Source organism: Zalophus californianus, chromosome 17, assembly GCF_009762305.2.
Source record: "Zalophus californianus isolate mZalCal1 chromosome 17, mZalCal1.pri.v2, whole genome shotgun sequence".
In the NCBI taxonomy this organism is placed as follows: domain Eukaryota; kingdom Metazoa; phylum Chordata; class Mammalia; order Carnivora; family Otariidae; genus Zalophus; species Zalophus californianus.
Window position 1 is genome coordinate 36,799,114 of NC_045611.1, and position 72,089 is coordinate 36,871,202.

General features: G+C 39.9%; 1 protein-coding gene across 1 annotated transcript; it reads left to right on the top strand.

The window, feature by feature from the left end:
* Positions 1-13,874: 13,874 nt before the first annotated feature.
* SHCBP1 (SHC binding and spindle associated 1) lies at positions 13,875-43,600 on the top strand. The gene is made up of 13 exons (XM_027618961.1): positions 13,875-13,990; positions 16,939-17,106; positions 17,284-17,399; positions 18,838-19,046; positions 24,241-24,333; positions 27,893-28,126; positions 28,217-28,385; positions 28,681-28,801; positions 32,601-32,732; positions 33,373-33,491; positions 40,040-40,126; positions 40,504-40,645; positions 42,416-43,600. Exons 1-13 carry the CDS (start codon positions 13,882-13,884, stop codon positions 42,739-42,741), a joined length of 2,025 nt encoding a protein of 674 aa, XP_027474762.1. The 5' UTR covers positions 13,875-13,881; the 3' UTR covers positions 42,742-43,600.
* The last annotated feature ends 28,489 nt before the right edge of the window (positions 43,601-72,089 follow it).

The window sequence follows — 72,089 nt, forward strand, 5'->3', positions numbered from 1 at the left end:
TGTGTGTGTGTGTGTGTGTGTGTGTGTGTGTTTTACTTTAAATTTTTTATTGTTATGTTAATCACCATACATTACATCATTAGTTTTTTTAAATTTTTTCTTGTTATGTTAATCGCCATACATTACATCATTAGTTTTTGATGTAGTGTTCCATGATTCATTGTTTGTGCATAACACCCAGTGCTTCACGCAGAATGTGTCCTCTTTATTACCCACCACCAGGCCAACCCATCCCCCCAACCCCTCCCCTCTAGAACCCTCAGTTTGTTTTTCAGAGTCCATCATCTCTCATGCTTGTCTCCCCCTCTGATTTACTGCCCTTCATTCTTCCCCTCCTGCTATCTTCTTCTTCTTTTTTTTATTTTCTTAACATATATTGCATTATTTGTTTCAGAGGTACAGACCTGTGATTCAACAGTCTTGCACAATTCACAGCGCTCACCATAGCACATACCCTCCCCAATGTCTATCACCCAGCCACCCCATCCCTCCCCACCCCCCCACCACTCCAGCAACCCTCAGTTTGTTTCCTGAGAATAAGAATTCCTCATATCAGTGAGGTCATATGATACATGTCTTTCTTCTGATTGACTTATTCCACTCAGCATAACACCCTCCAGTTCCATCCACATCACTGCAAATGGCAAGATCTCATTTCTTTTGATGGCTGCATAATATTCCGTTGTGTATATATACCACCTCTTCTTTATCCATTCATCTGTCGATGGACATCTTGGCTCTTTCCACAGTTTGGCTATTGTGGACATTGCTGCTATAAACATTGGGGTGCACGTACCCCTTCGGATCCCTACATTTGTATCTTTGTGGTAAATACCCAGTAGTGCAATTGCTGGATCGTATGGTAGCTCTATTTTCAACTGTTTAAGGAACCTCCATACTGTTTTCCAGAGGGGTTGCACCAGCTTGCATTCCCACCAACAGTGTAGGAGGGTTCCCCCTTCTACACATCCCCGCCAACATCTGTTGTTTCCTGACTTGTTAATTTTAGCCATTCTGACGGGTGTGAGGTAGTATCTCATGGTTTTGATTTGGATTTCCCTGATGCTGAGTGATGTTGAGCACTTTTTCATGTGCCTGTTGGCCATTTGGATGTCTTCTTTGGAAAAATGTCTGTTCATGTCTTCTGCCCATTTCTTGATTGGATTATTTGTTCTTTGGGTGTTGAGTTTGATAAGTTCTTTATAGATTTTGGATACTAGCCCTTTATCTGATATGTCATTTGCAAATATTTTCTCCCATTCTGTCGGTTGTCTTTAGGTTTTGTGGACTGTTTCTTTTGCTGTGCAAAAGCTTTTTATCTTGATAAAATCCCAATAGTTCATTTTTGCCCTTGCTTCCCTTGCCTTTGGTGATGTTTCTAGGAAGAAGTTGCTGCGGCTGAGGTCGAAGAGGTTGCTGCCTGTGTTCTCCTTTAGGATTTGGATGGACTTCTGTCTCACGTTTAGGTCTTTCAACCATTTGGAGTCTATTTTTGTGTGTGGTGTAAGGAAATGGTCCAGTTTCATTCTTCTGCATGTGGCTGTCCAATATTCCCAACACCATTTGTTGAACAGACATTTTTCCATTGGACATTCTTTCTTGCTTTGTCAAAGATTAGTTGACCATAGAGTTGAGGGTCCATTTCTGGGCTCTCTATTCTGTTCTATTGATCTGTGTGTCTGTTTTTGTGCTAGTACCATACTGTCTTGATGATGACAGCTTTGGAATAGAGCTGGAAGTCCGGAATTGTGATGCCGCCAGCTTTGCTCTTCTTTTTCAAGATTCCTCTGGCTATTCGGGGTCTCTTCTGGTTCCATACAAATTTTAGGATTATTTGTTCCATTTCTTTGAAAAAAGTGGATGGCATTTTGATGGGGATTTCATTGAATGTGTAGATTGCTCTAGGTAGCCTTGACATTTCACAATGTTTGTTCTTCCAATCCATGAGCATGGAACGTTTTTCCATTTCTTTGTGTCTTCCTCAATTTCTTTCATGAGTATTTTATAGTTTTCTGAGTTCAGATCCTTTGCCTCTTTGGTTAGATTTATTCCTAGGTATCTTATGGTTTTGGGTGCAATTGTAAATGCGATCGACTCCTTAATTTGTCTCTGTTCTGCCTTGTTGTTGGTGTATAGGAATGCCACTGATTTCTGTGCATTGATTTTATATCCTGCCACTTGACTGAATTCCTGTATGAGTTCTAGCAGTTTTGGGGTGGACTCTTTGGGTTTTCCACATACAGTATCATATCATCTGCAAGAGTGAGAGTTTGACTTCCTCTTTGCCGATTTGGATGCCTTTGATTTCTTTTTGTTGTCTGATTGCTGTGGCTAGAACTTCTAATACTATGTTGAATAGCAGTGGTGATAGTGGACATCCCTGCCGCAGTCCTGACCTTAGGGGGAAAGCTCTCAGCTTTTCCCCATTGAGAATGATATTTTCTGTAGGTTTTTCATAGATGGCTTTTAGGATATTGAGGTATGTACCCTCTATCCCTATACTCTGAAGAGTTTTGATCAAGAAAGGATGCTGTATTTGTCAAATGCTTTTTCTGCATCTATTGAGAGGATCATATGATTCTTGTTCTTTCTTTCGTTAATGTATTGTATCACGTTGATTGACTTGCGGTTGTTGAACCAGCCTTGCAGCCCAGGGATAAATCCCACTTGGTCGTGGTGAATAATCCTTTTAATGTACTGTTGGATCCTATTGGCTAGTATTTTGGTGAGAATTTTTGCATCCATGTTCATCAAGGATATTGGTCTGTAATTCTCCTTTTTGATGGGGTCTTTGGTTTTGGGATCAAGGGAATGGTGGCCTCATAAAACGAGTTTGGAAGTTTTCCTTCCATTTCTATTTTTTGGAACAGTTTCAGGAGAATAGGTATTCATTCTTCTTTAAATGTTTGGTAGAATTCCCCTGCGCAGCCATCTGGCCCTGGGCTTTTGTTTGTTGGGAGATTTTTGATGACTGTTTCAATTTCCTTAGTGATGAGGTTTGTTCAGGTTTTCTATTTCTTCCTGGTTCAGTTTTGGTAGTTGATCCATCTCTAGGAATGCACCCATTTCTTCCAGGTTATCTAATTTGCTGGCATAGAGTTGCTCATAATATGTTCTTATAATTGTTTGTATTTCTTTGGTGTTGGTTGTGATCTCTCCTCTTTCATTCATGATTTTGTGGATTTGGGTCATTTCTTTTTTCTTTTGATAAGTCTCGCCAGGGGTTTATCAATCTTGTTAATTCTTTCAAAGAACCAGCTCCTAGTTTCGTTGATCTGTTCTACTGTTCTTTTGGTTTCTAGTTCATTGATTTCTGCTGTGATCTTTATGATTTCTCTTCTCCTGCTGGGTTTAGGCTTTATTTGCTGTTCTTTCTCCAGCTCCTTTAGGTGTAGGGTTAGGTTGTGTATTTGAGACCTTTCTTGTTTCTTGAGAAAGGCTTGTATTGCTATATACTTTCCTCTCAGGACTGCCTTTGCTGTATCCCGAAGATTTTGGACAGTTGTGTTTTCATTTTCATTGGTTTCCATGAATTTTTTTAATTCTTCTTTAATTTCCTGGTTGACCCATTCATTCTTTAGTAGGATGCTCTTTAGCCTCCATGTATTTGAGTTCTTTCCGACTTTCCTCTTGTGATTGAGTTCTAGTTTCAAAGCATTGTGGTCTGAAAATATGCAGGGAATGATCCCAATCTTTTGGTACCGGTTGAGACCTGATTTGTGACCTAGGATGTGATCAATTCTGGAGAATGTTCCATGGGCACTAGAGAAGAATGTGTATTCTGTTGCTTTGGGATGGAATGTTCTGAATATGTCTGTGAAGTCCATTTGGTCCAGTGTGTCATTTAAAGTCTTTATTTCCTTGTTGATCTTTTGCTTAGATGATCTGTCCATTTCAGTGAGGGGGGTGTTAAAGTCCCCCACTATTATTGTATTGTTGTCAATGTGTTTCTTTGCTTTTGTTATTAATTGCCTTATATAATTGGCTGCTCCCATGTTCGGGGCATAGATATTTACAATTGTTAGATCTTCTTGTTGGATAGACCCTTTAAGTAGGATATAGTGTCCTTCCTCATCTCTTATTACAGTCTTTGTTTTAAAATCTAGTTTGTCTGATATAAGGATTGCCATCCCAGCTTTCTTTTGGTGTCCATTAGCATGGTAAATGGTTTTCCACCCCCTCACTTTCAATCTGGGGGTGTCTTTGGGTCTAAAATGAGTCTCTTGCAGACAGCATATTGATGGGTCTTGTTTTTTAATCCAATCTGATATCCTGTGTCTTTTGATTGGGGCATTGAGCCCATTTATATTCAGGGTAACTATTGAAAGGTATGAATTTATTGCCATTGTATTGCCTGTAAGGTGACTGTTACTGTATGTTGTCTGTGTTCCTTTCTGATCTGTGCTGCTTTTAGGCTCTCTCTTTGCTTAGAGGACCCCTTTCAATATTTCTTGGAGGGCTGGTTTCATGTTTGCAAATTCCTTTAGTTTTTGTTCGTTCTGGAAGCTTTTGATCTCTCCTTCTATTTTCAATGACAGCCTAGTTGGATATAGTATTCTTGGCTGCATATTTTTCTCGTTTAGTGCTCTGAAGATATCTTGCCAGTCCTTTCTGGCCTACCAGGTGTCTGTGGATAGGTCTGTTGCCAATCTAATATTTTTACCCTTGTAGCTTACATATCACTTCTCCCGAGCTGCTTTCAGGATTTTCTCTTTGTCTGTGAGACTCGTAAGTTTTACTATTAGGTGTCGGGGTGTTGACCTATTTTTATTGATTTTGAGAGGGGTTCTCTGTGCCTCCTGGATTTGGATGCCTGTTTCCTTCCTCACATTAGGGAAGTTCTCTGCTATTATTTGCTCCAATATACCTTCTGCCCCTCTCTCTCTTTCTTCTTCTTCTGGGATCCCAATTATTCTAATGTTGTTTTGTCTTATCGAATCACTTATCTCTCGAATTCTGCCCTCGTGATCCTGTAGTTGTTTCTCCCCCTTTTTCTCAGCCTCTTTACTTTCCATCATTTGGTCTTCTATATCACTGATTCTCTCTTCTGCCTCATTTATCCTAGCAGTTAGTGCCCCCATTTTTGATTGCACCTCATCCATAGCCTTTTTGATTTCTACTTGGTTAGATTTTAGTTCTTTTATTTCTCCAGAAAGGGTTTCTCTAATAACTTCCACGCTTTTTTCAAGCCCAGCTAGTATCTTTAAAGTCATGATTCTGAACTCTAGGTCCGACATCGTACTAATGTCCGTATTGAGTAGGTCCCTGGCTGACGGTACTACCTCTTGTTCTTTTTGCTGAGGTGATTTTTTTCGTCTTGTCATTTTGTCCAGAGGAGAATAGATGAATGAGAGAACAAAATGCTAACAGGTTTACAACGTCCCCAGCAAATATACTGTATACAAATCAGAAAAGACCTGAAACCAGGGGAAAAGAAAGGGAAAGAAAGAAAAAAGAAAGAGAGAAAAAAAAAGATAAAAACAAAAACAGAACAATACAAAAAAAGCAGAATGTGATCAAATATGATCAGGCTAGTGCATAGATCAGTGCCACACACTAGATTTTGGGCGTATTTTGATCTGTTAGAAAAAAGTGCCTCCTAAAATTTTAAAGGAAGAAAGACATATATGTACAAAATAAGGGTTGATACAATGAAGGGATAGAAGATGACTGTAAAGATAAAAATTATAAAAGATTTTATAAAAGGACTTGATAAGATAAGAAGTTGTTTGAAAAAAGAAAGAAGATTAAAAAAAAAAGAAAAAAGGGAGAGAATGTGATCAGGCAGGAGACTAGAACAGAACCATACACTAGTGATTTAGGGTATATTTTGATCTGTTAGAAGAAACTGTATCTCAAAAATTTAAAGAGAGAACAACTTATATATATTTGCAAAACCAGTAAGTTGTCGCTTCTCTGTTCAGAGAGTTGTTGCTACTCTCCTCTTCGATCTCCTGTTGAGTTCGTAGGTGTTCAGAATGGTTTGATCCCTATTCAGCTGAATTTCTGAGACCAGACGAAATCTAGGTCTCCTACTCCTCCGCCATCTTGCTCCACCCCCTCTGGGTCTTGTTTTTTAATCCAATCTGATAGCCTGTGTCTTTTGATTGGGGCATTTAGCCTATTTACATTCAGGGTAACTATTGAAAGGTATGAATTTAGTGCCATTGTATTGCCTGTAAGGTGACTGTTACTGTATATTGTCTGTGTTCCTTTCTGGTCTATGCTGCTTTTAGGCTCTGTCTTTGCTTATAGGACCCCTTTCAATATTTCTTGGAGGGCTGGTTTCGTGTTTGCAAATTCCTTTAGTTTTTGTTTGTCCTGGAAGCTTTTTATCTCTCCTTCTATTTTCAATGACAGCTTAGCTGGATATAGAATTCTTGGCTGCAGATTTTTCTCGTTTAGTGCTCTGAGTATATCATGCTAGTCCTTTCTGGCCTGCCAGGTGTCTGTGGATAGGTGTGTTGCCAATCTAATATTTCTGCCATTATAGGTTACATATCTCTTCTCCCGAGCTGCTTTCAGGATTTTCTCTTTGTCTCTGAGACTCGTAAGTTTTACTATTAGATGTCGGGGTGTTGACCTATTTTTATTGATTTTGAGAGGGGTTCTCTGTGCCTCCTGGATTTTGATGCCTGTTTCCTTCCCCACATAAGGGAAGTTCTCTGCTATAATTTGCTCCAATATACCTTCTGCCCCTCTCTCTCTCTTTCTTCTTCTTCTGGGATCCCAATTATTCAAATGTTGTTTCGTCTTATCGTATCGCTTGTCTTTTGAATTCTGCCCTCGTGATCCAGTAGTTGTTTCTCTCTCTTTTTCTTGACCTCTTTATTTTCCATCATTTGGTCTTCTATATCGCTAATTCTCTCTTCTGCCTCTTTTATGCTAGCAGTTAGTGCCCCCATTTTTGATTGCTCCTCATTAATAGCCTTTTTGTTTTCGACTTGGTTATATTTGAGTTCTTTTATTTCTCTAGGAAGGGTTTCTCTAATAACCTCCATGCCTTTTTCAAGCCCAGCTAGTATCTTTAAAATCATGATCCTGAACTCTAGGTCTGACATCGTACTAATGTCTGTATTGAGTAGGTCCCTGGCAGACGGGACTACCTCTCGTTCTTTTTGTTAGGGTGATTTTTTTCGTCTTGTCATTTTGTCCAGAGGAGAACAGATGAATGAGAGAACAAAATGCTAACAGGTTAACAATGTCCTCAGAAAATATACTCTAAACAAATAAGAAAAGACCTGAAACCAGGGTAGAAGAAAGGGAAAGAAAGAAAAAAGAAAGAGAAAAAAAAAAGAAAAAGAAAAAGGTAAAAACAAACAAAAACAGAACAAACAAAAAAAAACAGAATATGGTCAAATATGATCAGGCTAGTGCATAGATCAGTGCCACACAGTAGATTTTGGGTGTATTTTGGTCTGTCAGAAGAAAGTGCCTCCTAAAATTTTAAAGAAAGAAAGACTTATATATGTACAAAATATGGGTTGATACAATGAAGGGATGGAAGATGACTGTAAAGGTGAGAATTATAAAAGATTTTATAAAAGGAATTGATAAGAAGTTTTTTGAAAAAAGAAAGAAGAAGATTTAAAAAAAAGGAAAAAAAGGGTGAGAATGTGATTAGGCAGGAGACTAGAACAAAGCCATATACTAGTGATTTAGGGTATATTTTTATCTGTTAGAAGAAACTGTATCTCAAAATTTTAAGGAGAGAACAACTTATATATATATGCCAAAAATAAGGGTAACTACTATGAAGGGATAAAATATGACTCTAAAAATGAAAAATAAAAATGTTTTTTTTAAAAAAGGGATTGATAAGATGTTGGTTGAAAAAGGGAAAAAGAGAAATTAAAAAAAAGAAACAGTTAAAGAAAATTTAACTTTGAAAGACTAATGAATCATGGTAAAAAGCCATGAATTCTATGTGCAGTATTCCCCTAGCGCTGGAATTCTCCCATTCTCATTGATCGGTAAAGTTGGTCTTGGTTGGCTGGCTGTTCTTGGTGATCCCCTGGGGGAGGGGCCTGTTGCTGTGGTTCCCAAATGTCTTTGCCGGAGGCGGAATTGCCCCGCCCTTGCTGGTCCGGGCTAAGTAATATGCTCGGGTTTGCTCTCGGGAGCTTTTGTTCCCTGCAAGCTTTCCGTACAGCTTTGGAGGAGAAGAGTGAAAATGGCAGCCTCCAATCTCCATCTGGAGGAGCTGAGAACTCGCGCCCCCACTCCTCAGTGCGTCCCCAGAGAATAGCAGTTAGTCACTCCCGTCTCCCCCGTCTCTAGCCACACTCCGTTCTCACCCGGCCTGTGACGAAGCATTTCTATCTCTGGCTCCCGACCCGGTTTGGAGTCTCCAAACCCAGCAGATCCCTGCAGTGTGCTTTCCTGCCACTCCTCCTGGTGGGGGAAGGGGAGTCTCCCTGGATCTGCCACTTGTTGGGTCCCTGCTGGAGGAGCAGTGGCCCGACTGTGCTGCGGATCACGGTTTATGGCAACCCAGAGCTGAGAGCCCATGCCTCTGCTCCATCTCTGCAGCCGGCTTCCCTGCTCCAGTACCTGGGAGCTCTGCCGCACTCAGGCACCCCCGGTCTTTCTGTGACCCTGAGGGTCCTGAGTCCACACTGTGCCATGAGGGTTCCATCCCCCGCTTAGCCACTGGAGCGACGTCCCTCAGAGGAGCTGACTTCTAAAATTTCCGATTTTGTGCTCCACGGCTCTATCACTTGCCAGAAGCGGCCGATGGGCCCCCTCCCCTGCCGTCTATCCTCCCGAATATCACCTCGGATTCACTTCTCCGCACGTCCTACCTTCCAGTATGTGGTCGCTTTTCTGTTCAGAGAGTTGTTGCTATTCTTTCCTTCAATCTCCTGTTGAGTTCGTAGGTGTTCAGAATGGTTTGATCCCTATTCAGCTGAATTCCTGAGACCAGATGAAATCCAGGTCTCCTACTCTTCCACCATCTTGCTCCGCCCCCTTGCTTGCTTTGTTTTTGTTCTTGTGAATGGTGTCCCCAGACTTTCAAATCAGAGTAGCAGAGACCTAGCATCTTGTCTCTCCCTGTCCCAGAGTGGACATCGTGGAATACCTGCCCACCCTGGGCCCACATGGAGCTCCCTACAACAGCAGGTGGAGGGACAAGCCTCTCCCAGTGGAACCCCTCCCAGGCTCTAGGACCTCTCCGTACCCATCTGTGATGGTCAGAATTTGTACTGTCTATCCTGATTTATGTCTGCTCCCAATAACTCATTCATGTGGATGGGCAGTTACCTTCCATAGTGGTGTAGTGGGACTACAGTGCACCCCTGTCTCCCAGAGGGTCATAGCCTTCAGCTATACAAAGAATCACCCACCAGCTTAGAGGGGTTTCTGTCCATGGGGAAGCTAGTGGGCTGGTTTGGGGGCCGAGGGCCCTCAATCCAGGTAGCCTTCAGTGACTCTGACTTAGGAAACAGGCTAATGATTAGTCTGTGATTCCAGGAGGTCTTTGGGCAGCAGCTGCAGGAGTGGTCCAGGCCCCCGGCCACTTGATTCTAAACCTGAGCCTTTGGTTTAATGGCGTTGTAATATTACATTTGTTAAAGAACAAAATTCAACTGAATAAACCTTAAAGATCTTATGGGCACTATTCAGTGATTCATGAATAGGTCAGCAACTTGTCTAGAAGATAGAAAGGAGCTCCAAAAAGCTGAACAAAATGGGAGATTTTATAAGCAGAAGGGGACAGGGGCAAGGAAGAAGTGTGACCTTATCCTACTTTGGGGCAGAAGGGGTCTATCAAGTGGATTACCTCACTAGTGCTAACCAGGAAGTTCCAGATTTAATGATTTAAGATTACAGTCCTGGGAGAGTTTGAAACTGCAGTTAGATTAGGTATTAAATCTAGGTTTGGTGATGTGGATTTAGCCCAAGTGACTCCATTTTGGGCCTGTTGTCTGTCTATCTGTCTCTCTTCACACATTTTATATAAGAAGAGCAGTATTAATCTAGTTTGTACGGTTACTAAGTGAAATTTAGTCATCAGTGCCAGCAATACAAAAATGAATGGGACAAGGTACTTGTCTTCAAAGAACCTATAGCAATGTCTCTGATCATGTCACAAGTAGATTAAATCTCTGAAGTTGCAAACTGATGTTCTACAGATATGTTTATTTGGCTGGCACAGTGTTTAAGTTTCTAAAATTAGTTGCCAACTTTTTAATATGGGAGATTTCTTATAAAAATCAGATTTCTGGCTTCTCTTGGAAAGCCAACATGGCAACACGGGGTCCACTGTGTTGGACCTACCTATAGGACTTACACAGGGGTCCACTTCTTTTCTTATGTCAGTTGTCTGGCCATTCTGGGCATTTATGCTTGAGACCCCTGTAGTAGGAGCAGTGAAAGGGGAGCAATTGATTCTGGAAGCAAGTGAGAGGGTGTGGGAAGTCTTCTCAGACAGGGTGACTTCCCAGATGTCATCTTGACAGCCTGAATGGGAGATGGTGGTGGCTCTACGGGGCTGTGGCCGGGAAGGTGGAGTGAGATGAGTGTCATGTATGCTGGAAGGTAAACTGCACTTGGGCTTGGCTTTACAGCACAGTGAATGTGAATCAGGGGCAAGAATTCCAGGTCAAGTGTTCCAGCAGAAAGATGAAAACTGAACTGGTGGCAGGGGAGAAGTCAGGTGTGAAGGGCTTTGTGTCAAATATGAATGATGTCGTCGGGGACTAGGGATCTTGTTGAAATCCAGAATCCCATCCAGCAGATCTGGGGGTGGGGGAGAGACTCTGCATTTCTAACACACTCCTGGTCCCTGGGCTATACTTTGAGTTGTTGGGGCTTAGAACACAGGCTGCAATCTAGTGGCCCATGGGTCAGAGCTGGCCTAGGAAATAAGTTTTTCTGGGTTGCATAGCATTTAAGTTTTTTTAAAAAAGTAGTTGTTACTTGAAAATCAGGCATTTTCACATAAAAATCTGAATTTTTCCTCTTCACTCATCATTCTCTATCATATCACTAAATTTTATTTTATTTTTAGTATTTTTTCATAATAGACTCTTGTTAATTGCTTTTTTTTTTATTTGTTCATTGTGTATCCTCATTAGGCTGTGAATTCCATGCAGACAGGGGCCTTACCTGTCTTGTTTGCCCATTTCCCTTGAATCTAGAATGGTGTCTGGCACTTAGTCTACACTCTATATGTTTATTATTTGTCAAGTGAATCAGCAAATCCACTTTCCTATGTGCTTACAGTGACTGCCACAGTCCTTGGCCCTCTTCACTCACTTATGTTTCCTCCTGAGAAAGGTGGAGTCAGGACATGCCTTTGGGAAACCCCTAGGTTTAGGGAACCTGAGGGGAAGGAAGAGGAACAAGGGCAGGAAGGAAGACCAGGAGAGTGAACAACCAGAGGCCAAGGGAGGAAAGACAGAGGAGGGGTGCTGGGCAATCAGTGCTCCTGTGAAGTGGAGGGTGATGGAGGGAGCTACTGGCCCTCAGGAAGGCAGGAGAGGAATGCACTATAGAGAAAGAAAGCACATAGGCTGTATCTTAGGATTGCAACCGGGCTTTGGGGAGATTTTTGGGAAGGGCAGTTAGTTTTGAGTACTTGTGTAGACATAATTATAAGGATCTAGTGGTGGGAAAGAGAGCAAAGATATAAAAAAGAGGGGTGCCTGGGTGGCTCACTCAGTTGAGCGTCTGCCTTCAGCTTGGGTCATGATCTCAGGGTCCTGGGATCAAGCCCCGCATTGGGCTCCCTGCTCAGCGGTGGGTTTGCTTCTCCCTCTCCCTCTGTGATCTCTCTCACTCTCACTCTCTCATATATATAAATAAAATAAAATAAATGAAAAAAGAAAAGATATAGAAAAGAGTGGGAAAAACGGGTGCAATCCTAACTTAGGGTAGGTGGAAGGTTGAGATAGGCCACAAGGGGAAAGGAAGAAGGAAAAAAAATCCTTTCCTTAGGATAACAGGGAGGGGGCAGGGAAGGCAAACTCCCAAGAAATGTGTGTACCTTACAGGTCTCCACTTAGGGGAAAACTGTAAAAACTTTTGATATGACTGAGCAAGTAATGAATAAACTTTGATGAAGGTTTGGAAATGCATCCGGTTTAATAAATAATTTGTCCTTAATGGAGTTTGCAGCAGCATAGGTATTTTGTCTCTGACTCTGTGGTCTCCTGTTCCTTTCCAAGACTTTTCCAGAAGCACTGGTTTCGGTAATATCTTGACAGCCGATGAAATATTTGGTAATTGAACAAGAAGAGAGCTATGTTATCTCCAGGGCTGAGGGAAAAAGGTGGGGAGAAATCCTGCTACCTGTGGTGTTTGTGGGCAAGAGGGCTAAAAGGACAATAATGAGAAAGCTAGCTTCATCTTCAAGGCCTGATGCTTGTCTTGATTTTTCTTGTTTTGTGTGTTTTCACCTTGTGGAACTCAGTAAATATTTGCTCAGTGAATGAATAAGTGTAAGGTCAGATGCTGTACAAGAGTCAAAGGAATCGTATTTCCTGGAAAAGCTAGTGGAATTAAGTGCAGGTTTCCACAGTTGCCTCCCCTGGCTTCATTTTGTTTCGGTCATAAGGGATCTGAGGGACTTTAGCCCAAGGTATTCCTTCAAGTCAGTAAGTGGATACATTTTCCCTATGAAAGACTGCACAGCCTAACTGTCACAACCAGGCTCTTGGCCTTCTGTGGAACTCAGCCCACTTGGTGTTCTGGTAACCTCTGCCATCACCCGCCCACCTTGGTTCTGACAGGTCATGGCCCTGCTGAAGCATAAAGGGGTGGCTTCCGGAGTTTGGCTGGTTTATAATCTTGACTGTGCTGGGTTAAATTGGGCAAGTTAGTTTACTTCTTGGTGACTCTGTTTCCTCAAATGTGAAATGAGAATAATAATATTTCCTGTCTCATAGGATTTTTTTGAAGATTGAATAAAATAATGTGGGTATGTAATATACAACAGGATGACTATAGCTAACAGTGCTGTTTGATCTATAGAAAAATTAAGAGACTAAATCCTCTCATCACAAGGAGAAAAAAATTTTTTTCTTCTTTTCTTCTTTCTTTTATTTTTATTGTAGCTACCTTTGAAGATGGATGTTAGCTGGACCTACTGTGGTAATCATTTCACAATATATGTAAATCAAATTGTTACACTGGATGCCTTAAACTTATAGGGTGATGTAGGTCAATTATTTCTCAATAAAACTGGAAAAAAAGATAGTATAGGTAATGTCTTGCACACAATACTCAATACATGTTAGCTCTTATTGGAGATTAGTTACCTTTGATTAATAATTATGGGTAAATCACACTTTTACTTACTAAATTTGATTTGACATTCTTTGAAAATATTGTGTGTGTGCATACACAGCAAATGAGAGAGAGGTGGGGGGGATGTTGAGAGAGACTGAGGCTGATTTTTAGTGATGAAAAGTTCACAGCCACCTAGGCCAATGCACTATTACAACTGAAGATGATCTTCTGACAGGTCAAGTGACCTGCTTAAGGTAATACCACTAGTAATGGCAGAAACAAGTCTAAATACTATGTTTTTTGATCCCCAATTCAGTGCTTCTTATGCTAATACCCCTTTCCAGGCATGGTTTGGTAATGTTTCAGAAATCATCCCAAATTATGTTCCAGTTCAATTTTGTCCACATTAGTCACAGTAAACAAAAGACCAAGAGCTTGGACGGGAAGAGCGGTCCGCCCGCCCAGCAGGTGGCGCAAAGGCGCGGTTATGGGGGTTAGAGGAGGCTGGAAGAGGGCGGAGCTCGTTCGGAAACGGGGCAACGTACGCTTTCCTTTAATTGGCCCGAGGGCCTCGGCCCACCATCCAATCAGAAACGCCTGCGTCACTTTGTTCCAGGGCTAGACGGCTGCCCGCGGAAATTTGAAATGGCTGACGGACTGCTGGCGGGTGTCGGGCTGGGGTCGCAGGCTATGACTCCGCAGCCGGAGCGCACGGGCTGGGCGGTCGAGGAGGAGCCAGCGCCTCTGGAGAAAGGTGAGTACCCGTCTTGTCGGGTCCGAGGAGCCGCCTCCTAGCAGCCGACCGTGTCCCCCGCGGTGGCTTGGGGCGTCGGGACCCTCCGAGGGCCCCTGGGTCTTATCGGCCTTCCGGACCCGGCTGGCTAGGGTGGCGGCGGTGACTGTGAGAGGCTCCGACCCGTTCTCAGAACGTCAAAGTCGGGAGGTACCCTGGGCATCTCCCCTTCCCCTCTCCCCATCTGGCTTCAGCTTCCTTGACACGGAAGGGGGTTGGGCCCGCTCAGGAATTTCCAACCTGGAGGTCTGGGTGGGCTTCCGGGTTTTTTGTTTTTTGTTTTTTTTGCGCGTTCATCTGTGGAGAGACATCTCCTCTTTTTCATCTCATTCTCAGAGGAGATCACGAACCCTTTCCCAAAAGAGAAGAAACGTGAACCCTTGGCCTCAGTAGCTGCCCCGAGCACTGAGAGTAGCTGACACGCCCAAAGTTAGGGGAGCCAGGATGGGGCAGAGTCTATAAATAGAGCCCAAGTATAATTTACAGTCCTGTCTACCTCTTTATGGAGATTCCGTTATGTTTTTTTTTCCTAATATTTTAAGCTGTTCAGACTTTTCCTTTAACATTTTCAGTGGGATTATGTAGTGGAAAGGGTCCTGGCAAAGGGAGAAAACATACATGTGACTTAATTCCACTACTAATCCCTCTTGTTAACTGGCAAAAATAACTTGGCCTTAGTTTTCCTATCTGGAAAACAGAGCCATGGTCCTACAGAATGTTGAAGGTGAATTGAAATAATGTGTGAAAATTAGTACTTTCAAAGTGGCTGTAAAGAATTGTGCGGAAGTAAGGTAGTCTTTGTTTTATATTGTGTTAAAATACACATAAAGTTTACCATCTTAACCATTTTTAACTGTATAGTTCAGTGGTATTAAATATATTCACACGGTTGTGCAGCTGTCACTACCATCAGTCCCCATAACTCTTTCATCTTGTAAATTGAAACTCTGTACCTATCACTCTTCATATTCCCCTCTCCCAGCCCCTGGCTACCACCATTATACTTTCTGTCTCTATGACTTTGGCTACTCTAGGTACCTCATATCAGTGAATTCATACAGTATTTGTCTTCCTGTGAATGGCTTATTTCATTTAACCTCATGAAATGTCCTCAGGGTTCGTCTATGATGTAGCAGGTGTCAGCATTTCCTTCCTTTTTAAGGTTGAATAATATTCCTTTGTATGTAGATATCACCTTTTGCTTATCCATTCATCCAATAATGGACACTTGGGTGGCTCCCACCTCTTAGCTATTGAATAATGCTGCTATGAGCATGGGTGTACAAATATCTTTTGGAGATCCTGCTTTCAGTTCTTTTGGATATATATTCAGAAGTGGAATTGCTGAGTCGTATGGCAATTCTATTTTTAAATTTTTGAGGGACCATCATACTGTTCCCCATAGCCATGTACCATTTTCCATTGCCTATAGCAGTGTACAAGAGTTCCTTGTTTCTCCACATCCTCACCAACACTTGTTTCCTTGATAGTTTTTGTTGTTGTTTTTTGATAATAGCTATCCTAATGGGTGTGAGAAGGTATTATTTTTTTTTTTAAGAATTTATTTATTTATTTGACAGAGAGAGACGCAGTGAGAGAGGGAACAGAAGCAGGGGGAGTGGGAGAGAGAGAAGCAGGCTTCCTGTGGAGCAGGGAGCCTGATGCGGGGCTCGATCCCAGGACCCTGGGATCATGACCTGAGCTGAAGGCAGATGCTTAACGACTGAGCCACCCAGGCGCCCCTTATTTCATTAATAAACATTTATATATACTATTTGATGGGTACTGTTGTAAGTGATTAACAGGTAATTTATTTAATTAATTTAATTGAAATAGGCATGCTATTTTCATCTTCCCTTTATAGGAGAGGAAACTGAGGCACAGAGAGATTGCCACACAGCTAGTGAGGTATTGATGTCCTTTGAGGCTCATGTGCATTAGCATGTGAGCAGTAGACTTGAGTAGGCTGTGGGTCATTTGTGGGATCAAGTAGTTCTGGTGGCCTGAATAGAGGCAAAGAAGTCGAAGGAAGGAGAGAATATGAGGAGCAGGGCGTGGTGGGGTGGGGTGTGGTGGAGAGAAAGATTGCTGTTAATAATAGTCTCAGATACCCTTCCTGAAACAACCTGTGGAGACTATTTTGCCAGCTTAAATGCTACCCTCAGCATTGTTTATTTAGTAGTTGTTTTGTCTATTAAAAACATCGTATTATACAGAATTAGATATGCCACTGACCAAATCATGCCTTATGAAACATAATTACATATAGCCCAAACCTAATGTGATTAGCATTTTCTAATCCTTTCTTTAGACACAGTCACTGAAATCAGGAGGAAAGTTTAGCGAAGTAGCTTTAGTGAAGTAAACCTTATGTATTAAGAATCTCTTATCCCTGTTTATTGAGGGGCATTGACAGACTGATATTGCAGAAAAGAAAGGGAGGCTTCAGCTCATTTGTGAAGGAATATAGGAAACCAGCTCCTAACTTTAATGCAGCTTTATGGAATTGTTTTGGGAAAAAAAATAACAAGATATTTGACCATTTTAAGTTGCTAACTATAGTAAGAATCATAGCTTTATCCTTTGAAGGAGATCTTTAGTGATTTCTAGTGAATCAAAAAACCCTTTTTCTCTGCCTCCCTGAAAAACTTCACAGAACAACAAAGACCTAACCTATGAAAGATTTTAAGTTCTTATTGTTTTGAAGTAGAACTTGGATTTTGAGATATTTTCAAGTTTGGAAAACTAATTTCTTCTGACAGTGATAAAGGTAAATAAAACATCACACCCAAATCCCTTGTTTGTATTTTGTTTGGAATTTCTAAGCAAGGATATGAAATTAGAAGCAGTCTATAAGCACTGGAGGTGTCTGGGATAGTTAAACCTGCTTATTTTCCTTTTTCTTTTAGGTCTGTTCCAAGATGAAGATTCATGCAGTGATTGTAGCAATCATGATAAACCAGGTTCTAGTTTACCAAGTTTTGTGCCTTCAGGAAAGATTCATTTCCCAGAAATATTCCAGACAAGTCAACTTTTATTCTATGAGCGATTCAAAGCTTATCAAGATTACATTTTAGGTGAGTAGGTTTTTCTTTTCTTTTCCTTTTTTTTTTTTTCTGCTTTTATCTTTTCAGTTTATAAGTAGATTGTCTGTCTCAGTCTCCAGATTGCCAGTTGGTTCTGAGAAAGTGGATTTATTAACTTTTCTCTGCTTTATGCAGTCTCAATTCTTATTGTGTTTAATTTGTTTGTAGCTGACTGCAAGGCGTCTGAAGTAAGAGAATTCACAGCTGAGTTCTTGGAGAAGGTCCTTGAACCATCTGGATGGCGGGCAGTCTGGCACACTAATGTGTTTGAGGTGCTGGTTGAGGTAAATTTAATTCTGTTGTTAAGACATTTGTCTCTGGCTAAAAGCACTTTCCTTCAGACTGTTACAGCCAAAGTGCTTATTTTTAATTAAAGTTTATGAGCTGATTGAAAATAGCATGTTTTTCACATCTAATTGTCATGGTATATGAAGTGTTCTGCAAATTTTAAAGGCAGCCAAGGAGGAGCTACCAGGGAATTGAGATGGTTAAAGTTCCAGTGTCCTTTGACAAGGGGAAATGAATTATAAACCTATGAAGTGGAGGAGGTATTTGAGACCATTTAAAAAATAAAGAGGTCTCATTATGAAGTCAACAGAATTTCAATTTTTTACCTTCTAAGTTGTAGTCCATTAAGTAACTCAAACCAAAACCAAACAGCCATTTTAAAACTGGCCTATATTTTGCCTAACAAATTTGTAGATATGTGGTTAATCTCTTGATAATGTGTCCCATTGTCAAAAGTAAAAACAATCTTATTTTTCAACTGACTGGGCCTTTTACCTTAAATTTGCACTCTAATTACAGCTGTGAATTTTTCTCAGTGTTTGTTAACTGGACTACAGAAAACCCTGTTAACCTAAAATGTTAAACCAGGGAGTGAGAATACAAGTTGTTGCTGCAGCTCTTTTAGAAAATGACATCATTTACTGCAGTGATTATGGAAGAGGCAGTGGGTTGCAGCTGTTCCTGGTGATTTAAATTTTGTATTATGTTAATATCTTTGGTTGCAGTAAAGGCCTGTTAATTTGGTTATGGTGATGTTGTCAACTGCCCTGTCGGCCGTCCACGTCCAGCCCCCCACCTCCACCCTGATCCCCCTCTAAAAGTTGTCAAAGTCATTGTTTAAAAGAGAAATGTGTCATTCCTCTGTTTAAAACCTCGAATGCATTGCATTCACCAAAGCCCTGGTGTTGGCTCTGTGGCTTCTCATTGTCTAGAGAATACACAATCCAAGCTCCTTCCAATGCCCTTTCTGTCCTGATCTTTTTGGCCTTTTCTCTCACCTCATCTCCTGCTGCCCCTCTCCTGGCCCGTTTCTTTCCTTTGGTTCCAGCAAAAAAATACTGCGTGTCTGCTACTCCAGCAGCCAAGCTTTTCTCTGCCACAGGGCCTTTTCACCTTCCTGCTCTTCAGATGGGTGCTCCCCTTTCGTCCTGTACATCACAGCTAAGAAGTGACTTCTCCCGACCATCCCAGCAAAATCAGACCACCACCCCTACTGGTTACACTTTGTCACATGCTCATCACCGTCTTGTTTGTCTCCTCAGTTACAGTGTAAGCTCCATTTGGGTAAGAGCCAGGCCCTTCTTGTTTATTTTTTATATTATGGAAGAAGGCTCCCTGTTCCCATTACACGTGTAAAAAAATCAGGCTACTAGTAGTGTTTTGTAAGTATCTTCATTTTGATTTCCATGTAAGTCATATTATTTTAAATTTCAGGTCACCAATGTGGACTTTGCAGCCTTGAAGGCAGTGGTGAGGCTTGCCGACCCATACCTCTGTGAATCTCAAGTGAGCTCTTTTACCTTGGAGTGTATGAATGAGCTCCTCAATTTGAAGGAACATCGGTTGCCCCTGCAGGAGCTGTGGGTGGTGTTTGATGATTCTGGAGTATTTGACCAGACAGCTCTTGCAATTGAACATGTCAGGTAGGAAGAGAGGAGAGTTGATAAAAATAACCTCGTGGCCAGAAACTTAGGATGAAATGCAGTAATTCTGGTCTGTGTTATATACCCAGATTTAAAACTCATACTATAAAGTTGGTCATTTATGGTGATTAACATAACAATAAAAAATTAAAAAACAAACAAAAAAGAATATACAGAAAAGTGAAAACAGAGTCTAAGAAGAATTGGATGTTTTTACTATTTTTTATCTGTATTTATTAATAATTCTATAATATGATTTTTTATAAAAAATTTTCATTTTGAGATCATTTCAGACTTACAGAAAAGTTGAAAAAAATACACAGGATTCCTGTATAGCTTTCATTCAGTGTCCCCAAATGTTAACAAAGGATAGGGGATTCTTCATTTGGTTTGCATATGTTTAGAAACTCTTAAAAGTTCTGGATGCTAAGGTTTATGGTTGATGTACTTGAATATGAGGAAAGGAGAGAAAGTGAGGTAGGTGGTACACCATGTCTTGTGTACCGATAAAAGACACACCCCCCCCCCCCCCCCCCCCCCCCCCGCCCTGGCCCCAAGAATGTATCTGGCCAAAGAAGGTGTCTTCTTAGGTCATTTTCAGGATCCTTAGGGTATATGTTCATGCCTTTCAACCTTTTTTGGAATACTTGATTTCCACTTGAGCTTGTGCACTCCTTGTCCTTTGAGTGAGGAGGAAAGCTCCTACCTGGATTAAGTGGTGAGCGTTTTTTTTTTTTTTTTAATTTTAAGTACAGTGTAGTTAACATACAGTGTTATATTAGTTCCAGGTGTACAATATAGTGATTCAGCAGTTCCATACATCACCTGTGCTCATCACACAAGTGCACTCCTTAGTCCCCATCACCTATTTCACCCATCCCCCCAACCACCTCCCCTCTGATAACCATCATCAGATAAATCTTTTGTCAGATAGTTACTGATACAGATAGTTCTTTTGGATCTTCTGTGTTGTAAGTATATTCACTAAGGAAGGCTGACTTTTGTCTATTTAAAAATGGACTTCTATGCCTCTAGGAACTGGGAGACTGGATAATATAATGATCATGTTAATAGTGTGGCATAATGTCTTATAGTTTTCAGTTTTTAAACCATTAGTGAGTTAACCTGGTTTTGCTGAGCTTAATTTGAATGCTCTACAAAGAAGCAGGATGTTTCTTGGGCCCTGCTTCCAAGATCTTATGGAAAATTTCTAATTGTATCCAAGAACTTTTAACCCTATATGTTCAGTATTAGGCCAAGCAATATAAATCTAAACAACTGGCTTCTGTCCAGAACCAGAATAATTCTCTTATGTTTCTCTCACTTGAAAAAAATCTGTGAATTGGGCGCCTGGGTGGCTCAGTTGGTTAAGTGACTGCCTTCGGCTCAGGTCATGATCCTGGAGTCCAGGGATTGAGTCCCGTGTCGGGCTCCCTGCTCAGCAGGGAGTCTGCTTCTCCCTCTGACCTTTCACGACCTCCCTCTTGTGCTTTCTATCTCTCATTCTCTTTCTCTCTCAAATAAATAAATAAAATCTTTAAAAAAAAATCTGTGAATTGAAGCATTTGAAGGAAAAGGGATAAATGATGAGTTTAGGAAATTAAGAGTCAGGGAGCTAATCTCTAGGGGTATTGAAGTTGGTAGAAAGACTTGTATTTAGAATTAGTAATGGTATTATTTGAAGGTGAGTCTAGCTAAATTTATTCTTCATTTTGAGGGCTCAGATTCTGGTCATGCCCAGAAAATTTCAAATTATTCAGGTTCTCATTTGTTTATTCAATGAATATTCAAGTACTGGGTCCTGAATTGAAGGGGAGATTTGACTGATACATGAAACTGACACAATCACCATCACCAGGGGACTGTCAATCTAAAGGTGGGAGATGAATCTTAATCACACAACAGTGTATATGTGATTGGAAACTGCAGTGAGTGCAGTGAAGAGGTAGAGTGTTCTAAGACTAGGTCACTGACTGTTACATGGTTGTCTCCTGAGGAAATGGCATTTGAACTTGAGTCTGAAGTGTTGGCAAGGTGAAAGGGACTATGGCAGGAGTGGGGAGGGAACAGGTTCAGGAGCTGAGTAAGTTTAAGGCACTGAAAGGCCAGTGTGGCTGGAACACAGACAGTAATGGGGGAGGCTTAGGAAACCAGCTTATAGGTTGTCCGGAGGGAAAATATGCAGGGCTTTGTCAGCCAGTTAGTCATTTTTGTCTTTAAGAGCACTGGGGAAGCACTGAAAGGTTTTTATTCAAAGGTGAATAGGATCAGCTTTGTGTTTTAAAAGGTTCGTTCTGGCTGCTGTTTGGAAAACAAATGCAGGGAGATGGACTAGGAAGACCAGGGGAGGGGCAAGAGAGTGGACGGGAGTGGGGTATGGAGAGGACACATGGAGGCTTTCTGACAGGGTAGGATGGCTGGGACTTGGTGGTGGAGTGGATCTGGGGGATGAGGAGATATGAGTGGATATGGCAGAAGTCAAGGTTTCTGTCTTGAGGGAATAAACACCGGAGGAGGTGGAGATGTGAATGGTGTATGAATATCCAGTATGGTACTGGTGAGCTTACTACTTGAGCTGGGTCTTGAAATGTAGGTATAAGCTCACCAGGTGGAGAAGATGGACAGCCTGACCAGCATGTCACACGGAGGTTTGCAAGAGCTTGTGAAATGAGAGTTGGCATGTAGGAGGTCTGAAGCAAGAGAGGAGCTCTAGAGCCAGATTGTGAACCCATGGAACACTGCCACGCTCAGGATTTTGAACTTCATTCTGAGGGCAGGAGCCAGCAGTTTTTTAATGGAGTAAAGGCATGCTCAGGTTCGTTTTTTTTTTTTTTAAGATGACTCTATAGGGCACACCTGGGTGGTTCTCTTTTAAGCGTCTGTCTGCAGCTCAAGTCATGATCCAGGATTCTGGGATCGAGCCCTGTGTCAGGTTCCCTGTTCAGTGGAGAGTCTGCTTCTCCCTCCCCCTGCTCTTGTGCTCTCTCTCTCTCTCCCCCTCAAATTAAATAAATAAATAAATAAATAAAAAAACCCGCCAAAGAACAACAGAAAAGATGACTCTAGAGGATGAAGAGACTGGCAGTCCAATCTACAAGGATTAAGAGATGGCTTCATCTTCACTGCTCCTTTTCACAGCAGAACTTCTTGACAGAGTTCTGTGTAGTTTCAGTCTGCACTTCTTGGCATTCCAGTAATGCTTCTGCCCAACAGCACCACTGAAATTGTGCTTGAGGTCACCAAAGTCCTCCATGTTCTCCTTCTTCATCACCCTCTTCTCTGATCACATCTTGATTTCCCTCTTGGTCACATTCTAGTTATTTGATCATTCCCATCTTTTTAACACACTCCCCTCCAGCTTCTTAGTCATCTTGACCTGCTTTTCCTCTCTTGCTCAAAACTTTAAAATGTTGGAGTTACGCAGGGATCCATCCTAGACTAGTTACCCTTCTCTCTCTTTAATCAGCCTTGGAAGCACATTAGAATCACCTGAAATTGTTATTTTATAGGAGTATTCTAACTAATACATGAAGAAAGAATGATAGGATCAGAATATTAATATTTTACAACTTATAATAAAGTTTCTAGGCAATGATCATGATTGGCTACTACAACCATTGGTTAAAAACTCACAAGGGGAACTTGGTAGTGGATGGATCAGACTGTCAAACCTGAATCCAATGGTTTCTTAACCTCATCATCAGAGGAGATGACCAGGTATCATATACTTCCTGTTGGAAGTACATTGTGTCTCCTTTTAAGTACCCTTGCCAAAAAAAAATCTTTCCTAAAGCTGATCAAGTCTTTAGATCTTACTATCTGTTTATCAGAAGTAAAAGAAACAGAAAAACATGTTAAATGACCCCATGGGGATGCAATCAATAAAATTCAGAGTGTGGAAAACTGTTAGATAAATTGCAAGGAGAAAAGGACGGAGGATAATCTATAGAATAAAAGTGATTTAATTAAATGCAATGGTTGACCCTTGTTTGGACCCTTACTTGAACAAGCCAATGATAAAACAACAACAGCAACAATAGTCAAAGAGACAAATAGGGAAAATTCAACACTAACTGGATATTTGGATATTAAGGGAATTATAACATTTTCTTGGTATAAAGATTTATTTTAAAGCTACGTACTAAATTTTGTGAATGATGTTATATGTTTAACATTTGCTTTAAAGTAATCCAGTGTTGGGATGGTGGGGGTGGGGAGCAGAGAAGTAAGTGGGTAGGGCAGAGATGAAAAAAGATTGCCTATGCATTGATAATTGTTGAAGCTGGGTGATGCATACATGGTATTCATTATACTACTTGCTTTTGTATATGTTTGAAATTTTCCATAATAAAAATTGGTTAAATCACTTGGAGAGGTTTAAAAAAATTGAATTCTGTGTCTAACCCCCAACTCCCCCAAAGATTCTGTTTTATTGGTCTGGAGTAGGTTTGGGAACCAATTTTTAAAAGCTTCCAAGGGGACTCTAACATGCAGCCAGGTTTGAGACCTGCTGCTTTATATTATGTCCCTAGATGATCTCATCTGTTGCTTTAATGCCATCAATATGCTGACAACTCCCAGATTTTTGTTTTTAGCCCTGACCTTTCCCTTGGGCTCTGGGCTTGTATATTCATCTTCACTCTTGACATCATCCACTTGGAGGTCAGATAGGCATCTCCATTCAAACATGGAGAAAACAACTCTGTTCTTAACCTAAACCTGTTTCTCTACCAGTCTTTTCTGTCTTAACAAATGGCACTACCATCCACCCAATTACAGATGGTCAGTAAATCTTTTTTTTTTCTTTTTTTGATTTTATTTATTTAGAGCACAAGCTGGTGGGGGGAGGGGCAGATGGAGAAGGAGAAGGAGGCTCCCTGCTCATTTGACCTGGGACTTGATCCCAGGATTCTGGGATCATGACCTGAGCTGAAGGCAGACTCTCAAGCAACTGAGTCACCTAGGCACCCCAATAAATAGTTCTAATTAAAGATCATAATGGAACCAGTGTTGTAGAAAAATTTCTTTAGCCAGTCCATAGAAGTTCTATGACTCATGACTATCGAGTCTAACATTTATGTGACATTGTCTACTGGAGCCGATACAGTTTTGTTTTACTCTTTAACTTGCACCCCTCCAGAACCTTAACACTGAGCCAGTGATTGAATTTGAATGATATGAATTTCCTTTTCAGGTTTTTCTATCAAAACATTTGGAGGAGCTGGGATGAAGAAGAGGAGGATGAGTATGATTATTTTGTCAGATGTGTTGAACCTCGATTGAGATTGTAAGTATTTATTAGTGACCTCGTACATGTTGGAAAAATTGTCCATGGTTTAATTTTACCCATCTGGTGTATATATACTTCAGGGGCCCACACACAGAAGAACAGGCCACCATACAAATAGTATAACCCATTGAAAAGTTATTAAATGAAACTTGTGCAAGGGCAGAGTAACCTACTCATAGTTTATAAACTGAGTAACAGCAGAGTTCAGGGACATTGAAGTTAAATAGCTAACTGTTTTATAAGTTAAAACTTAGTTGAGCTAATGTGTTTAAAAAAAACTCTGTGTTAAGTTCAAAGACAGTTTGAAAAATAGTGAAATTAGTTGAATTATAGAAGACTTTTGCTTTTTTAAAAGAATACTTTAAAAAATATTTGGCTTTATTCTAAGTTCCTACAGTAAAACACACTAGGTTAAACTAACAGAGTTATTTCAGGGTGTTTTGTCAAGTTCTTGTCCTTGAATCTTATTTGACAAATGGATGAAAATACCAAACAGTTAATATTGGTGGTGCATAAAAATTTCCTAAATACCGAAACACATTCTTTTTCTAATTTGTCATATTTTAATAGGGAAAAATGCTTAAGTTATAAAAAACCTAGCTTAACCATGCAACCCAAGTAGTTGTTCTGCACTGATTTTGTTAAATGTTCATTCAGATTTCCACTAGATGGTACTCTAAGACCAGGTAATTTTTCTTGTATTCATAAGTGGTAATTTAAAGGCAGCGCTGCAATAAGAAATTAGAACTTGCACTCAAAAAAAATTTTTTTTTCCTCTGTGAAAGATGATTGGTTACATAAGATAAGGCAGTAACCCTTTACATTTTTGTGGAACCCAATTATATTTAGTAAGTTTCTCTTGGTTTATATAGTAAATAATAAGTAAAAAAAATGTGAAAAATCTGGTTAATGGTTCTACCTGATTTAGAATTATGTATGATTTCTATTTAGCCTTTCCAATTTTTCCATTGTGCATTTCCTATTTTCCCATAGTGTACTCAATAAAATGCCAGGATTTCAATAAGCTTACATATTTTCTAGTTTTGGTACACTTGCTCTTAGAAAGCAATGACTGGTTTTGATTGAAGTGAAATGTAATGGTAGGTGAGTATCGTGTATCTAGCAAATTTGATCTTGGAAAGGACTGTATTCTGAGTTGACTGCTTTACATGTTAAAAAAGAAATGATTTACATACATACCTTGTACATCACTGGCAGGTGGGAAAGCCTAAGGGAGGAATTGTTTTCAGTTATGGAGAAGAAACTACAGTACTTGTTGGGGAAACTGGAATGTTATCAAATGTAGGCAGACTCTATAAAAGGTCCCTAGGCAAAGATAGGAGTAGTGTTATCAACAGGCAGGATTTAAAGGGAATCAAGCCATATTGTCTTGATTTTGTACTGTAAGGTAAATGTTTTTCCTTTTTAATTCAAAACATTGTGCTTCAAAGCTTATGGGTCTGAGACACAGATGTTGGCTCATTGCTTCCAGACCACAAAGTATCACTTTAATGAGAAGAAGTAAGCTGATTGGCATGGATATTGGAAATGCTAAGAAACTTTTAAAATTTGAGTCTTTTTTTTTTTTTAAAGATTTTATTTATTTATTTGAGAGAGAGAGAGAGAATGAGAGATAGCAAGCACGAGAGGGAAGAGGGTCAGAGGGAGAAGCAGACTCCCTGCTGAGCAGGAAGCCCGATGTGGGACTCGATCCCGGGACTCCAGGATCATGACCTGAGCTGAAGGCAGTCGCTTAACCAACTGAGCCACCCAGGCGCCCTAAAATTTGAGTCTTAATCTTCATAACTTAAAAGACCTAATCAAGCAGTCAGTGGTTTGGTTCCCAATTGTTTGTTTGCAAAGTGGATTTCTAGAATATCTTTAAATGAGTATGGATTAACCAAAGCAGACAAAATCCATGCTTTTCAAGCTTCACCTAATTCATTTACTTGAAAAGTGGAAAAAAATTATTTTTTATTTATTTTAAATACTGTTTGAATGTTAACTGTAATTTCATGTAAATTTGTTTAGGATGTGGTTCTGTTTTTCCCCCTATCTTATTTAGAGCATGACTAAGTTGAAAAAACATCATCTAAGGCAATGGTTTTCAACCTTGACTGCACATTAGATTCCCCAAGGAACTTTAAAAAAAACCTCTCTACTTCTAGAGACCAATTTAATTGGTCTGAATGGGGACCTGAGCATTTGTATTTTTAAAAGCTCCCCAGTGATTCTAATACGCAGCCAAGGTTGAAAAACTCTGGCCTCAGGCATAGCTAGTCAATACATTTTTAACTGAGAAATAAAGCAATTATTTAAAACTGTAGGTAATGACAATAAAATTGCAGTTTATTTTCAAATCCATTAATTTCACATCCATTAACGTGATTGTTCTACATTCATAAATTATTGCATCTAGAAATACTTTGGTTCTGTCTATATGTTTGAGAAGGTATATAAAGTAATAATAAATTTTAAATGCCAATAAGGTTGTCCAATACAAGGTTATTTTGTTTTAATCACTCTCTAGTTTAGTAATGGCAGCTTTATATTTTTTTCTGAGAATCTCAAAGACTTATGTTTTTTTTTTTTAAGATTTTATTTATTTATTTGAGAGAGAGAGAATGAGAGACAGCACGAGAGGGAAGAAGGTCAGAGGGAGAAGCAGACTCCCTGCCGAGCAGGGAGCCCGATGTGGGACTCGATCCCGGGACTCCAGGATCATGACCTGAGCCGAAGGCAGTCGCTTAACCAACTGAGCCACCCAGGCGCCCAAAGACTTATGTTTTTGAAACATACTGTAATAATCTTCCTAAGGGAATATTCAGCATAATTTTGTGCTGTAGTGCTTTAAATGTGAAGAAGGACTAAACCCAATGCTTGAATCATTTTTAATTTTTGATCCTATAAATATGGTAATCTTCAACATTGTTGTGAAACTATTGGGATACTTCCCTCCCCCCGCCCCACACCCCCAGATTGCCCTCTGACATCTGCTTATTAAGAATCTAATATATGAGGGGCGTCTGGGTGGCTCAGTCGTTAAGCGTCTGCCTTCGGCTCAGGTCATGATCCCAGGGTCCTGGGATCGAGCCCCGCATCGGGCTCTCTGCTCCACGGGAAGCCTGCTTCTCCCTCTCCCACTCTCCCTGCTTGTGTTCCCTCTCTCCCTGTCTCTCTTTCTGACAAACAAATAAATAAAATCTTAAAAAAAAAAAAGAATCTAATATATGAGAACATCATTTTTTATTAAATAATGATTACAAATGGTAAAATGTGAATTTCAGTGTTTCTAAAGCACAAATGCTTGGATCTAAGGACAAAACCCAGCAACTCCCCAAAACAAGAAAAGTTAGTGACCTTAATGAAGTGGTCCTTAAAACTTTCAATAGCTTCCACTTATAATAGAGTGCTATTCAGAAAGACTTTACATGTACCTGAGTTATGTACGATAAAATGCTTTTCTTTCTGGTTTTTGAGGACTAAATGGGCTGTTTTAATGATAGGAAAATGTGTCAGAAAGGCAGTGGATTTCAATTTACTTTTAAACTTTCAGGCATTATGACATCCTTGAAGACCGAGTTCCTTCAGGACTTATTGTTGATTACCGCAATCTGTTGTCCCAATGTGAGGAGAGTTACAGGACATTTTTAAATCTGAGAAGCAGTTTGTCAAATTGTAACTCTGATTCTGAGCAGGAAAACATCTCCATGGTTGAAGGGTTAAAATTGTATTCAGAGATTGAACAGTTGAAACAAAAGCTAAAACTCATTGAGAATCCTTTGTTGAGGTATGTGTGTCTTTGTTATTCTTAGTTAGTTGGCATCTTTTCTAACCAGCTATCTTACTAAGAACTGATGGCTCTGTTGGTTTCTCTAAGATACGTGTTTGGTTATCAGAAGAATTCGAACATCCAAGCAAAGGGCATTCGTCTAAATGGTCAGAAGGTCATGCATGTGGTCTCCTCCACCATGATGACTGGTCTGCTGCGATCTCTGCTCAGGGACAGGCTTTGTCAGGAGCCTTGTAAGGAGGAAACAGAAATTCAGGTAAAAGGAGGTTTTTACCTCAGGTGGCTTTTTTTCTTCTGATTCACTCCGGTTTTCCTGAATCCTACAAAGCGTTTACAGGAGCTTACCAGAGTTGTTTTTTTGTGAAATGGGTAGTAGTGAGAGCCCTGCCTTTCATCAGCATTAGTAAATTACCAAGCACGTGTTGATCATGAGGAGATACTTGAGTATGCAGTTTTGGCTCCCTTTATAAAGTGAAGCAGGAGGGTACCTGGAGTGATATGTAGGTTGCCATTTTGGGGGTCTATATTTGCAATCTGTTGTTGTTTTCTAGTTCCATAGTGACCCGTTGTCTGCTATAAATGCCTGCTATGAAGGGGACACTGTGATTGTTTGTCCTGGCCATTACATGGTACATGGCACATTCGCCATTGCTGATTCCATTGAGCTGGAAGGTGAGTCTGGGATATCATGCAACCAAACTCTTGCATGATACGCTTAAGAAAACAGTAAGTCACTCATCTTGTTGAAGCTCTAAGAATATGATTTAATCCATTTGATTTCAAATGAGTTGCCTTAAAATATATTTTTTTATTGTTATGTTAATCACCATACATTACATCATTAGCTTTTGATGTAGTGTTCCATGATTCATTGTTTGTGCATAACACCCAGTGCTCCACGCAGAATGTGCCCTCTTTAATACCCATCACCAGTCTAACCCATCCCCCCACCCTCCTCCACTCTAGAACCCTCAGTTTGTTTTTCAGAATCCATCGTCTCTCATGGTTCGTCTCCCCCTCTGACTTACTCCCCTTCATTCTTCCCCTCCTGCTATCTTCTTTTTCTTTTTCTTAACATATATTACATTGTTTCAGAAGTACAGATCTGTGATTCAACAGTCTTGCACAATTCACAGCGCTCACCATAGCACATACCCTACCCACTGTCTATCACCCAGCCACCCCCTCCCTCCCACCCCCCACCACTCCAACAACATGCAGTTTGTTTCCTGAGATTAAGAATTCCTCATATCAGTGAGGTCATATGATACATGTCTTTCTCTGATTGACTTATTTCACTCAGCATAACACCCTCCAGTTCCATCCACGTTGTTGCAAATGGCAAGATCTTATTCCTTTTTATGAGTTGCCTTAAAATATTAAGAGTATTTAAAGTGTATTGGGGGGACACCTGGGTACCTCAGTCGGTTAAGCGGCTGCCTTCGGCTTGGGTCATGATCCGAGGGTCCTGGGATCGGGTGGCACATCGGGCTCCTTGCTCAGCAGGGAACCTGCTTCTCCCTCTCTCTCCCTCTGCTTGTGCTCTCTCTGTCAAATAAAATCTTTAAAAAAAAAAGTGTATGGGGGATTGACTCCATGTTTGAGCAACTTGAGGTATGATTCTTTGTATGTGTTGGGGAAAACAAGCACATAGAGAAAAAAAGACTATTAGGAAGAAGTATATTTTCTAGATTGTAGGTGGTTTATGAAGAGGAAATCTCATTTCTTTTTTTTTTAAAGATTTTACTTATTTATTTGAGAGAGAGAATGAGAAAGAGAGAGCACAAGAGGGGGGAGGGTCAGAGGGAGAAGCAGACTCCCCGCTGAACAGGGAGCCCGATGCGGGACTCGATCCCGGGACTCCAGGATCATGACCTGAGCCGAAGGCAGTCGCTCAACCAACTGAGCCCACCCAGGCGCCCGAGGAAATCTCATTTCTAGAATAATTTTTCCTACCAATATTTTTTTAGAGTTTAGTATTTTTTATTTCTTGCTTACTCTTATTTCTTATGTTATGGATATGTTGATGCATGTTTTTTTGTTTTTTGTTTTTAAATTTAACATATTTTTGCATAGGTATAGGTCCAACTTGAAAGTGGACCAAAATCTTTTGTCTTATTAATTCTTTATTTTTTATTTTAAATTATTTTTAATTTTCTTTTTAAGAGATTTTATTTATTTATTTATTTATTTGAGAGAGAATGAGAGCACGATCAAGGGGTGGGGGTCAGAGGGGGAAGCAGACTCTACTGAGCAGGGACTCAATCCCAGAACTCCGGGATCATGACCTGAGCTGAAGGCAGATGCCCAACGGACTTAGCCACCCAGGCACCCTTATTAATTATTTAAAAGCTTGCTGAGGGGCTTTTAAAGGTGGCTCAGTTAGTTGAGTGTCTGACTCTTGGTTTTGGCCCAGGTCATGATCTCAGGGTCTTGGGATCAAACCCAGCTATGGGCTTCACGCTCTGTGGGGAGTCTGCTTCTCTCCCTCTCCCTCTGCCCTTCTCCAACTCATGCTCTTGCGTGCTCTCTCTCTAGAGAAAAAAATAAATAAAAGCTTGCTGAATGTCAAATTGTACACTTCGTATTGTAACCAAAGTGTACTTTTGAGAACATTTATGTTGAAAGATTCTATTAAAAATAACTTTTTAGCAGTCATAATCTTATTGTACATTTAGAGTGATTCCTAAATTTAGGTTACTTTACAATTGTTCATCTTGGTCCTGTGTATTTCTATAACATGTCAAATTTAGATGCACCTGTTCAACTATTTACCAAAAGAGCTTCAAGTTAGCAATAAAGCTTGTAATGCAAAAAATTGTTTATCATTTTGGGACTTGTGCAGCTGTTCACAAACTGCTTAAGCTATGTTCTTTATCTTGTCAAAACTTCTTAATGGAAGCAAGGCTGGGAGTTTAATTTCCTGCTGTTCACTAGTACATCACCTCACCCCCTTTTTTGTTTATGTAATTTTTGTTCTTTCTCCTCTCCAATATTTGATATATGATAGATGTGTGTGTATAAATAACACATCTGCAGGATAAATCACTGCAATAAAAACACTTTACTTTTTGGCCTAGTGAAAATAGCATTGATACTATAGATTGTATGGTGGATAAGAGTTCTTCCTAGATTGGTAAGGATATTAATAATGAAATTGCCAAAGTGTAATAAATAACCATATAGAATTCTGATACTTAAGTGTAAAGATAACTAGATTTACTGACAGAAGGCATTTCTGAGAATTTGGGAAATCCTATGGTATCTCTAATGTGAATTTATGGAGTACTTGTTCATGAGTAAGATTAAAGGGTATCTGATATCTTTTCTGATCTATAGCTAACACTTATCACAGGAGGTATATAATTGAGTACCTACTGTGTGTAGGGTGTTAACAGTACTTGTGGTAGGGTTTTTCTTTCTTGTTTAGAACATATATTCACTTAAGTGATGGTTTTATGTTTTAAACTACTAAGAATATGTAGCTTGTTTATGCAGTAATCTGTTTTTTTCTCAATATGACATTTGATTTTTTATTTTTTTGATGATAAAAAATAATGGTTATTATAGAAAATGTTCCAACTACAGGCAGACACAAAAAGAATCAGGGAAAAAAAATACTTATAATCCAGTCATCCAGAGTCCACCACTGGCAGCATTCCTGAGTATGGAATCCTCTTGCATTCTCCTTCACTGCCCCTGAAAGCTTGTCTGTGTCCTTTGAGTACAACTTCACTGGTTTTGCCTTTAATGTAGTGACTGCTTTCATTTACTCAAGCAAAGACTCATCTTAGACAACGAGAGGTATTTCTTACAGCTTTGTCTGTATGCTTTTGTTTTATGATAAGTCAGGCAACTTCTCTAGTTTTCTGATAGTCCAGTTTTTTGTATGCCTGTTCAGAGGTCTGGCCTATATTATTAGTTTGGGATTTGTAGAGATCCAATGTTTTTTATTGGTTCACAAGGTAGACCTATTTTTTCAATAATTAAAATGGTTTTAAGTCAGTTTGTCACATTCTAAGTCAGTCTAAGAGAATACTAAAATCAGAAAATCTTGAGAAATACTTAGGTTTTTTAAACCTAATTTATATTAGAATAATAGAATTTAGAGTTGGGAAAAAACCTGTAAGGGTTAAATGCTTTAAAGCTTTTTGAACCAGCTGTATTTAGGGTTATTTATTTTTATATAGCAGTTTTATAAGCAAATTTACTGCTGAGTTAGTCTGAGATGGTTGATAGGGTAGTCTTCCTGATATGGGGGCAAACTGAGGAATTGTTATTATTAAAAGTTGTATACCCTGGTTTAAATTAAACAAGATATCTGGGGAGATAATTAGATTTTATTTAAATGCAAGTTGGTTGACTGGTCTCATATCATTTGGAGCCATTGAAATAGAGAAATCAATTGTAGCAATTTTATGTTTAGACATTTCCCCTCACCCATCTTAAATGCTCTTGTTCTTCTCCTTAGGATATGGTCTACCAGATGATATTGTGATAGAAAAGATGGGCAAAGGAGATACTTTTGTGGATTGTACAGGTGTGAATATTAAAATCTCAGGAATAAAATTTATTCAGCATGATGCTGTAGAAGGAATCTTGAGTAAGTATCTGAATATTTCCTGTATTATTTTGTTTCAGGTTTTAAAAGAAAACTTTACTTTTCCTGGAAGATGCAATTTAATAAACCACTTTTGAGTATATGGAAGGCTGATTATTTATGTATATGACATGATGACTTAGGAAGCTTACTCTGAAAAATAGTTCAGTCTATTCTTGAAAATTTGTTAGTTTAATATTGGTTTCCTTGTGATCATTTTTTTTCTTTTAAACATTCCAATATTGTGGTCTGTGTTCTTTGTATTTGACTTAGCCCTAGACTCAATGCAGCTCTATTCACATTGTGCTGGTATTGGTTTTCTAGAATCTGTATTCCCCTTTCTTAAATTGGGTCTCCTTTTTTTCTCCCTTCCAAGATACTCATGAAAGTTACTTTCTGATACTTTTTTGGTAATGACAAGTGCTTTTTAACCCGATTTTGCATTTCTGAGATCAATTCATTTGTTTTTAAGAATGCTGCTTTTAGATTTTAGTCATTATTTTGTATACTATGAATTTGTAATTCCAGTAACAAAGTTTAAATGGTAGCTAGAGAAATATTTAGACCACCTAATGTCAGCTCTAGACCATTTCTAATATTGGAAAACACACAAAAAGCATTTGATTGCATGTTTTCATCCTAGTCATTCACCGTGGTAAGACCACATTGGAAAACTGTGTGCTGCAGTGTGAAACTACAGGAGTCACAGTGCGAACATCAGCAGAATTTTTAATGAAGAACTCGGATTTATATGGTGCCAAGGTAGGAAAATCTCTTATCCTTTGGGGAAGTAGTTTAGGTTTAAGTTCTAAATACATAAACAAAGTGTGGGGCCAACATGTAAATGCAGACTCCTGTTCTCTTTCTTCAAAGCAGGTCAGGCACTTTTATGTACTAAGTCAGGCAGATTTCAGTTGTATAAGGAAGAAAAATAAGAAATCTCAGTTTCTCTGTGATAACTTTGAGAAATTTAGACCCTTCACATTTCTTAACTTTATAAATGATTTTGTAGCAATTGAAGCTCAGTTGCTTTTGTTTTTTAATTAGATTTTTTTATTTTGAGAGAATTGCTGAGATAATATGTTGTTGTAAGAAGTAATACAGAGAGATCCTATATGTGTATTCTGTACTAGTTTCCCCCAGTTGTAACATCTTGCAAAACTGTAGTACAATAGCAAAACAGGATAACGTCCACTCAGTCAAGTTGAGTATTTCCATCATTCCAAGGATCTTGCATATTGCCTTTTGATAGTGACATCCACTTGCTTCTCCTTCAGACTTTTTAAATCACTCTCTTCTCCATTTCTGTTATTTCACTATTTCAAGAATGTTATGTAAATGTAAATCATCATAACCTTTTGGGATTGGCTTTTTTCACTCAGCACAGTTTTCTGGAGCTTCATCCAAGTTGTGGGTACCAAACGTTTGTTCTTTTTTATTGCAGAATAGTATTCCAGCATATGGTTGTTGCACAGTTTGTTTAACTGTTCACCTGTTGAAGGATATCTGGATTGTTTCCAGGTTTTGGCTATTGTAAATCAAGCTGCAACAAACATTTGTGCACAGGTTACTATGTGAACAGTTTTCATTTCTCTGGAGTAAATGCCCAGGAGTGCAGTTGTAGGTCACATGGTAGCTGCATGTTTACCCTTTTTAAAGACATGGCCAAACTTTTCCAGAGTAGTTCTATCATTTTACATTCCCATCAATGATGTTTGAATGATAGTTTCTCTGTATCCTCACCAGCATTTGGTATTTTTACTGTTTAATTTTAGCCATTCTGATAGGTGTATGGTTTTAATTTGCATTTACCTAGTGGTTAGTGATGTGGAACATTTTTTCATATGCTTACTTGCCATCCTTCTCTTTTTTTAAAAATTTTTTTATTGTTATGTTAATAACCATACATTACATCATTAGTTTTTGATGTAGTGTTCCATGATTCATTGTTTGTGCATAACACCCAGTGCTGCACGCAGAATATGCCCTCTTTAATACCCATCACCAGGCTAACCCATCCCCCCACCCCCCTTCCCTCTAGAACCCTCATTTAGTTTTTCAGAGTCCATCGTCTCTCATGGTTCGTCTCCCCCTCCGACTTACTCCCCTTCATTCTTCCCCTCCTGCTATCTTCTTCTTCTTCTTTTGTTCTTAACATATATTGCATTATTTGTTTCAGAAGTACAGATCTGTGATTCAACAGTCTTGCACAATTCACAGCGCTCACCATAGCACATACCCTCCCCAATGTCTATCACCCAGCCACCCCATCCCTCCCACGCCCCACCACTCCAGCAACCCTCAGTTTGTTTTCTGAGATTAAGAATTCCTCATATCAGTGAGGTCATATGATACATGTCTTTCTCTGATTGACTTATTTCACTCAGCATAACACCCTCCAGTTCCATCCACGTTGTTGCAAATGGCAAGATCTCATTCCTTTTGATGTTGCCATCCTTCTCTTCAGTGAAATGTCTATTTGTGACTTCTGCACATCTTCTAATTAGATTATTCTTTTTTACTGTAGAGTTTTGAGAGTTCTTTTTATATTCTAGATACTAGTCCTCTGGTGGGTATTTTGTTTTGCAGATTTTTTTTTTTTTTTTTTTGAGAGAGAACATGCGCACATGTCTGCGAGCAGGCGGGGAGGGAAGGGCAGAGAGAGAAGGAGAGAGAGAATCCCAAGTCCAGCCATGGCACCATGTCCAGCTCAGAGCCCTACCTGGGGCTTGAACCCATGACCCGGAAATCATGACCCGAGTCAAAATCAAGAGTTGGATGCTCAACCGACTGAGCCACCCAGGTGCCCCTGCAGATTTTTATGCTAGTCTATAGCTTATCTTTTCATTTTCTTCACACAGGCTTTTATAGAACAAAGCTTTAAATTTTGATGAAGCACAATTTATTGATTTTTCCTGGTATGGGTAGTGCTTTTGGTGTTAAGTGTAAGAACTCTTTGCCCAGCCTTAGATCGCAAAGATTTTCTCTTATTTTTTTTTCCTAAAAATTTTATGGTTTACATTTTACACTTAAGATCATGATCTATTTTTGAGTAAATTTTGGTGTAAATGTGAGTTTTGGGTTAAGGTTTATTTATTTGTCCATAGATGTTCAATTGTAACCACATCATCTCTTGAAAAGCCTGTCCTTCCAATAAATTGGTTTTGCACCTTTGTCAAAAATCATCTGGGAAATTTGTGTGGGCCCATTTCTGGGTTCTCTATTCCGTTCCACTGATCTGTGTAGCTATCCCTCCACCATAACCTGCTACTGTAAAGTCTTAAAATCTGATAGAGTGATTCCTCCCACTCTATTTGTGTTTTCTAAAATTGCTTCAGCTATTCTAGTTCCTTTGCCTTTCAATAAACGTTTTAGAAAAATATTGTCTCTATCTATAAAAAATCTAGCTGAGATTGTGATATGAATTCTAGTAAACCTGTATATCAATTTGGGGAGGATGGACATCTTTTTTATGTTGAATCTTCCAATGTTGTGAACACTGTGTCTCTCCCATTTGTTTACATCTTTGATTTCTTTCATCAGCATTTCTATAATTTTCAGTATACAAGTCTTGTATGTGTTTTGTTAGATTTGTATGTAAATCATTTTTTTAAGTGATTATAAGTCATCTTGTGTTATTAATTTCAATTCCATGTGTTCATTTCTACTATATAGAAACATAATCGACTTTTGTCTTATATCATGTGACCTTCCTGACTTTTCTTAGTTCTAGGAGTGTTGTAGATTCCTTGGGATTTTCTATGTAGACAATCATGTCATCTGCAAATAGGGACAGTTTTATTTCTTCCTTTCTGATCTGTATGGTTTTGTTTCCTTTTTTTGCTTTATGGCACTGACTAGAACTTGTAGCACTGTGTTGAATAAGAGTGGTCAGAGTGGACATCTTTACCTTGTTCTTGATATTAGGGAGAATGTGTCAGTATTATACCATTAAGTACAAGGGTAAGTAGGCTTTTTGTAGATATTCTTTTTTTTTTTTTTTAAGATTTTATTCATTTGAGAGAGAGAGAGAGAGAGACAGAGGACAATCCGTGGGAAAGGCAGAAGGAGAGGGAGAAGCAGGCTCCCCGCTGAGCCGGGAGCCCGACATAGGGCTCTATCCCAGGACTCTCAGATCATGACCTGAGCCAAAGCAGACACTTAACCGACTGAGCCACCCAGGTGCCCCGTGGATATTTTTTATCAAGTTGAAGAAGTTCTCTATTTCTGTTTTGTGAGAATTTTTATAATGAATGTGTGTTGACATTTGTCAGATGTTTTTTCTACATCATTTCATATGATTACATGATTTTTCTTTTTGGACAAAAGAAATGGTGGATTACATTGTTTTTTCAAATTTTGAACCAGTTTTGCATCCCTAGAATAAACAATTTAGTCATAGTGTATATTTTTTTATATATTGCTGTGTTATATTTGCTAATATTTTGTGAGGAGTTTTTACATCTGTATTCATGAGGGATATTGAAGTTTTCTTTATTTGCACTGTCTTTGTCAAGTTTTGGTATCAGGATATTAGCTTCATAAAACAAATTTAGAAGTGTTCCCTTCCCTAGCTTGCATTAATTCTTTAAATGTTTAGTAGGTTTTTCCAGTGAAACCATCTGGACCTGAAGATTTCTTTTTTGGCAGGTTTAAAATTATGAATTCAATTTCCTAAATAGTTATAGGGCTGTTCAAATGACCTATTTCGCATGAGGTGAGTTAACAGATATGCTCAGAGGTTACAGAGCTCCTGTGAGTGGGCACCAGGTTGGTGGTGAAGGGCTTTCCTGTTTGTTGGCAGTGGCAGCATGGCTTCTGGTGTTACGGGTGTTATATGCACCACCTCCCACCCAGCCTCTTAGGCCTCACACCAGCCTGGGGAGGCAGGTGACATCTCTTCTGCTAAATTGTCAAGTTTACATGTTTTGAGTTCTTTGTAGTATTCCTTTAATGTTTGGATGTCTGTAGGGTCAATGCTGCTGTCTCATTTCATTCTTGATATTGGTAGTTTGTTATAGTCCCACAGGTCCCTGAGGCTCTATTCACTTTTCTTTTTCAGTGCATTTTCTCTCTGTTGTTCAGATTGGGTAATTTCTGTTGTTCTGTCTTCCCAGTTCGCTGAATCTTTGCTTTGTCTTTTCCTTTTTGCTGGTGAGCCCATCCACGGAGCTTTTTGTTATTTTTGAGTTCTGAAATTTCCATTTAGTCCTTTATATCTTCTGTTTCTTTGCTGAGACTTTCTATTTCTGTATGTGCCTTTCATTTTTCATTTCTTTTTTTAAAGATTTTATTTATTTGAGAGAGAGAGAAACAGCATGAGAGGGGAGAGGGTCAGAGGGAGAAGCAGGCTCCCTGCTGAGCTGGGAGCCCGATGTGGGACTCGATCCCAGGACTCCGGGATCATGACTTGAGCCGAAGGCAGTCGCTTAACCAACTGAGCCACCCAGGCACCCCTCATTTTTCATTTAAGTATGTTCATAATTGCTTATTAAAGCATTTTTAGCATGGCTGCTTTAAAATCATCGTCAGCTAATTCTAACATCTCTGGACATCTTGGTTTTGGCATCTATTGACCATCTTATTCAGTTTGACATCTTCCTTGCTCTTGGTATGGCAAGTGATTTTCAACTAAAACCTGGGTATCTTGTACTGTATTATGAGAGCCTGGATCTTCTCTTTTAGTGACACCACTGCAGGAAGGGATGGGGTGGAGGCCACTGCCTTGTTACTGCCAGGTGGAGGGTCATAGAAGTCCAGGTTCCCCATTTAGCCTCCACTGATACCCGGTTTGAATGGGGGAGGTGTTACTGCTGAGAGGGGTTGGAAATTCTGGTTTCTCACATGGTGTCCACTGACACTGAGGCCCACAGCAGTGGCCTTGTTACCACTGGGCAATGGTGAAAGTCCAGACTTTCTACCAGGCCTGCTCTGATACCACTCTAGTGGGGAGGGGGAGTGGCCCTTTGTTACTGTCCGGTGGGAGTGTGTAGTCTCCACTGATGCTGCTAGGGCCTTGTTATTGGCTGGTGGGTATGCACATCCTGGCTTCTTGATTGGCCTTCTCTGACACCACACCATGGGGAGAGTTGGGGTGCCTGGTAACAGCCTTGAGAAGGTGGAAGTCTATTCTCTCTTGGCATTTGCCAGCATGCATGGGGATGGGCCACTGTTTTTATCTTTGGTGTTTGGCTGGCATGGAGCTATAATTGTCTGAAAGTTTTCTGTCTGTCTGGGCTGCCTGGTCCTTTGGCTAGAGAGAACAGGCTTCTCAGGAGGCTTTTCTGGTCTGTGTCTGGTGTTTATGGATTGCCAGCTTCTTCAGCCTCAAGTCTGGGGAAGAAAGCCCACTTAGCAGATCTTTTACCTAACAGAGAGTTAGACTGGTGTGTGGTGGGCCATGTGGGCATATATGTTCTTGTATCCCCAAAGGGGGAATTAATAATAAATGTTTTCTCATGGCATATATTACTCTTAGAAAAACAACTCAATATATATGCAGTAGATGTGTTATAAATGGCTAATAGCAGCTCTTCTTCATGTGTGATATTGTGTATGAAATTATTCCAAAAAGTGATTTCTTAAATAACTATAAAGGTTTGAGTAAATTATTTTTACTTCCCAAAGTGCTTAGTATAACTTCAGGAAATAAATTATTCCTGTTACTATTACTTCTTAATTGGTACCCTGTGGTCCCAAGGGACAGTGTGAAAGAATTGGGCCATGCATGGATCTTTCTGGTTACTTTGTATAAATGAAACACTTGAATTGGCTGCTAATTTTAACATGTGTGTAGTAGTGGAGGCCATTAATTATTTAGCTCATAGAAGTGATTTTAAGTTACATTGGGATGTTTTAAAACTGATGTGTTTTTAAAAATATTGGGTCTTTTTTCTATCCTTATGTTACAATATTTCAATAGACTCATACTGTTCTCCAACTACTTGACTATCTGAGAGAGGATGTTCATTTTAAATAAGTGCAAAAACAAATAATTTGTTCTTTTTCTTTGGCAGAATCAGAAAACTGACTTGCCCAGAATGAAAGGGAGTGGGACAGTAATCAGGTGTTGATAATCTTAGCCAGTGTTTTGTGTGTGTATCTGTGTATGGTTTTGAAAGTGATAAATGATAGACAACTTGCTGGAAATGGAGCAAATGGAAATGTTGATTAGAAATACCTGATAAAACTTTCTGTAAAACACTTTATATTTGCACTGTATTAAGGTTTAAGAAGTGATTGTAATAAACCTTCTCTTGTAGTCCTGCTTTTAAAAAACTGATTGTGATACCTTAAAATGTAACTTGTAGGGTGCTGGTATAGAAATATATCCTGGGAGTAAGTGTACCTTAAGTGACAATGAAATCCATCACTGCAAGGAAGGGATACTCATTAAGGTGAGTGCACCTGCTAAAATACCCTCTTTCTGAAGGTTAGTTAGAATGGTTTCATCTAAGAAATAGTTATGTTTCCTTAAATTCCCATGTTGAGTTCTATTGTTTTCTGGTTTTGAAAAGCACAAACAGTATATACATCTTAATAATGCTCTTGATACTAGTAGCTGGTGATTGAGGGTCTTTTGTGAGAATACTTTGCTGTCTGTAGATCTGCAGAAATGACAGAGGAATGCTGTGTCACTCAGACTGTGTTACCACTTATTAATAAGCGTAGCTTTCTCCTTTATTTTTAGAATAGCCTGAAAAAAGTGAGATTTTTAAAATCAGGCTGTGTTGAATATGACAGTTCCTTAAAACATTTGTTTTCAATGTAACAGGACTTCTTAGATGAGCATTATGACATTCCCAAAATATCCATGATGAATAATGTCATACATAATAATGAAGGTTATGGTGTTGTCTTGGTGAAACCTACAATCTTCTCTGACCTGCAGGAAAATGTCCAAGATGAAATTGAAGGTATGCTATATTTAGTGATTTTTTAAAATAAAAATCAGATTGGGCGCCTGGGTGGCTCAGTCGTTAAATGTCTGCCTTCAGCTCAGGTCGTGATCACAGGGTCCTGGGATCGAGCTCCGCGTCAGGCTCTCTGCTCAGTGGGAAGCCTGCTTCTCCCTCTCCCACTACCCCCTGCTCGTGTTCCCTCTCTCACTGTCTCTCTCTGTCAAATAAATAAATAAAAATAAAAACCAGATCTAGTTTGCTTTGTTTCAGCATTAAACTTTGATTAAGGATCTGAGTCTTCCTCTCCTCCTTAACAAAGATCACTGGCATATGCTTGGACATGGAGGTAGAGAAGCTTGGGAAAGACTCTCAGGGTGAAAGAAACTTTCAAGGTCAACTAGTTCACCTATTCATTCAAAACCTTGGTGTGTGGTTTCTTTGGTCCCACAGTTCCCTTCATAACATGCTTGGCTTTCTGTACGTTTATAGAATAAAGCTGGGCCTATAATAGCAGTGGTAGGCCCCACTGGCATTTGTTAAAGATGGAGGCAGAGAAGTGTTGCGTGTCCCAGCTTGAGGGCTGCACTTCCTGGAGGGAATCGTGGCGTTTATCTCTATTTTTTATTGGCAGAAGTAATGCCTCCCTGTCAACTGTTTTTCTTGGCAGCAAAGCTGAGCTCATTCAGTAGGAAATTCATGACTTTCAAGCCATGACCCAGATTACTATGAAATCTCAGTCCGAGGGATTAAGCATTGGCATGGGTGAGGAAAGTAGTCCTCATCAGCCTTCAGGACCCACTCCAGTTCTCGGTGAGGTCTTTTTCTTCTCACAGTTCTGTAGGTCAGAAGTTCAGGTGGGCTTGGCTGCATTATGTACTTAGGGTCTCACAGGGTGAAATTAAGGTGAGTGGGTTTTTATCTGAGAGCTCTGGGGGGAAAATCTGCTTCTGAGCTCATTCGTATTGTTGGCAGAATCCATTTCCTTGAGGCCGTAGGCATGAGGTCTCCATTTTTTTGCTTGGGATTGGCTTGGGATTGTTCTCAGCTTCTAAAGGCCACTGTCAGGTCCTTGCCCCATAACCTCTCTATCTCAGCAACCTTCCTTAAGAGAACCTCCCTCAAGGCAAATTTTGCTTATGCTTCAAATCTCTCATGTTTTGAATTTCTTCATGCTTTCCTCTTCTTCATCTAGCCAGAGAAAACCCTGCTTTTAAAGAGTCCATATGATTAGGTTAGGGACACCTGAATTATCTTCTTAAAGTCAGCTGATTACATGCAGAAAATCCTTTTGCCATTTAACAATCATGAAAGTAACACTGGGGGTTGTGCATCATAGGAACCATCCAGAATTCTCCTCTATAAACACTCATAATGCTGGCATTAGCTGCTAGAATGGGAGTTCTTTTAGGAAGAGTGGCACTGTCTTATTAATCTTTGCATCTAGCTTCTAACACCACGCTTAGTAGGCAAATACCCTACCCACAAAAGGTCCGTGGAGTGAATGAGATTCTAGGATAACAAGAGTAAAGAATTCAAAATTGGTAATCCTTTATGAGGGTCAGAAAGCCTTGGTACAAAGAGTAAGACAGCTGCTCATTGAGATACTTAATTGCAAAGAATTTGCAGAATCCAGTCGGATGACAGCAGGAATCCTTGGCAGAAAACACTTGAAAGCTCTAATAGAATGTAGAAATATATAATATATATATATAACACATATATATGTATTTTTTTTGTTGTTGGGTTATTTTGTACATTTAACTTTGTTATAATTTGTTTCTCCAGAAAATAGAGCCCTTAAAATTCCAACGAGTGAGGAGGCAGGCACAGCGGAAAGGGTGGATCTAGAAGAGCTGATTCAGTGTGCAACTGGCAAAATGGAGCTTTATACAAGATCCAGCCTTTCTGAGCAAGTTGAAGGCAACTGTGAAATTGTAAATGAACTAGTTGCTGCCTCCACACAGAAGGGCCAGATGAAGAAGAAAAGGTTGAGTGAACTGGGGATCATACAAGCTGATGACAACTTAATGTCACAGGAGATGTTTGTTTCAATTGTGGGGAACCAGTTCAAGTGGAATGGGAAAGGGAGTTTTGGCACATTTCTTTTCTGACCACCATGATGTAAATAGATAGTAAAATATTGGATTTTGTACATGCTGCCCCGAGAATCACTGCTGCTATCATAGTTCGCTTCATGTCTGGATTTTATATTAGATAAATTTGATTGGGTTTGAGTGAAATGTACCTACATCTATTTCTATCTGCAAGTGTTGCACGTGAAACATTCCCTCTGTATAAGGAAGGTCATAAAAACATAAAATAGAAAATATTTAAAGATTTCTTATCTAGAAAGTCTTGCTTTCTCAAACACATCATTCTGTCATATTATTAAGCCTATCAGTAACTTTCTAGTGTAAATACACTTTAACCTAGCACTTCAAAGATGAGGAAAAAAGTCAGGGAATGCAAGGTGAGTGCTCAGAAATGCAATAGGTGTCAAATGTGCAGTGTTCTTCCACTTGTCTTTTTCTCCCAATTACAGCAAGTCTGATTTCCATGCTGTATTTGCATAATACTTGTCTTAAAAGCTTTTATGATTGGGAGGTTATCTGCATAATCAGACTTATTGAGAATCTGGGATGCATTTTTGTGTTGAACTATGTAATCATCAAAACAGTAATAGATAGCATGGCAGGTTTGAAACATATGAGATGTGTTATTCAGAGCCAATGCGTATGTAGAGCATTTTCACTGTTGCTGAATATGAATGATTAAAAAGAAGGTGTTTTTCTTTCACCATAACAGTATTCTGATCAAATTCAAATGTCTTACACACAGTGATTACTTTTACAATATATATCAGCTCTGTGTTCTTGAATATTGTATTGTAAAACACAGCTTTTAAAAATATTTATATTTTTAAAAAGTATATGTGACATTAATATGCTTATTAAAATTAAAATGATAAAATAATAAATTGAATGTTGTTATATTTTTCCAGACGCATTATGGGCCATCGTGCTGTGTAGCATATGTGGTCCTTTGGAACACACACAAAATTTTTTATCTTTTTAGTCTTTCAGAAGAAGTATTAAATTTTTTCTTCAGTGTGGTTGTTTATTTCTTAAATTTGCATACATTATTCTTATTTTTCAGATGCTACTAAATGTGGAAGAATTTATGTTGGGTATTTTGTTTGACCGTTGAAAGGCATTTTTCTTTTACTCTTTTTAAATCCTGTTGCAGAGGTAATGTCCATTGATTCTGCATCAACTTGAGCCAAATACTGATTTAAAAACCACTTATTCAACTTTTAAAAAAAATCAAATTGGTTTTCCAATCAAATTTCCATTTTATCTTGGAGTTTAGATTCCGTATATTGTAACTTGCTGGAGTGTCAAGAGAATGACAATAACAAGATAAGTAAAATTAATACCTTCTTTATTCTTTTTTATAGCATGATAGTTTTTAGATTTCATTTCTATCTTAGTTTAAGTCTAAACATATTAATTTTTATTCATGTGATAAGTTATTAGTGAGTAGGCCCTAATGCATTCTTATTTAAGTTATGTAGAGTACATTTTGCTTCAGTTGTGAAGAGTTAAACACTTTAGATGACTTAGTACAGGGGGTAGAGAGAGCTCTGGAAGGATGTGGATTTGACATTTGAGGTAAAAACATTGACATGGAAGAAGGACTATCCCCAGTGTTGATTGAATTACCATATGTCCTATCCTTGTGGGCTGCTCTGAGTGTAAGCTCGGGGTTTATGGCAGGTAGTAAAATTCTGTACCGAGTTTGAGTATTTGAGATTCTCTAGAAGTATCTCCTTTCATTTCTTATTCTCTTATGCCACAGATATGTACATGAATGTATTTTCATTCATTCAGCCAGAGGTCATTTATTCTCAAGTGTGGCCATCCCACTTTTCTAGGACTTCTGAAACTTCTAGTTGTAGGAGGTTGGAGAAATACCCACTTACCAGGTTTGGCTCTTCGGAGGGAGGTTGAGGAAACTTACCTATAGAACTTTGATGAGTCCCTAGGAGTAATCCCGCTTATGTTGCTTTGTAATTCAGTTTACTCTTTTTATTTCTATTACGTTCTAGGAAAAAAATTCCATAGGCTTCTATGGAAACTGATGATTAGGCCTTGATGCAAATTTTATATCTAGCATATAATTTTATAATATTTTATTCTATGACTTAAAAAATTACATATATGTACAAAATTTTTAAGTGTTTTTTTAAAGATTTTATTACTTGACAGAGGGCAAGAGAGCACAAGCAGGGGGAGGTGCAGAGGGAGAGGGAGAAGCAGACTCCCCGCTCAGCAGGGAGCCCAATACGGGGCTTGATCCTAGGACCCTGAGATCAAGACCCAAGCTGAAGGTGATGCTTAACTGACTGAGCCACCCAGGTGCCTCTATTTTTAAAGTCTTATATGTGTTAAAGTGAACATTCTCCTCTTTTCCCAGTTTTCACTATTAATAGAAAAATATATATCCTTTAAAAATAATAAAAAAGGCATAGTATATAATGCTCTGAAAATTACTTTTGCCGTTTTCTCTTAACACATAAAAATCTATGTACAGATACATCTCATTCTTTTTGTTGATTGTGTTAAACTCCATTGTCAGAATTCTTTCATTTATAAGTGATAGAAACCCAACTCAGGCTGATGAGGGTTGGTTGCTGGAAGTAGGAGGTCTGAAGACTAGAGCTGATTTTGGGCATGGTTGGGTGGTTCTATCCTTTAATTCTGCCTTTCCTGGTGTTGGCTTCATCCTCAGGTTGGCTTTTTCCATGTGGTGGCAAAAATGGCCATCAGTAGCCCATTTTTATGGACCCAGAAGGGAGAGAGACCTAATGTCTGGTTGGTTCTGCCAGTATCTGCTTGTCCTTTGACCAGTCACTAGAAACCTGAGGGATGGTGCCATCTGCTCTCATTGAGTCACATAATGAGGGGTCGAACTTCGTGATTGACTCATTCTCTAGGTGGTGAAAGAGCAGTTTCTAGAGGAAAAGGTTCTGTTTCTAGAAGCAGATGGAAGGGCTGCTTTGGAGGCAAAAACATAGATGTCTTGCCAGAGATGGATGAGGCATAACTTAACATATTCCCCTGTGTTGATGGGCTTTCAGGTTTTCAGTTTTTCATTATTACAAATAGACACATAAAAGGATGCAATGCAACACTTGTGACATCTCTAAGATTTTCTGTGGTTAAATTATTAGATGAAGGGACGCCTGGGTGGCTCAGTCAGTTAAGCATCTGCCTTCAGCTCGGGTCATGATCCCAGGGTCCTGGGATTGAGTCCTGCATCAGGTTCCTTGCTCAGCAGGGAACCTGCTTCTCCCTCTACCTGCTGCACCCCCTGCCTGTGCTCTCTCTCTGACAAATAAATAAAATCTTAAAAAAAATTACTGGATGAAGACTTTTTGGGTTGAGGGTTGTAGATTTATATTTTGATAACTATTGCCCAACTGTTCAGTAAGAAAACGAGCACTGGCTTATACTCTGCCCACAGTATGTGGGAGTGACAGTTTGCCATATTCTGATAGTACCAAATATTGTCAACTAAAAAAATATGCTTGGAGCACTGGGCTGGCTCAGTAGAGCATGCAACCCTTGATCTTGCGGTTGTTAAGTTCGAACCCCATTTTGGGTGTAGAGATTACTTAGAATCTTAAAAAAATTGCTTATCTCATGAGTGAAAAAATAATTTGGACTTGTTTATTTGATTACTATTTTATTTGATATTTTATCATTAACTATATTTTCATATATCTGTTTTTCAGAAAATTGCCTGTTATCTTTTGTCTATTGTTCTATTGGGTGGCTCAACTTTGTTATTAATAGGAGTTTTATATAGGGTGTTTCTTAATCCTTTATATTGCAAGCATGTATATATATACATACATATATAGTATGCATATTACATATAAGCATACTTACATAAAAGTGTATATGCTTATATGTAGTATACATGTATATATATATATAAAATAATCTCGAGCTATCTGAGCTTTGTTTATGATATTTTTTTCACTGAAATTTATTTATTTTTATTATGTTATGTTAATCACCATACAGTACATCATTAGTTTTTGATGTAGTGTTCCATGATTCATTGCATATAACACCCAGTGCTCCATGCAGAATGTGCCCTCTTTAATACCCATCACGAGGCTAACCCATCCTCCCACCCCCCTCCCCTCTAGAACCCTCAGTTTGTTTTTCAGAGTCCATAGTCTCTCATGGTTCGTCTCCCCTTCCGGTTTCCCCCCTTCATTCTTCCCTTCCTGTTATCTTCCTTTTTTTTTTTTAACATATAATGTATTATTTGCTTCAGAGGTACAGATCTATGATTCAACAGTCTTGCATACTTCACAGCACTCACCATAGCACATAGCCTCCCCAATGTCTATCACCCAGCCACCGCATCCCTCCCACCCCCCACCACTCCAGCAACCCTCAGTTTGTTTCCTGAGATTAAGAATTCCTCATATCAGTGAGATCATATGATACATGTCTTTCTCTGATTGACTTATTTCGCTCAGCATAATACCCTCCAGTTCCATCCACGTCGTTGCAAATGACAATTCTTTTTGATGGCTGCATAATATTCCATTGTATATATATACCACCTCTTCTTTATCCATTCATCTGTCAATGGACATCTTGGCTCTTTCCACAGTTTGGCTATTGTGGACATTGTGCACGTACCCCTTCAGATCCCTACATTTGTGTCTTTGGGTAAATACCCATTAGTGCAATTGCTGGGTAGTATGGTAGCTCTCTTTTCAACTTTTTGAGGAAAGAAGAAGTCAAACTCTCACTGTTTGCAGATGATATGATACTTTATGTGGAAAACCCAAAACACTCCACCCCAATGCTGCTAGAACTCAGAGGAATTCAGTAAAATGGCAGGATATAAAATCAGTGCACAGAAATCAGTGGCATTCCTATACACCAATAAGACAGAAGAAAGAGAAATTAAGGAGTCGTTCCCATTTACAATTGCACCCAAAACCGTAAGATACCTAGGAATAAATCTAACCAAAGAGGCAAAGAATCTGTACTCAGAAAACTATAAAATACCCATGAAAGAAATTGAGGAAGACACAAAGAAATGGAAATACATTCCATGCTCATGGATTGGAAGAACAAATATTGTGAAGATGTCAATGCTACCTAGAGCAATCTACACATTCAATGCAATCCCCATCAAAATACCATCCACTTTTTTCAAAGAAATGGAAAAAATAATCCTAAAATTTGTATGGAACCAGAAAAGACCTAGAATAGCCAGAGGAATGTTGAAAAAGAAAAGCCAAGCTGGTGGCATCACAATTCCGGACTTCAAGCTGTATTACAAAGCTGTCATCATCAAGACAGTATGGTACTGGCACAAAAACAGACAGGTAGATCAATGGAACAAAATAGCCCAGAGATGGACCCTCAACTCTATGGTCAACTCATCTTTGACAAAGCAGGAAAGAACGTCCAATGGAAAAAAGACAGTCTCTTCAACAAATGGTGTTGGGAAAATTGGACAGCCACATGCAGAAGAATGAAACTGGACCATTTCCTTACACCACACACAAAAATAGACTCAAAATGGTTGAAAGACCTCAATGTGAGACAGGAGTCCATCAAAATCCTAAAGGAGAACACAGGCAGCAACCTCTTCGACCTCAGCTGCAGCAACTTCTTCCTAGAAACATCGCCAAAGGCAAGGGAAGCAAGGGCAACAATGAACTACTGGGACCTCATCAAGATAAAAAGCTTTTGCACAGCAAAAGAAACAGTCCACAAAACCAAAAGATAACCGACAGAATGGGAGAAAATATTTGCAAATGACATATCATATAAAGGGCTAGTATCCAAAATCTATAATGAACTTCTTAAACTCAACACCCAAAGAACAAATGATCCCATCAAGAAATGGGCAGAATACATGAACAGACATTTTTCCAAAGAAGACATCCACATGGCCAATAGACACATGAAAAAGTACTCAACATCTCTCGGCATCAGGGAAATCCAAATCAAAACCTCAATGAGATATCACCTCACACTAGTCAGAATGGCTAAAATTAACAAGTCAGGAAATGACAGATGTTGGCAGGGATGTGGAGAAAGGGGAAACCCTCCTACACTGTTGGTGGGAATGCAAGCTGGTGCAGCCACTCTGGAAAAGAGTATGGAGATTCACTGAAATTTTTAAATTTTAATTGTCAAATCTGCTCTTCTGTGTCTTGTGACTTGTTTACATAAAGCTTACCTATCACCAGATTATAAAAATATTTTATATTTTAGTACTTTTATAATCTTGTTTAAATTTATATTTCTAATCCATCTATAATATGGTTTTATGTATGGTATGATATAGAACTCTTTTTTGCTAAATGGTTAGTTCTCTCCATGCCATTTATTGAATGTTTCATCCTTTTCCCTCTTGGAATCTTATTAAGTTCCCCTGTTTGTCTCTCTGACTTAAGTACTACTGGCTAATAATCTCCAGCTAAATATATATTCTGTTACCAAGATCCAAATCACTAGTACTCAGTCAAATGTGACTGGAAAAACTGTTTCCTGGCTACTTTCTATATAGCAAGGTGTTTCCTAGTAAGGTGACTTGGGGAAAATTTAGTCTTACTCCCTCTCCATTCTTATTTTTCAAAACCTTCTTGGCTATTGAGTTTTTTTTTTTTTTTTAATCTGCTCTTATCAGTTTTTTGGATACCAAAAAATGTCAATTTTAAGTATATAATTCTCTGGGTCTTGACAAATGTATGTAGTTGTGTAACCACTATCAAAACCACAATGTTGAATGTTTCTATCATTTCTAAAATTTCCTTCATTTTCCTTTGCAGTCAATCCCTTCCCCCAATGCTTGGACCCTAGAGATTAATGATCTGCTTTCTGTCACCATTTTTGCCTTTTCTAGAGTACATAATAAAAAGAATGACTCAGTATGTAATCTTTTCTGCCCATCTTCTTAAACTTAGCATAATGTGCTTAAAATAAATCTATATTGTTTAATGTGTCACTAGTTTGTTTCCTTTTACTGTTGAGTAGTTTTCCATTGTGTGGATATTGAGTATTATCTATTCATTCAACAGTTGATGGGCCACATTGGATGTTGTAGTGTTTGGTTATTATGGTTAAGTTGCTAAGGCTATTTGAGTAAAAGTCTTTGAGCATAGGTTTTAATTTTTCTGGGGGTAAACACCTACAAAGTGGGATTGCTAAACTGTATAGTAAGTGCACATTTTACTCTGTTAGAAAATTCCAAATTGTTTTCCAAAGTGACTATCCCACTTTGCTTCCCTACCATCAATATATGAGAGTTCTAGTTGCTTTACATTCTTTCCAATATTTGATATCTGATATAGTCTTTAAAATTTTAAGTGTTCTAATGAGTATGCTGTGATAGCTCATTGTGCTTTCATTTCCCTTATGATTAATGATGTTCAGCATCTTTTTAATGTGCGTATGTGCCATTTCTTTATCTTTGGTGAAGTGTGCATTCAAATCTTTTGCCTATTCCCTCCCCTGCCCCAATCAGGTTATTTGTCTTATTGAGTAGTAAGTTTTGTTGTTTTTAATTCTGGATGCAAGTTTTTAATCCAATATATGTTTTGCAAATATTTTCTTTCCATCTGTGGCTTGGGTTTTCACTTTCTTAACAGTATAATTTGAGTAGCAGAAATTTAAATTTTGATCAAGTCCAGTTTATCAACATTTTCTTTTATGGTTTGTGTTTTTGTCATGAGCACACTAAGAAGGTGCACACACGAGTTGTGTCTTTTCACGGTGTCAGCTTTAGTTAATCATAAAGCGAAGTTAAATCACAGTTATAAAGCAGGTTCAGGATTCCAAACTCAATGGCAATTCACCAAGTGATTAAACTTGGCTTTTTACAGCACACAAAGCAGGACAGAAGACAAGCCACACAACAGACAAGCTAACAGAAGGGTGCAGGAAGTGAACGAACCAAACGCGAAGTCGGTCTGTGGGGGCGCAGTTGAGATAAGGCCTCGGTCAGGTCGGGGTCAGCTCTCGGCACTGACTGCTTCTGATGTTCAAGCAGGGAAGGCTCTTGGTTCTGTTCGGAGACCCATCAGGCAGAGCCTTCAGGGGGCAGCTGCCTTTTTTAAGTGGTCAGACATAGAGGGGTCAGGTGTGAAGAATCTGACGGTTTACTGCCCAAATCCTTCCTTTTTAAAGGGATTTAATCAGTTTCGGCTCTCTGCAGACCTTCTCTGGTTCTGCTCGTTATCAGTTCTGGGGGCGGGGGGGGGGGGCGTCAGCTGATGCAGGTCCCGGCAATATCTCCTAGCCACAGGACCTTACCTGCTTGTGTCATTGTTTGACACGCTCTCCTGCTTGACATGAGACACTCCATTTTGCTTTCTACAGTTTTTTATGTCTTATCTGAAAAATCTTTTTTCCTGCCCTCTTTTGGATTGAGGGCTTAAAAAATATTTTTTAGTGGATGCTTTTTATCCTTACTATTGGCTAATATATATAGCTATATATACAGATTTGGTGAATTAGCTATACTTTTTTTTTTTTTTTAAGCTGTGCTCTAGGGCAATAGTTATAAACCACAGGCAAGTTTTGCCTCCTACCCCAGTCCCAAAAGGACATTTGCCAGTGTCTGGAGACATTTTTGCTGTCACAGCTGGGAGTGGTGCTAATGGCATTTATTAGGTAGAGGCCAGGAATGCTACTAAACACCTTACAATACACAAGACTACCCTCACATCATGGAATGGCATTTTGGCCTAAAATGTCAAATGTGCCGAGGTTGAGAAATCCTGCTTCAGGACTGGGCTCCGCAACTTTTTCTCTAAAGAACCAGATAGTAAATACTTTAGGCTCTGTATGACATATATGGTCTTACATCTTCTTTCCACCCTCCACTACCTCTGAATTGTGAAAGCCATTCTTAGCTCTGAACTGTACAAAAATAGGTAGTAGGCTGGATTTGGCCTGTGTCTTGAGTTTGCTGACTCCTGCTCTAGGTTTTACAATATACATGTATTACCTTCAAATAATATATTTTTAAAAATTATTTTTTTTCCTTTAAAAAATTTAAGTTCAATTAACATATAGTGTATCATTAGTTTCAGAGGTAGAGTTCAGTGATTCATCAGTCTTATATAATACCAAGTGCACATTACATCATGTGCCCTCCTTAATGTCCATCACCCAGTTATCTCATCCCCCACCCCTCCTTCAAATAATACTTTATCACCTTATATGTAAGGTCTGGAAATTTCCCCCTTCCATCCTTTGTGCTATTGCTGTCAAATATTTTACATATGTTATAAGCTCCTCAATATTTTGCTGTTATTTTTGCTTTGAACTATTATTCTTCAAAAAGATCTTAAAAATATCTCATATTTATTAACATATATACCATTTCTGGTGTTTTTCATTTTGTGTAGATCCAAATTTCTATTTGGTATCATATTATAACTTCAATACCTTCCCTTATCTTCTTTTGGTACAGGTCTGCTGACAGTGAATTCTTCTAGCATTTGTGAAAATGTCATTATTTTGTCTTCAATTTTGAAAGATGAATTTTGCTGCTTAGAGAATTCTAAACTGACAGTTTATTTCAGTATTTAAAGATGTTGCTCCATTGCCATTTGGCTTACATAGTTTCTGACAAGTAGACTGCTGTTATGTATCTTTTTTCTCCTGGCTGTTTTAGTTTTTATCACTTGTTGTCAGCAATTCATTATCCTGTATTTTGTGTGGACTTCTTTATGTTTATTCTGCATGGAGTTTATTGTATTTCTTCATTGTGTGAAGGTTGTTTTGTTTTTTAATTTTTATTTTTTTATTGTTATGTTAATCACCATATATTACATCATTAGTTTTTTTTAAAATTTTTTTATTGTTATGTTAATCACCATATATTCCATCATTAGTTTTTGGTGCAGTATTCCATGATTCATTGTTTGTTCATAACACCCAGTGCTCCATGCAGAACGTGCCCTCCTCAATACCCATCACCAGGCTAACCCATCCCCCTACCCCCTCCCCTCTAGAACCCTCAGTTTGTTTTTCAGAGTCCATCGTCTCCCCCTCTGATTTACTCCCCCTCATTCTTCCCCTCTTGCTCTTTTCTTCTTTTTCTTTTTTCTTAACATATGTTGCATTATTTGTTTCAGAAGTACAGATCTGCGACTCAACAGTCTTGCACAATTCACAGCGCTCACCATAGCACATACCCTCCCCAATGTCTATCACCTAGCCATCTCATCCCTCCCAACCCCCACCACTCCAGCAACACTCAGTTTGTTTCCTGAGATTAAGAATTCCTCATATCAGTGAGGTCATATGATACATGTCTTTCTCTGATTGACTTACTTCACTCAGCATAACACCCTCCAGTTCCATCCACGTCGTTGCAAATGGCAAGATCTCATTCCTTTTGATGGCTGCATAATATTCCATTGTGTATATATACCACCTCTTCTTTATCCATTCATCTGTCGATGGACATCTTGGCTCTTTCCACAGTTTGGCTATTGTGGACATTGCTGCTATAAACATTGGGGTGCACATACCCCTTCGGATCCCTACATTTGTATCTTTGGGGTAAATTCCTAGTAGTGCAATTGCTGGATCGTACGGTAGCTCTATTTTCAATTGTTTAAGGAACCTCCATACTGTTTTCCAGAGGGGTTGCACCAGCTTGCATTCCCACCGACAGTGTAGGAGGGTTCCCCTTTCTCCACATTCCCGCCAACATCTGTCGTTTCCTGACTTGTTCATTTTAGCCATTCTGACGGGTGTGAGGTGGTATCTCATTGAGGTTTTGATTTGGATTTCCCTGATGCCAAGCGATGTTGAGCACTTTTTCATGTGTCTGTTGGCCATTTGGATGTCTTTTTTTTTTTTTTTAATTTTTTTATTGTTATGTTAATCACCATATATTACATCATTAGTTTTTGGTGCAGTGTTCCATGATTCATTGTTTGTTCATAACACCCAGTGCTCCATGCAGAACGTGCCCTCCTCAATACCCATCACCAGGCTAACCCATCCCCCTACCCCCCTCCCCTCTAGAACCCTCAGTTTGTTTTTCAGAGTCCATCATCTCTCATGGTTCGTCTCCCCCTCTGACATACTCCCCTTTTCTTCCTCTCCTGTTATCTTCTTCTTTTTCTTTTTTCTTAAAATATGTTGCATTATTTGTTTCAGAAGTACAGATCTGTGATTCAACAGTCTTGCACAATTCACAGCGCTCACCGTAACACATACCCTCCCCAATATCTATCACCCAGCCACCCCATCCCTCCCACCCCCAACCACTCCAGTAACACTCAGTTTCTTTCCTGAGATTAAGAATTCCTCATATCAGTGAGGTCATGTGATACATGTCTTTCTCTGATTGACTTATTTCACTCAGCATAACAGCCTCCAGTTCCATCCACGTCGTTGCAAATGGCAAGATCTCATTCCTTTTGATGGCTGCATAATATTCCATTGTGTATATATACCACATCTTCTTTATCCATTCATCTGTCGATGGGCATCTTGGCTCTTTCCACAGTTTGGCTATGGTGGACATTGCTGCTATAAACATTGGGGTACACGTACCCCTTCGGGTCCCTACATTTGTATCTTTGGGGTAAATACCCAGTAGTGCAATTGCTGGATCGAACGGTAGCTCTAATTTCAACTGTTTGAGGAACCTCCATACTGTTTTCCAGAGGGGTTGCACCAGCTTGCATTCCCACCAACAGTGTAGGAGGGTTCCCCTTTCTCCACATCCCCGCCAACATCTGTCGTTCCCTGACTTGTTAATTTTAGCCATTCTGACGGGTGTGAGGTGGTATCTCATTGAGGTTTTGATTTGGATTTCCCTGATGCCGAGCGATGTTGAGCACTTTTTCATGTGCCTGTTGGCCATTTGGATGTCTTCTTTGGAGAAATGTCTGTTCATGTCTTCTGCCCATTTCTTGATTGGATTATTTGTTCTTTGGGTGTTGAGTTTGATAAGTTCTTTATAGATTTTGGATACTAGCCCTTTATCTGATATGTCATTTGCAAATATTTTCTCCCATTCTGTTGGTTGTCTTTTGGTTTTGTGGACTGTTTCTTTTGCTGTGCAAAAGCTTTTTATCTTGATGAAATCCCAATAGTTCATTTTTGCCCTGGCTTCCTGTGCCTTTGGCGATGTTTCTAGAAAGAAGTTGCTGCGGCTAAGGTCGAAAAGGTTGCTACCTGTGTTCTCCTTTAGGATTTGGATGGACTCCTGTCTCACGTTTAGGTCTTTCAACCATTTGGAGTCTATTTTTGTGTGTGGTGTAAGGAAATGGTCCAGTTTCATTCTTCTGCATGTGGCTGTCCAATTTTCCCAACACCATTTGTTGAAGAGACTGTCTTTTTGCCATTGGACATTCTTTCCTGCTTTGTCAAAAATAAGTGACCATAGAGTTGAGGGTCCATTTCTGGGCTCTCAATTCTGTTCCATTGATCTATGTGTCTGTTTTTGTGCCAGTACCATACTGTCTTGATGATGACAGCTTTGTAATAGAGCTGGAAGTCCGGAATTGTGATGCCGCCAGCTTTGCTTTTCTTTTTCAGTATTCCTCTGGCTATTCTGGGTCTCTTCTGGTTCCATACAAATTTTAGGATTATTTGTTCCATTTCTTTGAAAAAAGTGGATGGTATTTTGATGGGGATTGCATTGAATGTGTAGATTGCTCTAGGTAGCATTGACATCTTCACAGTGCTGATTCTCCCAATCCATGAGCATGGAACGTTTTTCCATTTCTTTGTGTCTTCTTCAATTTCTTTCATGAGTATTTTATAGTTTTCTGGGTACAGATCCTTTGCCTCTTTGGTTAGATTTATTCCTAGGTATCTAATGGTTTTGGGTGTAATTGTAAATGGGATCGACTCCTTGATTTGTCTCTCTTCTGTCTTGTTGTTGGTGTATAGGAATGCCACTGATTTCTGTGCATTGATTTTATATCCTGCTACTTTACTGAATTCCTGTATGAGTTCTAGCAGTTTTGGGGTGGAGTCTTTTGGGTTTTCCACATACAGTATCATATCATCTGCAAAGAGTGAGAGTTTGACTTCCTCTTTGCCGATTTGGATGCCTTTGATTTCTTTTTGTTGTCTGATTGCTGTGGCTAGGACTTCTAATACTATGTTGAATAGCAGTGGTGAGAGTGGACACCCCTGCTGCGTTCCTGACCTTAGGGGAAAAGCTCTCAGCCTTTCCCCATTGAGAATGATATTCGCTGTAGGTTTTTCATAGATGGCTTTTATGATATTGAGGTATGTACCCTCTATCCCTATACTCTGAAGAGTTTTGATCAAGAAAGGATGTTGTACTTTGTCAAATGCTTTTTCTGCATCTATTGAGAGGATCATTTGATTCTTGTTCTTTCTTTTGTTAATGTATTGTATCACGTTGATTGATTTGCGGATGTTGAACCAGCCTTGCAGCCCAGGAATAAATCCCACTTGGTCGTGGTGAATAATCCTTTTAATGTACTGTTGGATCCTATTGGCTAGTATTTTGGTGAGAATTTTTGCATCCATGTTCATCAAGGATATTGGTCTGTAATTCTCCTTGTTGATGGGGTCTTTGTCTGGTTTTGGGATCAAGGTAATGCTGGCCTCATAAAATGAGTTTGGAAGTTTCCCTTCCATTTCTATTTTTTGGAACAGTTTCAGGAGAATAGGTATTAATTCTTCTTGAAATGTCTGATAGAATTCCCCTGGGAAGCCATCTGGCCCTGGGCTTTTGTTTCTTGGGAGATTTTTGATGACTGTTTCAATTTCCTTAGTGGTTATAGGTCTGTTCAGGTTTTCTATTTCTTCCTGGTTCAATTTTGGTAGTTGATACATCTCTAGGAATGCACCCATTTCTTCCAGGTTATCTAATTTGCTGGCATAGAGTTGCTCATAATATGTTCTTATAATTGTTTGTATTTCTTTGGTGTTGCTTGTGATCTCTCCTCTTTCATTCATGATTTTGTTGATTTGGGTCATTTCTCTTTTCTTTTGGATCAGTCTGGCCAGGGGTTTATCAATCTTGTTAATTCTTTCAAAGAACCAGCTCCTAGTTTCGTTGATCTGTTCTACTGTTCTTTTGGTTTCTAGTTCATTGATTTCTGCTCTGATCTTTATGATTTCTCTTCTCCTGCTGGGTTTAGGCTTTCTTTGCTGTTCTTTCTCCAGCTCCTTTAGGTGTAGGGTTAGGTTGTGTATTTGCAACCTCTTGTTTCTTGAGAAAGGCTGGTATTGCTATATACTTTCCTCTCAGGACTGCCTTGGCTGTATCCCAAAGATTTTGAACAGTTGTGTTTTCATTTTCATTGGTTTCCATGAATTTTCTTAATTCTTCTTTAATTTCCTGGTTGACCCATTCATTCTTTAGTAGGATGCTCTTTAGCCTCCATGTATTTGAGTTTTTTCCAACTTTCCTCTTGTGATTGAGTTCTAGTTTCAAAGCATTGTGGTCTGAAAATATACAGGGAATGATCCCAATCTTTTGGTACCAGTTGAGACCTGATTTGTGACCTAGGATGTGATCAATTCTGGAGAATGTTCCTTGGGCACTAGAGAAGAATGTGTATTCCGTTGCTTTGGGATGGAATGTTCTGAATATGTCTGTGAAGTCCATCTGGTCCAGTGTGTCATTTAAAGTCTTTATTTCCTTGTTGATCTTTTGCTTAGATGATCTGTCCATTTCAGTCAGGTGGGTGTTAAAGTCCCCCACTATTATTGTATTGTTGTCAATGTGTTTCTTCGCTTCTGTTATTAATTGCCCTATATAATTGGCTGCTCCCACATTAGGGGCATAGATATTTACAATTGTTAGATCTTCCTGTTGGATAGACCCTTTAAGTAGGATATAGTGTTCTTCCTCATCTCTTATTACAGTCTTTGTTTTATAATCTAATTTGTCTGATACAAGGATTGCCACCCCAGCTTTCTTTTGCTGTCCATTAGCATGGTAAATGGGTTCCACCCCCTCACTTTCAATGTGGGGGTGTCTTTGGGTCTAAAATGAGTCTCTTGCAGAGAGCATATTGATGGGTCTTGTTTTTTAATCCAATCTGATAGCCTGTGTCTTTTGATTGGGGCATTTAGTCCATTTATATTCAGGGAAACTATTGAAAGTTATGAATTTAGTGCCATTGTATGGCCTGTAACGTGACCATTACTGTATATTGTCTGTGTTCCTTTCTGATCTGTGCTGCTTTTAGGCTCTCTCTTTGGTTAGAGGACCCCTTTCAATATTTCTTGGAGGGCTGGTTTCGTGTTTGCAAATTCCTTTAGTTTTTGTTTGTCCTGGAAGGTTTTGATCTCTCCTTCTATTTTCATGGACAGCCTAGCTGGATATAGTATTCTTGGCTGCATATTTTTCTCGTTTAGTGCGCTGAAGATATCTTGCCAGTCCTTTCTGGCCTGCCAGGTCTCTGTGGATAGGTCTGTTGCCAATCTAATATTTCTACCATTGTAGGTTACATATCGCTTCTCCCGAGCTGCTTTCAGGATTTTCTCTTTGTCTCTGAGACTCGTAAGTTTTACTATTAGATGTCGGGGTGTTGACCTATTATTATTGATTTTGAGAGGGGTTCTCTGTGCCTCCTGGATTTTGATGCCTGTTTCCTTCCTCACATTAGGGAAGTTCTCTGCTATTATTTGCTCCAATATACCTTCTGCCCCTCTCTCTCTTTCTTCTTCTTCTGGGATCCCAATTATTCAAATGTTGTTTCATCTTATTGTATCACTTATCTCTCGAATTCTGCCCTCGTGATCCTGTAGTTGTTTCTCTCTCTTTTTCTCAGCCTCTTTATTTTCCATCATTTGGTCTTCTATATTGCTGATTCTCTCTTCTGCCTCATTTATCCTAGCAGTTAGTGCCCCCATTTTTGATTGCACCTCATCCATAGCCTTTTTGATTTCGACTTGGTTAGATTTTAGTTCTTTTATTTCTCCAGAAAGGGTTTCTCTAATAACTTCCACGCTTTTTTCAAGCCCAGCTACTATCTTTAAAGTCATGATTCTGAACTCTAGGTCCGACATCGTACTAATGTCCGTATCTAGTAGGTCTCTGGCTGATGGTACTACCTCTTGTTCTTTTTGCTGAGGTGATTTTTTTCATCTTGTCATTTTGTTCAGAGGAGAATAGATGAATGAGAGAACAAAATGCTAACAGGTTAACAACGTCCCCAGCAAATATACTGTATACAAATCAGGAAAGACCTGAAACCAGGGAAAAAGAAAGGGAAAGACACAGAAAATAAAGAGAAAAAGAAAGAAAATGAAAAAAAAGATAAAAACAAAAACAGAACAATACAAAAAAAGCAGAATATGATCAAATATGATCAGGCTAGTGCATAGATCAGTGCCACACACTAGATTTTGGGTGTATTTTGGTCTGTTAGAAAAAAGTGCCTCCTAAAATTTTAAAGGAAGAAAGACATATATGTACAAAATAAGGGTTGATACAATGAAGGGATGAAAGATGACTGTAAAGATGAAAATTATAAAAGATTTTATAAAAGGAATTGATAAGATAAGTTGTTGGAAAAAAGAAAGAAGATTTAAAAAAAAAAGAAAAAAGGGAGAGAATGCGGTCAGGCAGGAGACTAGAACAAAGCCAAACACTAGTGATTTAGGGTATATTTTGATCTGTTAGAAGAAACTGTATCTTAAAATTTTAAAGAGAGAAGAACTTATAAATATATGCCAAAAGTAAGGGTAACTACTATGAAGGGATAAGATATGACTCTAAAAATGAAAAATAAAATGATTTTTTTAAAGGATTGATAAGATGGTGGTTGAAAAAGGGAAAAAGAAAAATTAAAAAAAAACAGTTAAAAAAATTAACTTTGATGAATTAATGAATCATGGTTAAAAAAAAAAGGCATGAATTCTATGTGCAGTATTCCCCTAGCGCTGGAGTTCTCCCGTCCTCCTTGATCCGTAAACTTGGTCTTGGCTTGCTGGCTGTTCGTGATGATCTTCTGGGGGAGGGGCCTGTTGCCGTGGTTTCCAAATGTCTTTGCCGAGGCTGAATTGCCTTGCCCTTGTTGGTCTGGACTAAGCAAGCTGCTCGTGTTTGCTCTCAGGAGCTTTTGTTCCCTGCAAGCTCTCAGTACAGCTTTGGAGGACCAGGGCGAAAATGGTGGCCTCCCAATCTCCACCCGGAGGAGCTGAGAACTCGGGGCCCTGCTCCTCAGTGCGCCCCCAGAGAAAAGCAGTCACTCCCGTGTCCCCGGTCTCGGGCCGCACTCCGTGCTTACCCGGCCTATGACCAAGCGTTTCTATCTCTGGCACCTGACCCCGTGTAGAGTCTCCAAACCCAGCAGATCCCTGTGGTGCGTTCATGCTCCGCTCCTCCCAGGGGAGAAAGGGGAGTCTCCCCAGCTCTGGCACTTGTTGGGTCCCTGCTGGAGGAGCAGTACCCCGACTGGGTCACGGATCACAGTTTATGGCAACCCTGAGCTGAGAGCCTGCGCCTCGGTTCTGTCTCAGCAGCCGGCTTCCCTGCTCCGATACCTGGGAGCTCTGCCGCACTCAGGCACCCCCAGTCTTTCTGTGACCCCAAGGGTCCTGAGACCACAGTGTCCTGGGAGGATTCCACTCCCCGCTTAGCCACTGCAGCGACGTCCCTCAGCAGAGCCAACTTCTCAAAGTTCCGATTTTGTGCTCCGTGGCTCTATCACTTGCCAGAAGCGGCCGATGGAGACCCCCTCCCCCGCCGTCTATCCTCCAGAATATCGCCTCGGATTCACTTCTCCGCATGTCCTACCTTCCAGTAAGTGGTCGCCTCTTTGTTCAGAGAGTTGTTGCTACTCTCCTCTTCGATCTCCCGTTGAGTTCGTAGGTGTTCAGAATGGTTTGATCCCTATTCAGCTGAATTCCTGAGACCAGAGGAAACCTAGGTCTCCTACTCCTCCGCCATCTTGCTCTGCCCCCCGGTTGTTCTGTTTTTTGTTTTTTGTCATTTCTTTCCTTGACTCTTAATACATGCATGTTACTCTGTTTTATTTTGTCCCATGGGTCACTGATGCGTTATTCATCTTTCAGTCTTCTTTTGGTGTTTCATTTTGGGTGGTTTTATTTGCTGTGTCTTCAAGTTTACCAATCTTTTCTTCTGCACTTGAAAAAAAAAAGATTTATTTATTTATTTGGTGGGGGAGGGGCAGAGGGAGAGGGAGAGAGAATCTCAAGCCGACTTCCTGCTGAGCGTTGTTCCCCATGTGGGGCTTGATCCACCCTGAGATCATGACCTGAGTCAGAATCAACTGTTGGTCACTTAACAGACTGAGTCACCCATGCACCCCAGATATATCTTTTATCCCAAGATGGTATTTTGGGAGGACACTTTTTTTTTTAAGATTTTATTTATTTATATGAGAGAGAGAGTGCGTGCACAAGTGGGGGGAGGGGCAGAAGGAGAGGGGGAAACAGACTTCCCACTGAGTGTGGAGTCCCACATGGGGCTTGATCCCAGGACCCTGAGATCATGACCAAACCGAAGGCAGACGCTTAACCAACTGAGCCACCCATGTGACCCTGGGAGAACTTTTTTTAATATCTTCCCTTTCTCTTTTCATCACGATCATATTCTACTTTCTTGAATATGTAGAGCATATTTATAATAGTTATTTTAGTATCCTAATTTATTAGCTTTATCATCTCTATTGTATCTGGGTCTGTTTCTATTGATTGATTTTTCTCTTGGTTATGGATCATATTTTCTGGTTTCTTTGTGGTCTCATTATTTCTGATTGGGTGCTGGGCATTATGAATTTTATGTTATTGTTGTAATTTGTTTTATTCCTTTAAGTAGTGTTGGATATTTTTCTGGAATGCCATTATTTGGAATCAGTTGGATCCTTTTACTGTTTGTTTTTACGCTTTGTTTGGGCAAGACCAGAGCAGCTTTTATTCTAGGGCTAAATTACCCCCACCCCACCCTCCCCCCCCTTTTAGAATTGTATCTGGTGCCGCATGTATTGTAAGATCTTTTCACTCTGGCTGGTAGGAGTCAAATTTTTTTTTTTTTTTTTTGCTTATTATTTTCTGGTGGCCTTTCCCCAGCCTTGGGTAGTTCTCACACACACACAGATTGGTACTCAACCAATACTCAAGGGGACCCACTGCAGGTTTCCAGAGCTCTCTGTGCCTCTCCCTCTTCCAGTATTCCACCTTAGAAAATTCTGGCTGCCTTGTCTCCTAAACTCTGATTTCTGTTTCCTTACCTTCATGAATCAACTGGCATCTGTTTCCCTTCCCTGTATTGAGGCCTGAAAAGTGCCTCTAGGCACAAGACTGGTATAATTATAAAACTTCCCTTTTTTTCCCTTCTCAGGTATCACACACAGTCTTGTGTTGTTTGATGTCTGGAAAACCATTGTTCCATTTATTTTGTCCAGATTTCTAGTTATTTCTATTAAGGCAGGATGGTAGAGCTGATACTTGTTACTCAATCTTGACTAAAACTGGAACTCTTTTTGAATCCTGGTTGGAAGTATTTTCAAAGGAAGTGAGGGACTCTATATTAGTAACCAATTGGTAACCAGCTCAAATTTCTGAGTTTCTCTAGCTCATTTCTGTTGAAATCTTTACTAGAACAGTTAGTATTTGACCATAAAAATATTTTTGAAATATTTAACGAAAGGGGAATGTGGGTGGGGTAGAATCACAGGGCATTAACTCTTTCAGCTGAATATATACACCTTCCAGAATCTCAGTCAACCTTAATTTCATTTGCTTACAGCCAAAATTAAGAGTTTTCTGCATTCAGGCTTATTTATGTGGGCGAGGTCATGGCTGGTTGGCAAACTCCTTACCTTTACTGAGAAGCCTGTGTGAGCTCACCATGTGTACATACTTCTGGAGCTTAGCTTTTACTACTTTCAGCCCAAGTGGGCTGACAACTTTCTTACTGAAATATTGGAAATAATCTTCATAGGTAGCTCTTTAAAGGATATTTTGAATAAAAGGACCAATTTAGCAAGCAATTAAAAACTAATTAGAATCTATGCATTATTTTCATGGGAAGCATAATACATTGCAGTTACTTGTGAATGTTCTTGCAAAATCAAGTATCCTTAATTTATAGTTGGCCCTTGAGCTAGAGGCAGCTCTCTAGATGATAGCTGGTGATATTTTCCATCAAGGCTTTTAGGAACTCACATACTGTTTTATTTTAGATCTTTAAAAAACTTTCTGAAGGTGTTAGGCATACTAATAGTGATGTGGCTTTTAATACATTAATAAAGTGCTCCAGTACTTAGCTTTTCTTCAGTGCTTACAAGGTACCAAATGAGCTGCAAGGAAGATGAGCAGACAGTTTAACACTTTCTAAAGTAATATTAAGCTTTATAGCACTAGAAATCTATTTAATTCCCTGTCATTGCTTCTAAAATGCATTTCAAATCTGTTGTCATTGGTAGAATGCTCAGAGTCATTGGAGAATAATTTTTGACTTGGTGTTTATATCCAAAATTTGCTAGTGAGACAAATCCTCTCTGGTGCTGGAGGAAATTAACATTTTGGCTTTTCAACATAGTATTGATATTAGGTTAGAGTTTATGGTTCCCTAGGGTCTTTCAATCTTATGGGTTTAGAAGGGCTAACAGATTTCATACCACTTGTTTTTGGAAAGTCACATTGTCTTGGTCACAGAGTTTTCCTCTAAATCCAATTTTCTGTTCTTTTAAATAACCATTCTGTTAAGCCAAGTCTTTGTAATTCCATATTACATAGATGTTGTCCCTTAATTTCAAAAGCAGAATTAATGGCTGTAATTCTTTTTTTAATCAGTGTAAAACGTGTATGTCCAGACTGTAATCGACTATTCAGCGATTGACAGGGGAGGGTTCTGCTTGGCTCTGTGGAATGCAATGACTAATTTGCTGATGGCGTTATTCTGTGGTGGGGGGAAGGGTGGAATTCTGCTCTGTAGGACACTGTACAGAAAAGCTTTTCTGGAGGGGAGGCTGATGGGAACTGGTAATGTTAGACATGTGTTTACACTATGAAATTAACTGCATAATGTCCTATGGAAAGATCTGAGAATATTAAAGCAAATATTGACAATAGTAAAGCTAAGTCATTTCCCCCAAGATAGAAATGTTGGTTTACAGGAATTTTTCTATAGCATGTGTTAGGGTACCTAGTAGCTTGAGGAAAGAGATTGGGTCTCTTTTCACATCCAATTTTTGAAGACTTAAGGACGTGGAAATGGCAGGAGTATAGGAGGCTCTCAGAAGATACTATTTTAGAGATTGTTAAAATGTCTGAATATCTCATTTCTATCCAGCACTTTTGCTTAAGAGAGTCTAAGGATAATTTCCTTAGAACATGAAGGCAGAATTATTTCAGATTTGTCACTCATGGGGTTGGTTATGAATGCATGTGAGTCTGAATCTCCCATTATTGCTCTAGCCATTTTTAGAGACCACACAAGTAGGGACATTTTTTCAGCCCCTTTTATGTTCCGTTTCCATACAAGCTTAATAAAATGACACCAGGCAAGAGCATTAGATGATGCACTTGGTTTGGAATCACCTTGTGTACTTAACAAAAACCCCAACCTTATACTTAGGTGCCCACATCCCCCTAGAATTCTGAATTAACTGGTCTAGAGTCTGTTCAGGCATAGATAATTTTTAAAAACACCCCAGGAGATTCTGATGTGCTGGGAGGAATAACCACTCGTGTGAGGAAAGGTAGGCAATGGGAATAGTATCTTAATACTGTTTAGAGAATGAGGGTGGTGGGCTGTGCCCTGTATTATTTCTTAACACTGTGTTTTGTGTTCTGCAGAAGTGATAGGTCTGATTAATATTCAAGCCTAGAAACAGATCTGCTAATCCTTGATCTAACTCCTCCACAGCTGTTGCTGTGTTGCCTGGTGGCCATGTTTGCAGAGTCCAGAACCCAATATCTAGAATTGTGTGAAAGTTGCTTTTTCCTGACTTCCACTACCTGACTGTGAGCATGTGAATGACCCATTTGAATGTTTTCTCATTTGAGGAATGGGTATAATACAGCTTTGCTGATGTACTTTTCCATAATAATGTCAGTATCCACCCAGTGACTTACCTGGAGAATGCTCTATATAAGGCACTCTGCTGGGCATTGTCAGAACATGAAGCATGTGTAAGACCTAGCTCCTGCTTTCAAGGAGCTTTTGTGAGTGGAGAAACACCTAGAAAAATGTCACATACTATTCCGCATTAAGTTCGAAATGATATCAATTAAAGGTATACAGAGGAGGAGAGGGCACTGAAGACTGGGTGGCAGGATCAGCTCAGCCAGGTTTGCCGGGAACTTTCCTGGTTTTCCCACTGAAGGTTTCATGTCCCAAGAAATGCTTCTGTCCTCAGCAGAACAGGAAAGTTCATCACCCTGCTATCACTAAGGCTTGGCAGTGACTGGAATGTGTCTTGAAGGAGTATTTTAGGTGTTGGTAAAAAGAAAGTGCCTCGCTACTATATCTTGACATACCCCTGCTCCCCTGCTCCCATGACCAAGCAATTTTTTTAAAAGATTTTATTTATTTATTTGACAGAGAGAGACACAGTGAGAGAGGGAACACAATCAGGGGGAGTGGGAGAGGGAGAAGCAAAGCAGGGAGCCCAATGCGGGGCTCGATCCCAGAACCCTGGGATCATGACCTGAGCTGAAGGAAGATGCTTAACCAACTGAGCCACCCAAGCACCTCATGACCCAGCAATTTTAATCCCAGCTGTAAACCCACAAGGAATTATTTCATAGCAGCATTTTTCATACTAGCCCCAAACAGCAAACACCCCAAGTATCTACCAACAGGAGGACGGATGTACACTTTTGGTATATTCATAGGCCAGACTATTACATAACAATGACATGGGTGAGTTTCTCAGGTATAATGTTGTGTAAAAGAAGCCAGACATGGGGCACCTGGGTGGCTCAGATGGTTAAGTGTCTGCCTTAGGCTCAGGTCATGATCCCAGGGTCCTGGGCTCGAGTCCCACATCGGGCTCCCTGCTCCTTGGGAGCCTGCTTCTCCCTCTGCTTCTCTCTCTCTCTCTCTCCCTCTCTCTCTCCCTCTGTCTCTCATGAATAAATAAATAAAATATTAAAAAAAAGAATTAAAAAATTCTTAAAAAAAAAAAGAAGCCAGACATAAAAAATATCAGGATCTATGTGATTCCATTTATAGGAAGTTAAAAAATAAGATCTATATGATTCCATTTACAGGAAGTTAATCTATATGATAGAAGAGTGATTGGCTACCTTTGTGGGCCTCTTTAGAAATGGGCTTGAGGGAAGCCTCTGATGTGTTGGAGAGGTTCTGGGTAGTTGATCTGGGTGGTGTGTGCATATATATAAATTCACCGAGCTGTTGACTTAAGATTTGTGCACTTTATTGAATATATTTCTCAAAACAATTGTTTTAAGGCTGCCATTTATTAAGCACATTATTATATGTGCCCCGCGCTGTGTTAAGCATTTTAATCCTCACAGCAATCCTGACAATGTAGATATTGGCCACGTTATGGAACAGGCCCAGAAAAGGTGAGGGAATTTCTCTTGACCACTATGAAAGTATTTCTCAAAGCATGTTTCAAGGAATACCAGTTCTGTAGGTGTTATCTGCGGAAAGGGCTTGGGGGAAATAAGTTTGGAGAACCTGGGCTTGAAAGGTTTCAGTGTACCTTTCTACCTCGGGGTTAACATGCTGGCATGCACAGTCAATTCCCAAGGGTGGAAGTGAGGGGTAGGTGGAGTAGCAACATTTCCCAAGCTTACTTGATCACAGGTTTTTCTTGGTGGCAGGGAGAAGAATTAGTGGACTTTTGGAAACACTTCCCTCTGCCATTTAAGCAGAGGCCCTCCCTGGGAGAGCTCTCTTAGCTGCAGTGCTGGAAGCTACACTATGGCCTCAGGGTGAGTCAAAAAGGCCCCAAGCTGGAGAGTGTAGCTGTAAAAATGGTGCAATCTATAGCAATTGCACTGGGGAGCCTCAAATATGAAGTAAATCTCTTTCTAAAATACATTTCACCTTTTTTTTATTATGTTATGTTAATCACCATACATTACATCATTAGTTTTTTTTTTTTAAGATTTTATTTATTTATTTGACAGAGAGAGACACAGTGAGAGAAGGAACACAAGCAGGGAGAGTGGGAGAGGGAGAAGCAGGCTTCCCGCTGAGCAAGGAGCCCGATGTGGGGCTCGATCCCAGGACCCCGGGATCATGACCTGAGCCGAAGGCAGATGCTTAACGACTGAGCCACCCAGGCACCCACATCATTAGTTTTTGATGTAGTGTTCCATGATTCATTGTTTGCATATAACACCCAGGGCTCCATGCAGTACGTGCCCTCTTTAACACCCATCACCAGGTTAACCCATCCCCCCAGTATGTTTCACTTTTCATCTCAAAAGTCATGCAGGCCCTATTATATCTTAAATTACTACATCTGATTTTTTCTGTTTTTGAGACTTGATTTTTTTCAGTACCATTTAACCCATTCTCAAAAAGCACCAGTTTTCTTAAGAAATGGACCACTGAACTTGCTCCAGAGCTACCACCCCTGGGCAGGGTGGATGGGAAAGGTACCAGGAAGATTTGGGGGCAAATCTTACTTCACTGTCTAACACTGACAAGTAGCAGAGTTTTGGGGGCCAAGATATGAGGCCAGGATGAAGGTCACTTGTGCAAGATTCCTTTGGTCTTTCTCAAGGTGATTCATTAGTCAACTCACCTTTAGCGCTGCTTGGTAACAAAGTTGGCCCTCTGGGAAGGTTATGAAGAATGGAGCTCATGGTTTTTAGTGGGAAACAGTTTAGTGGGAGGAACAGAGGATTTGGGGCAGAGGATCTGGACCCCCATTCCTGGATTTTCCGCTACCTGACCAGGTGGTCTTGGGCAAATCCTTTCACAACCCCCCCTGCGGTTTTTCCTCCTTGTGGTGTGGGAATATGGGAATAATCCTGCCTGTTTTGCCTCTTTTCACACATTCACCAAAATAAAGGGAGGCAGTGTCTGTGGGGGGGCTCTCCAACCCAGAAGCAACATGCAAATTTTATGTTAGTTTTTCTCTTGATTGATTCTAAACCTTTTCTTTCTCCTCCTCTTCTTTTGGGCTGCTAAGTGCCCCTTAGTTAGTTATTAATGATGATGATTTTCAGTCCTCAATAAATGTTGGCTAAATAATTATGTTTCAGGAGCTGAGCTAAGAACTGTCATGTTGGCTCGTGGGATGGTTGTTAGCTTCTTTGTCTGAGAACCTGAGCCCGTGAGCCTCTGTGTTGTTAGGCCACCTCCCTTCGTTCACACAACTGGAAGTTAAGCCCAGAGCAGCTGACTCTAGAACTCGAACTCTTAACCCCTTTTATTGGCTTGCACTTGGGTCAGACCCTGACTATAAGAAGGTGGCCTGGGGTCTGGAAAGGAAATAAAGAAATGACCCTATACATCCACCTGGGGACAGAGTGGACAAGCCAAATGAGACTCTCTTTATACACCACTGTCTGTCTTAACTCGTCACCAGCTTATCCTTAGGAAAGCCGCTTGTGGGTATGAATTTGAATTTTCTGGTAGCAGGGAAAGTTTAAAAGGCATTGGGGGCTGGAAATGCTGCTTTGCCACTTACGGATGCAAGTTTCTAAGGATCTTTTTTGAAACCCCTGGAAACCCCCATAATTCCTGGTGAGGTGAAGCAGGACTTTGGGCTCAGCATGGAGATTTAGAAAGACAGGAATGTAATGATGAATTGGAAGTGGCTGAGTCTAACTGGCAGGCGCCTTGGCCTCTTTTTGCACAAGAAACAGTGCAAGTGACATTTTTGGGGGGGGTCCTGGAGCTCACTTTGCTAGTTAGGGCCTTCCTTGTAGTGGAGTGATGCTGCCCAGCTCCCATATATTGAAAAATTCCTTCCTGAAGAGAAGTGTGTTCCTAATTTAGATTTTGTAATAAAAAGGCAGGCTCTCCACTGGGGCTGCAGATATTGAGAGAGTGAACGAACTGACCCAATTTATTTTTTTTAAAAGGTTGCAGAGATGAAACTGATGGAATGAACAACCTGATTGTCTCAGTCCAATTTCCACGTTTTTTGTCTTTTATTAAAAAAAGAGAGATGTGGTAAGATATTTAAAAACAGCTAAAAGCTTACTAAGTCCAAAAGCAAAATGCAGGATAAATGAACAGTGGCCTCCAGCCTGAATGATCCCATCTGGAGGGAGGGAAATGTACTACAGAGGAAGTCAGTATCTGAACAGTAAGCTGGACACGCCCCTCTGCCTGCTGCCTTCCCTGGGGCCTCCGCTCCATTGTTGTGCAGGGGATGGGGGGGGGGGGCTCCAGTGCCTGGGGGAGTGTGTATGGTAGGTTATTATCGAAGGGAGAAGAGAATGAGCTGAGAATGTGTAAGTTCAGCATTTCTCGATTTGATCTTCATAATATTTCTGTATCTTGATGTTCGCAGGTATTCTTCGTAACAACAAATATGTAAGTTAATTTATTTAACTCAATATTTCTCAAAGTTAAAAGTGCCTTTAACATTTTAAAGACTGGGAAAAGTGTCTTGTCAGACTCCCAGAGGAGGATGTGTGCAGCTTTTCCTAAAATTTCTGGTCACTAGGTCTTTTTCAGACATTTTCTAGCATACTGGTGTTACTAAGAGTAGCAGAAAGCATGGTACTGCTAGTCAACACTTACTGAGAACTTACTAGCAACCTGGTACTGTGCTGAGCCCTTTTCCTCTCTCTTCTTGCTAATGCTTTGAGATAATGTGAGGATTGTTTCCTTTACAAACTGGAATAACAATAGTACCTACCTGCAGGATTGTTAAAAAAATCTCCCCAAGATCACACAGTTGATGAGTGGGTAGTGGGTGTCAAGATCTGAACCCCAAATGCGTTGCCTGGCATTCAGGCTGTATTTCCTGTCCTGCCTCACCTCCCCTGCTGTCAGGCTCTAACCCCTCATTACTTGAGGTCACTTAAACAGGAGTCTCTTCCCAGCAGCTTGGCAGAGCAACTGACATCCTGCCAGGTGGTCATGTTTACCTGGGCCCTTAGGGCCCAGGGCCCTACAGACCAGTAGCCATACTCATGTCTTCACTGAGCCCTGTTCTACCCTAGCCCTGATGGAGTTGCTGTGGGTATGCAAGAGGAGAAATGTGGCTCCAAACTCAAACATCTTTAGCTTAGCAGGGAGCCTTTCCCCTTTTCTGGCTTGCAGAGGACATCCAAAATGGGTGGAAGTTTGCCAGTCTGGTTACAGAGTTGCCTGGAGGAGCTCTTGTTGCCCAGCCCTCCCAAGGTCAGAGACCCCTTCACAAGGGCTGTGTGGGGTTAGCCAGGGAGAAAATAGTGATACTTCTGAAGTGTGCTGAACTTGGCTCTAATTGAGCCCTTCTTGTTGATTAGAATCTATTTGCATTCATTTTCCAGAAGAAGGGTTTCTCTGCCTTCTCTGATGGCACAGCATTGGTGTGTCAGGTGCATTAGGCAAAGGAAGAAAGGATCAGAGATCTTGGGAAGCTCATACATCACATTCTGCGAGCTAGCTGACTCCTGTCTTCTTCTCTTGGAGGCGATGGTCTTGGTGGGTTTGGAAGAACCAGCTGAATGGAGGGGGTAGGAAGAGAGACTATTTTGAGAAATGAAAGGCTGTTTGGCGGTGGTGCAGCTGCTCCCATCAGAGCGTTAGGAAAGCTTTTGAAAACATTAACTCAATAAGCCTCCCACTCTCATTGACTGGGAAGCCACTCTCTCAGGCCCCCTTAGGCAGCCCAGATGCAAGGTGGTGGTGGTCCCTTGCCACCCTGGGCCACAACTGTGGTGGGCGGGGGTGCCAGCAGGGGTCCTGACTCTGAAGACTTTTTGAAATCTCTCATTTCCAAGGGATATATTTTCAAACTCTCCAAGAAGGTTTTTGAGTTCAGGTTAATTGTTTGCTTGTTTTCTTGGCAACCACTAATGAGTTGCTTGAACATTGCACTGAACTTTGAGCATGACCCCACACTCATCCCTTAAGTGTCTGCTCTACATCTGATCTCCCCATTGCCTCTGCATGGATTTGAGAAGATGGGAAGGAGAAGACAGTCTCGGCTCCATATCATCCTCTGCTTTCTTGAAAGAGTGGTCATACCCTCCCCCAGAATCAGTGTGGCTGTCTTTGGGTGAGTGGTTAAGGTCACCTAGGGAAGCATCCTGATTTTGCTAAGAGAAATTATTCCTCCTTCTCTCACTGGATGCAGTTTTTTGGGGATGGTCATTGTTGGTTCCTTGTTCTTTCCTGGCCAAGAGGTGTTGTAAGCTTAGGCTATCACATAAAACTTGGAGATATATATATATTGCTATTATTATTATTTTAAAGATAAAGGTATAGTGGGGCACCTGAGTGGCTCAGTTGGTTAGGCATCTGACTCTTGATTTCAGCTCAGGTTGTGAGATCGAGCCCCACATCAGGCTCTGTGCTTGTGTGTAGACCCTGGTTAATATTCTCTCTCTCCCTCTACCTAACCCCCTCTCTAAAAAAAATTTTAAAAAGTATCTGACTTGTAGGACCAAAAGTGGTCCTAGAATGACTTTGGAAACAAAAAATTAAATTGCACCAAGATAAAATGAAGATGCAAAATAATGAGTGTTTTACTGTATATAAAGGCACATCATGTTTTATGCAGAAAGAAGTCATAATACTTCCACTGTAGAGCGTTCAGCCCTATAAAACAACCCTATATCAGCCTGTTTAAATGTTCTGAGGGTCCAGGCCAGAAGGCAGCAATGTTTCTCCATCTGTTTCTGAGTTAGGGGAGCTTGAGGACCATGTTTTTCCTGGTCCTGCCAAGTTGTCTCGGCTCAACCACTTAATCTTCCACTATAAAATCGGAATATCACTGGCTTCTTTCCTGTGATCTTGGGAAGGCCTTCCCAGAGATACATCTGTGGATTGCTACAAATACCCAAATTTCCAAGAATTTGGTTCCTGAGCAGGATGACTAAAGAATGAAAATGGTGGAGTTTGCTCATTCCAAGGGCCATGCTGAATCCAGTTTTCTGCTCCTGGATCTCCACAACTGCTCTGTTTCTGTTTTCAGACAGCTTTGTCTTAGTCAACAAACATAAAGGAGTCTCCTGGAAATATATGTGGTAGGAGGCTCAAAGACTCAGAATCCGCGTCTGCTGCTTGTAGTCATTGGCTCTCTTCCTCCCTGTACCTTCTTTCTCGCTGGTTACATCTGTCTATACAACTTCTTATAGCATCTCTGTGCAGAACACTCCAACATGTGCCTTTAGTTCTGACCTCTCTCCTAGCTCTGAGCCCCTACTGCTGATGGAGATGGCCATGGATCAGACAACCACATGAAGGGAAAACCAGATGTCTAAACACAAAAGGAAGAATAGCTTTGCCAGGATGCACTGTTATTAGCAAGAGAGAACCA

What these genes read in the sequence shown, in the direction of transcription:
- SHCBP1 (XM_027618961.1), top strand. Translation starts at nt 13,882, where the DNA reads ATGGCTGACGGACTGCTGGCGGGTGTCGGGCTGGGGTCGCAGGCTATG. An exon ending in TGATTCCATTGAGCTGGAAG is followed by an intron (nt 28,802 to 32,600) that starts GTGAGTCTGGGA and finishes TCTTCTCCTTAG; the next exon opens with GATATGGTCTACCAGATGAT. An exon ending in AGGAAGGGATACTCATTAAG is followed by an intron (nt 40,127 to 40,503) that starts GTGAGTGCACCT and finishes TCAATGTAACAG; the next exon opens with GACTTCTTAGATGAGCATTA.